This window comes from Macadamia integrifolia, chromosome 11, assembly GCF_013358625.1.
Source record: "Macadamia integrifolia cultivar HAES 741 chromosome 11, SCU_Mint_v3, whole genome shotgun sequence".
Taxonomy (NCBI): Eukaryota; Viridiplantae; Streptophyta; class Magnoliopsida; order Proteales; family Proteaceae; genus Macadamia; species Macadamia integrifolia.
In genome coordinates, this window is record NC_056567.1 from 27,622,022 (window position 1) to 27,683,210 (window position 61,189).

The window sequence follows — 61,189 nt, forward strand, 5'->3', positions numbered from 1 at the left end:
TTTGTCTAGATTAATTCGATCAAGAACTTCTCCATCCTTTAAAACCTCAAGATAATAAACGCCTGGTCGGGGCTCTATCGCCCAATCAGGAGGCTGCCATGTTGACTGTCCCCCTCCAACCTGAGTCGTTTGCTGAGCTGGGACAACTGATGTTGCTTCATGTACCAAAGGTTTTTGAGGGACATGGTGTTGCTGCTGCTGCTGCAATTGACTCTGCGGATGGAACGGTTGAGACTGAAAGGATGGAGCCTTAGAAGTGGGTTCTGCAGATGCTTTAGAAGCTGCATTAAGGGTCAAAGAGAATGGCTCTACCGTTTGAGCTTTCTTGAATCTATCAAGACCAGCTCTCCCATACATTGTATTTCTTTCAGAAATGTCCTTACACAAAATTCACTGACGCTAAACCTGATACAACATTAAGATGCAGCTCTTCATACCAAAAATATAGTCGACCACCTGGCACTGCACTCATCTCCAACCTACCACAGCACAAGGAATCTCCACCTACCAAAACAAAGCACCAAATCTATAGTATAGAAAAATCCTCACCAGAACAGTAAGATTAAGGTTCAAAGTTCAAATAAACCAACTGAAAGCAAAAAAAACTAATTGGGGGAGTACAGGGGTGGAGGGAAAAAGCAACAGAAGAAGGAATTAGTAATTCAAACACAACCCATCACTAAAACCCAAGAGTAGAAAATTCACCCTAATGTCACCCATATTTTTTGATGACCGAAATCTCTATTCACTAGGCAAGATATAAATCAAAAAAGGAAAAACACTAATGTCTAATTTTAAAACGAATCCTCCGTTCTTATTAATTCTACAGAACCAGAACGATGGAAGCAGACAGATGGAGAAGAAATTAGCTTTTGCAAAAACACATAGTCATGCCAAATAACACAAGATGAAACACAGCCCGCAACGAATCAAAGTGAGTTTTTTTCCCCTTTTTGGGAGAGTTCAAATTATCAGTGACAGTAAGAAAGGAAAAAATGGATCATAGGAAAATAGATATGAAGAAGATAAACGACTTCCAGTTAGAGACTTTACCTGACACATCACAGAAGAGATACCCAATTACTGATTCAAATCTTCTATTTTCGATATCGAAATCCAGAGAGAGAGAGAGAGAGAGAGAGAGAGAGAGAGTCGAAAATCGTTGAAAGCCAGCGGACGGAAGAGGCAAAACGGGAAAAAGCAAAGAGCGATGAGAGAGAGAGAGAGGCTCTGCCTATTGCAAGGGAATCAGTGGTTCTTATAACAGCGCATTTACTAAAATCTCCCCGTCGTTTTATAAATACCATACCAGGCGAATGAATGGTTTGAGTAGGGTTGTCAAAACCTAACCCAAACCGATAAAATCGATTGAAATTGACCGATAAAGTCCGAATCGAATCAAATCGATCCTTACTGGATTAGTTTTGGACTGAGGTATGTTGGGACCGGTTGAGAACCGATCCAAATCGAATCGACCAATAACCAAACTAAAACAAAACCTAACGAAACCAATAAAAAAAATGATTATGAGATTATAAATTGGTGAATTGACCATCCATTTTTCCAAATATTAGTGATAAAATTTTTTTATTGTAAGGGGAATTATTACAAATCATTGAATATTAGGTTATGAATAGAGAAATTAATTTGTAAATTGTAATAATACTCTCATTGATTTCCTTGTTCACTATACAAAACTAGTTGGATAGTTAAATGAATAATTGGGAATAATAGGGTTCATTTTGTGATTTCAATATTAGTTATCTTCTTAATAATTTGTTATTTATTAGTTGCAATATTAGTTCCCTTACAACAATAAATCATGATTTAATTATAATTTTAAAGTGTTTTTTTCATCAAATCTTGTCATTATAAGTTGTGAATATAAGATATCATTATGGTTCAACTGGTATTAACCCGATATTAAAAAACTAAAATAAATCGAAACCAAATCGAACCAAAACCAATAAAAAACCGAAGTTCCTTAATGGATTGGTTTTGGTCTTCCTCATCCTAGACCGAAACTGATTCAAACTGACCGAAACAAAACTGAACCGAACCGACCAATTGACACCCCTAGGTTTGAGGAATCGAATCCATATAGGCTTCAACCTATACCAATTCTTGGTCGGTGCCATATCGATGGATCGAAAAAGATAAAGGATAAAACAGTAAAATTAAATAAATTTATTAAATATAGGGGTATTTCTGTCCGGCCAAACCCGGATTCTATCTTCTCAAACGTTGGATAGAGATTGGGTACATCGCTAGCTTTTGTGGAGCTAGCAGCTCCACCAATTGATACTTTTTTAGAGCATTTTACCCTTTTAACTTACTGGGTTGGTATTGGATTGGTTAGGATCAAGATCGATTTTTTGAGCGACATCGATCTCAATCAGACGATCCTGATCCTTCTAATCTTATTTTTTAAAACCATGTTGGGATGCTAAGATGGGAGATATGGAGGTGTGGGGGGACTTTTCCAAAAGGAGAGGAGAGACAAAGTCACAAACATTGTGCTCGGTAGGGGTGAATATTTGGCCCTGACAGCTCGAACCTGCACTGGCCTGGGCTTGAGTTGAGGCTTAGGCCCAACCCGACCTGAATTTTAACCCTGATTTTTAGATAAGGGATACTCTCTGTTGTAACCAAGCTTATTTGCTCAGAGTATACAATTTACTAACTAACTGAGATAAGGGTTTTATCTATAATTTTCCCTTTTCTCTCTCACTTGTCCTAAATTTCCTTTTTTTCTGCCTTCGACCCTACTAAGGTCAATTAGGACCGGATTAGGTTGACATGAACCTGGAAAGTTGGGAACTAGACATGAGCTTGACAGGGTTGGGTGTTGGGCTTGGTTGAATTTTGAGGACCAAATGTTGACTACTTGGCTTAGGGTTTTAAGAAACCAGTCAGTGTTCAACCATAATTCTGGCACAGCTCTAACGTGCCCAGCCTTCACCCCGAAAGAAAAGAGAAATAAGGTTTTATGTACAAAAACTAAGAGTTCAGAAATTTTGGGCCAATTATGATGGATTTCTCACAGATCTGATCCAGATCGAAATCAGCCGGGACTGATCTGGATCCCAATTCCCTGTCCCCAATCCTATCCCGCCCAGTGTCTTGAACCCTCAAAAATGGAATTCCTATCTTTTGTCAGAGATACAGGAAAGGATAGGCCAGAGTTGGAGCATTAACACAGGATTACAAAGGCTAACCAAATTCTTTAGGGATCACTATCAGATCTCAGATTGGACTCCAGTGATCCTAATACCTCTAAATGTTCATGGCTTTTCAAGTCATTAGCCATGTATGAGTAGAAAATTATTGGGGTTCACACGAAAGTAATCAATCTCACATTGAATGTGGGTAATGCAATGTGAAGAGTTATAAAGAGTTGAGCACCCTCCCCTTAATAGCTAGGTTTTAAGGATGAGTTCTACTACCCAAGTCCCAACAGAAATAGGTATGAGCAGATCAAATAATCCTTGGTGAGAGAGAAAAAGGGAAACTTGGAATACCTATCAACAATCGGAACCCTACCATAAGAACATGATTGCCCCAAGTATCAAGTTTGATGACCACTTCAATAGAATTCCCATCTGTTTCAAATTGAAAAAAAAAAAAAGAATTGGAGTGTGAAAGGGGATTGGATTCTTATCCTAAAAAGTGTTTACCTCCAGAAAACCAAAAATGGATAGTAGAAATGCAACATTAAAGCACTGATAATTTAAAACTAGAGAAAAATATGACATTAAATTCAATAGAAAATAAAATGAACCTTGTGTACAGATATCTACAGTGAAACTACTACTGATACATGTACATTGAGGACAAAGCCTATAATAGAAAACTTCTCTCTCCAATTTCTTGATTAAGATCCTAAGCATGCCACTGGGATTACACTGACTTCATTGTACAGCAACAGAAAAACAAGCCATCGTAATTTCTTATCCAGTCTTCTTAGAACCCATTCAGGGTTCCACTTTTTATATTGACATGGAAAGAAATGAAGAAAGCCCCAGAAGAATCAACCGAGAAGAGCCACCATAATCTGCAGACCATTGAACTTCGAAAGGTCATGCACATCGACTACTCTTCCAAAACAACATAATCAAACTCCCATCAAATGTTCAGTTCCCCAGAGTCAAATTTTCGAATGAATGTGATTCATCACCAAAAAATAGGCTCAGAGACAACTCAACTCCGGTAAAGTTACAAGAAAGTTACAAGAATTATATCTACAGGCATGCACCAGAACCAGCTACTTTCCTGCTATGATATTCGTTAGCCATCATACTGAACATCAACTTCAAGCGATCTTGCAGATTTGATTGAATATTTGTCGTGAGCCTTTTCTGATGTCTGGTGCTTTTCACCCATGCAATGCCAAAGAATACTTTGACCTGACATCCCTTGGATTTCAATGGAAGATCCTCAACTTGATACTTTAAATGAAGCTGCAAATGGAGGAAACATTTAGTTGTCAACCAAGGTTTTTAAGGTGATGCCTGCTGTTATCCAACAACCACTTCCGAGTAGATTTATCCAGTGAATGTGTAACTACATGCCTGCATGTGTGTGTGTGTGTGTGTGCATGCTGAAAGAGAATTAAAGGAGGTGTTCATACATTGAAATAGTCAGCAAGGGGTACTCCTTGAAGGGTCATGGCCTCATCAACAATCCAACCGTTTCTGTCAGGAAGGGCGGATCTTTGCTGGGTACTGGTCACTTCACCACAGTAACTAGAAACATTCTTGTGTAGTTTGTAACAAATTTGCCTTTGGGATACATCAGCCTTCTCCAATTCCCATGGTGTGCAAGAGTAGTTCTGACATCCAACCTTTTCCATCACTTGACAGTCTAAGTCACCACCACTGAACAATTCCATGAAGAAGTTGCTCTGGAAGTTCACCGAAACATTAGAAAGACAATATGAAAGTCAGCTACTGAAAGACACCATTCAAAATGCATGAACTGAAATGGACAAAATCCATGGCAAGACAGGTGATCAATACCACCTTGGCCATACACCTAGAACACAAAAGCCTGCCATTGATGGTTTCTACCTAGATATCATAATCAGTTAATCTACTGAACACTTAATTAGATCAGCTTCTTGACAGCAGAGATCTTCACTAAAGAAACCATCAAATGGGGGATCTTGATGCCAAAAGCAGAAACATAGAAAATAGATGCGTGCAGATAATCCAACTCCATACCCCCCCCCAGCCACACACACTGAAAAATAAAGTGAGAGAGAGAGCTCACAGGAAAAGGATGAACAGAGGAATAAACCTCTAACATGTTGGCATCCTCTAGACCCAAGAAAGATCCACACTCTTCAGTTTGGAGGGTCTTTGTTTCAGATTCTTCTTCAACAATTTGCACCTTCTGCTCAGGACTCAGGGATCTTGCCTTCCATAGTGCCATGATTGTCCTGTTTGAATGCATCGAATGTCATATTTCATTGCAATGATTCAATAAAAAAGCACATTGAAAGGAAATATGTAATTTCATGGTTTCACCCAAGAAAAAAAAAAAAAAAAAAAGGAAAGTTAAAGTGCAGAATCTGTCCAATTTAGCAAGCCTAAACCTCAGCTATACAAAACACCAATCTGATCCAAGGACACTACAGAAATCAATATGGCAGACATGCATATCCAACATGATTCTTAATGGTTTTTAAAGTTTTGACATTTTACATGAATTCTCTCTCATTAGATAATACTCTTGCAGAAAATAATTGATGTAACCAATATCTACACAAATTATAAGAAATTCTCTGTCAGTTCTATTACATGGCTAATGGAATGAAAGTGTTCCCACTAAATTGCCAAATTTTCAATTAATAGGAAAAAAGCACGTCGGTGTGTCCACCTTTTGTTTAGGCATACATGTGCATGCAACAATGTACATTTGTAAGATCTAATCTTCTTCCCAGAACTCAGTTACCTAGTTTTATTCATTTTGAGATGCTCAATATGAATAAACTATCTGCATCTTGCACATGCCACAGAGAGAGAGACAGAGAGATGTTTTTCACTGGGTTTTAATTTCTACCCGGGGATCAACCAATTTTGGTTATAACACCTCTTTTTATTTTTCCCTCTTTAAATTTTCTATAGTACATGGTCACGGTTTATAACCAATTTCCCAAAGTTCAGACTCTTCATTGCTCTTCAAACTTCTCAATTTTAGTAGACTGGACATAAAACATACCTGTGGCCTACAGAAAATGACACAAAAGACTGGAAATGAAACTTCAGCCTGCCTTCCTCGTCTTGTGTCTTTGCACCATGTTTTGCATCCATACCTCTGCCTTGGCGGAGAGTAATTATAATGGCGGGACTGCCCATTGATGTCAATGTGGGAGGAACTACTTGAATGTCTTCTATGTCTTCCCAGAGAAAGAAGAATTTGGTTTTATGTCCAAACATATTTGAATGGTACCCAATTATTCTTGGTGACAGAAAGAGGCGGCCCTGCACAAAAGCAACTAGGACTCGGTGAAAATTAAATAAAAGGAATGATAAACTCTCAGTAAGATTGTAAGAAAACTTAAGTGCAAATGTACAATGTAAAGACAAACAATGGACCATAGGATTCAAATCCCATCTTACTAAATACAGCACAAGCCAGAAGTGAAGGGTGTCATAAAAATTTCATGATCTCTAACGATCAGAAAATGGCAAACATCCCATAATATAACTTGAACATTAAACATAACAGCACCTGCAGTGGCATTTTGCGCTTCAAATGACAAGTAAAATCATTGATGAGAAATTCCTCTGGTGGAAGTCCGAACAATTTTTGGAATGCTGAATTCGTTTGAGGAGATCGCAAATTTATCTGCAATTGTTTCTAATTGTTAATAACGAGCACATAAGCAAGAAATTGTAAGAAAAGATATCCCAGGCAAGAACAACCATGCACCTTTTTCCCGACCTCCTTCTCCATCTTTGTTAAATATTCTTGAACGGCATTGCCGCCTTTTGTATTGTTCAACAAAATTCTTAGGTGCAATTTAGATTGGCAAGCTTGAGCCAATTTTCCTTCAAGAGGAATCCAGACATCCGCCAAATCTGATAAATTAGATTTTACAAAATTGATTTCCACATGTCCAAGAGATACAGCTTCATCAAAGGGTCCATCAAAATCAAAAACTTCTACATCCAGCACAGATGGAGGCTCATCCATTGCATCAAATTCATATATCTCTGCAGGTCCAACAGCGTATTGACCATAAATGAATACAGGGAACACTAGAATAGCATATCAGGTCCAGCCTACAGAAAATATTGGTCTAATTGAACCAGGACTACACAATGGCCGCTAATAATTATGTGCAAAGTAACAGCTCCATAAAGCACATTGATGATAAAAGAAAAGCCACAGAAGAAGATAGCTTACCATTCCACAGGGGATCAAGTTTCTGGAACTTGATTGAGCTGGTTCTTGTTTTTCCATTGCATGTGAAGACCACATATGGGTCTGAGAACCCGCTTGAGTCCACAGCTGCTAAGTTCTGTCCTTCAATCAAGACAACAGTTAGCAACCAACCATCCCCTTGCGCCTTGACACCATGATCACTGCCTGAAATTATCAACATTAAAGAAAATTTTCTTAACTAGGGCATCGGTGATTCAGGCTACAAAACAAAGATGAGAACAGTAAATTTTAGCAGTTAATCGCAGCAAAGAGATCGCTAAACAGACTGGTTCCCAGTAAGGAGAAAACAACAAACATACAAAAAAGATGCAAGAGAAGCCTGCAGAAAAGTAATAGAATAAAATAATACAAGGAAAACAAGGGGAAAACATGTTAAATGAGTGACAACTGCGCAGTAAGCTTAATTTGCTGAAAGACAACAGGTCCAGCTTCTAGTTTCATCTAAAAACTAACAAAAGATACACCAAAGGCCAGAAGCTTATGGCATAATTTGAAACTATACATTGTAACTGCAGTGTACAATGATCAGAGATTTCCTAAAAAAATTATTAAAATGCTATTTAAGTTACTACAAAGCTTTCCATAGGACAAAACGGCCTGTAAGGATTCCAACTTCAAAAGAAATTTAGAATTAGCACTAGTAAGGTTAAGGAATCTTCTCAATTGAATTTTACCTTTTTGTCCTCTGGCCTGGATGAAACGTGCTATCAATTCAAAAACCCGCTTGCCCTGAAGAACCAGAATCCCACAGACTATCACTTCACCAATTGAGTCTGGCAAGTCTAGTCCATTAAACTCAAGCCCTTGGACTGTATTAGGCACAGATAGCAATATGTGAGCTAGTACATACAAGCCCATAAAAATTGTTGATATTACAGTGAAATTGGCAAAATATTGAATTGCAAGCTTCCAATCCGACTGTGGTTGCACTTGCAAATCAGCCAAAACCTCATCCTTTTTGGAAACCAGGTCTGTCATCTCAACTGGCTTAATATTCTGAGATAATAAATCTGCAAATTGATCGTAGCAGTCCTTAAGACCTTGTCGTGCTCCACCTTCTATCATGCCTTTCATCATAGTGCTCTGCAAAAAATTCATGCGCCAGGAAATTACCAACCTTGATGTTTGTTCTCCTGAAGAAAGCTCAGGTCCAGGTGTTATACAAAAAAGCATATCTATCTTGAAGGTGCTCCCATACATAACGTCTGGCGTGCTCACACTTGCTGAAACTGCAAAAACTTTCCCATTGGCTTTCAAATACATTTGCTCCTCAATGGCTTTCACAGCCTTGACTAATCTAGTTGCAGCCTTTACATACGTAACCACTCTGTTCAAGTTATCACTACCACTTCCAAATTTCCAAGGCCCCTCTTGCAGTTCCGTCGTTCCCTGGAGCTCTGCCAGAGATTTTGTAAAATTTGAATCGGGTGAGAAGAGGAGAGAATTGAGGTCCGGTGGAGCAATGACATAAGATTGATCCAGAAGTGTCCCGCCCGATAAATTGCCCGGAACTTCCCCGCCAGGGTCTCTTTCCATCATGATCCCCATTACTTCTCCAAAATTACTACAAGATGAAGATGATTGATCTTCGAATCTGTCCTCAAGAACAACAGCAGGTTTTGGCACTTCAGGCAAGACTGTTGAATTTGTACCCTTACCAGTCATGAATACCATGTCTCCATTTTTAAGAAAACGTTGAACAAACCGACTAGCAAATGTATATGAAGATGTCTTATCTTCCTTAGCAGAATCAGCTTCTTCAGTTCCCATAGAGTGGCCGCTGGAAGAATGGTTAAGTGATTCGGTAGCTAAATCCGAAGGCTCCTCCGTTTGTGGCGCAAAATCACCTGTACTGGGCAATGCTTGGTAGTTGCTTTGAGATAATGATATGGTCAGAAGAATTTCCCCTGCAAGTAAGCGAAGAACAACATTTTGGGAATATTATACCAGCAAAATGTAGGTCAATTGAAACAGTCTATGACAAGAAGAAGAAATAACGATGCAATTTGATTTGTAATAGCGAACCAGGGAAAGTGGCATTCATCTAGAAAGAAAAAAAAGAGGCTGATTACCGGAAACAAGAAGATAAATTTAATTTAAAAACAGAAGAAGACGACACAGAAACCCAATTAACAGAATGGGGCAAATCCAAAGGCGTAGAAGAACGGATCGCTTACCACAGTCCCTGTTCTTAGATTTCTTATTCTTGGGTTGGATAGAGTACCAGGCAGGGCCAAGAGACTTATTCTCCGCATCGAAGACCTTAGCAACGGGCACTTTCAGCTGCCCCACAAAATCGTCTTTTAAGTACTTATCTTCATCCAAAACAGAGACGATAAGCTCCTCCTTGAGGTCTTCAACCCGAAAACTGAACTCTTCTCCCCAATAAGGATTGAGGTTCTTCTTCACCACCTTAGTCTTGAACCTGTTCTTTCCAAGCTGCAATCGAACGTAAGGATCACTAAGACCATTGAGATCCATTGCAGGTATATTCCGCGCTTCGATCACGCGCACTACAAGCTTCATGACGTGAACTTGAAATCACAGACCGGTTCCCCGGGGAAAGTGGAGGATGGGATCGAAGAACTTTGATGAAAAACAATTGACGAATCAAAGAATTAAAAAAAAAAAAAAAAAAAAAAAAAAATACGTAAGGCAACCCGTTATCTATATACAATATCAATCATCCAAAAAAAAAAAACAATAATAGTTCTTAGTTGTTACAGTTACAACCTAAAAATTAATTTCCCGCAAAATTCGGAGAGAAGAAAACAACAAAAGAAAATGTGAACAGAAATGCCAAAAGGGAACTGAAAAAAGAAGAATGTAGAAGGAATGAGATCAAATCAAAGCTTAAAGAGTCGTTAAAGAGAAAAGAAAGAAGAAAAACAAAGCAAAGCAGCAACAGAAATATGGCAAGGAGAGAATACAAACAAAAAAAAATTTAATAAAAGAAACCCTAATTCTTCCTCGTCAATTTCAAGTAAATGATCCACTATAAGATAGAGAGAGAGAGAGAGAGAGAGACGATTGGTATGTCTTTAATTCTAAGCTACAGAGTTAGAACATAAACTAGTCGTCGTCGTCTCTCTCTCTCTATCCCTCGCTCATAGTCGCCGAAGACTTTTTGGTAAGTAAATAAAGTACAGTCCTGAATGGATATTAGGGAAATTAAAATGTTAAAAAGGTCTCACACTTTCAACTTTTTTTTTAAATTATATAAAAAAAATAAAGGTCGAGGAACTTTCCCAACGCCGCTGCATTCACTTTCATAGTTCGTTACCTTATTGACCAAAGGGAATTTGAGAGAGAGAGAGAGAGAGAGAGAGAGAACGCGCTTGCGTCTTCTTTCTTCGGTTTGTTTCCTTTTTTGTTTTCTTAATATGGGAAAAGCTGGAAAGGGTTTCCCCTGCCATCAAGAAAGTTTTCCGCGTACTACTCCGGCAAAGGTAAAAATTTTTTAAGAAAGTTTTCTGTAAAGTCAAAAGAACTATTACAAAAAAATTGGAATCGGATTGGTTGAATGTGTTGATTTCGATTGAAATCATGATTTCAAGTATTGGTATTGTATTGGCTATATCCGATTGGTATTGGCTGAGACGATTCTTGATCTTTGACCAATCTGGATTGGTGAATCATATCATTTCAGGGGTAAAATAATAAAAGACTATTAAAAAAGAGAGGTAAAATCGACTGATAAGCATCAATTCGATCCGATCTAGATACCAATATCGATACCAATATCATCCCCTAAATCCATGATTGGAAATTTGGAATTGATAGTGATCCATCTTGATTTTGGAGTTTTTGGATGGACTAATTCTAAAATTTTTGGGATTAAATCGTTGGGTTTTTAGATTTGAGGACGGATTTGACACTCCTTAACATGGTTCTAAAAACTAGATCGGATTGGATCAGTCAGGGATTCAGGATCCCTCGGATTGGATAGGTATTGACGTAAACCAACCCCTAACATCCATCCGTTGGTAAGATATAATTGATTAAATGGTCTAAACCATACATTTAAGGGGAGGAGAGAGGGTAAATCCATCCGATTCCAACAAATATTGATTCAAAGCATAGTTCTAAATCTCGCATCTTTTTTGTGGTTTTGGCTCAACCCAAAACAAGACAACGAAATTTTGAACATTTTGGCTCAAATCTTAGAAATTTCGATTTCGACAGAGAGTTAGAACAATGCTTCCAAGATTAAAATACTTGTCCATGAGAGAGAATATCTTCAACTAAGGTGATTTGATGTTTTGTTTGACTACCAAAATAGTGAATAATTATGTCATCCTTACAGAAGAAAAAATAAAATAGTTAATATCATTACTAAGTCCAAGGATTAAGAACTTTCATTGGGATCCAAATTGGTCCTGATCGAATTTGCTCCACATTGGATTGAAATTGGCTATAATCAGTGAATAATTTATCATAATCAGTCTAATAAGCCTAATAAAGTCAAATTGAAATTGTTTATTAAAATCGAACCAATTCATTTGCACTAAAATCATAAAATCATTTAATAAATAGTTCAATTATGGTTTTTATTAGGTTTTGATTTACATATTAAATAAATAACACATTCTTGAATATTTGACATCCTTATGGCCTCATCTCACATTGATGAAATTATTTATGTTTTTTTTTTTTTAATTAATCATTCAAGATTCAAAAAGATAGAATATGTTTATGTCAAACAATTGTTTATGCATTTTATATGAAAGTAGTTTTATATTAAATAAGGAGAAAAGAACACCACCCAGGCCTAGACAAAGGGGTTGCAAAATGGACACCCTATCCCCCATGTTGTATGCCTCGATGCACGTCTCATTAGCCACCACGCTAGTGTAGGAGCCACAACACTAGTTAGTTTTCTTCTTCCCATTAAACAATGGGAAATTTACAACGCCACCCCCTGTAGAATGCAATATTAGAAGTACATCCCTCTCTTTCACCAATTTGGACTCGGACCCCGGCTATCGGTATTTGTTAAGTGATACTGTGAAATGACAATTAAGCCCTTATGAGTAGTACCCATCCCCAAATCGATAGCTACTATATGGAGCACCGAAGATCGTCCAGAGCATCAACGATCACAACGGTAGTGACAAACGACGATGTGGAGGGACTCACAGTGACTAGCAGGAACTCACGGTGACCAGGGACTCATGCAAGGACTCACGGCGATTGTTCTGGATTTTTTTTTTAAAGGAACTGGAGATATGCTCTGAGAAATTAGCAATAGCCGATGAGAGTCAAGGGCCTCTCTCTCTCTCTCTCTCAAATGGCTGAGAAGCCCCAAACAATGGATCTGGCTACAAATTTGGAGCAAAAGGGTAGTGGACCTGTCAGAGGCACAGAACACAACTGGTGCCGAGCCGTACCAGGGGGCACCAGCATAACCGTCCTGGCCATGCTCTTCATGAAAGATGCTGGAGCTTCACTTCTCTAGAATGCCCTTCCCATTCGAAGTGGGTTTGCTCGGTTACTCATAGAACGCACTTACTGGTGTCTCAATGATCGTGGCATTGCGCCTCCACAGATCAGTCTGCTATCATAATCGACGATGATTATGCTAAAGGAACTGTTGGGATTGATCCAAGGGAAAGAAGAAAGCAGCAGCGGGGACGGCAGCGCTGGCGTTGGGTGGGATCAAGAGAAGGAAATAGAGGAGTTCAATTCAGGTATAGAACAACTTATCCCCGACGGCCATTGCGTTCCTGATCAATTGGAAGAAATGAAGGAAGAAGGAAAAGATTTCAAAAAGGAATTAGAAGAAGAAGATGAAGAAGAGAAGTTCTTCGCTTTGATCAAAAGCTTTAGAGATGCTCGTGATGGCTTTGTTAAGAAACGTGAAGTGAACAATGATCCAAACATGAAAGATAAGAGAGAGGAATCTGGTAAGTTCAAGGTCCTCTGGGTTCCTTCTTTCCAGTGGGAAGATTTTGCAGAGAAGATGAGGAAGAAGTAGAAGAGGAGGAAGAAGAAGGATCCTCTGTTCCCATGGCCAAACAACTCCTCAAAACCCACAATCACAGCTTCGCTTCTCGACCCAAAACTGCCGCCAGCAAGTACTTATTCAACTACTCTGCCATGACCTGGTCTTCGTATGGCCCTTACTGGCGCTTCCTCCCTAAGCTATACCTGACTGAACTCTTCACCCCTAATCGTCTCGATTTGTATGAGAAAATTCGAATGGATGAGACGATCGCCGATGCTCGCCGGTGGTTGAGTTGTGAGTTAGGTTTTCTTCTTCAATCGATTTGGGGAATAAAACATTTAAGGGCAATTTTGGTACTCCATTATTTTTAAGGGCAAAATGGCATTTAGAAGAGAAAAAAAAAAAAAACTGTTGATGTCAGCATTCTTGATATATTCTATAACATTGATTGACGGCAAAGGCTCCGAATCCAATTTGGTGAAAGAGATATAGTGTCCCTTCAATATTGGCATTCTCCAAGGATGACGTTGTAAATTAACCTTAAATAATTTTTTTTATTTTTTATTTTTATTTTTTAATGTGTGTAGATTTTTCATTTTTGGTTGTAGCATTTTCTATGAAACCATCGAGGAACAATAAAACAATTATAAACTGCTCTATTTTGGTTTCTACCTCATAGTAAATTGAATCAAAACGAGATAGGACCATCTAACACCTTTAAATAAGTCTTGACCCTAGTTTCCAATTAGGGGCTGGACCGAAATCAATCAAGATTGGTGAAAAATATGCCAGACTCAGTTCCAAGTAAGCCCTAACCCTAGTCTCCGACTAGGGGTCCCAATTGGGATAGACTGCATCCCCATTTTCAAAGCTCTAACATATCCTTTTCAATCCAATCAAAGGGTCAAATTTCATGGATTAATTAAGAGATTTGTTCTTTGTCATGAGTGAAAAAAACTCAAAATTATATAATTTGAGGGAAAAAGAACTCTATAGGGGAAATTTGGCTCTTGCTCCCAAACACAATAGAACGCAAAAATGACCCTACCCCCCCCCCCCCCATGAAAGGTGAAAATACCACCTCAATTGATGATTCCATTTATACTCCCATTGATCCCCATGCACATGCAAGTACCACGTTTCCTTGTAGAAAACACTTTCCCATATTTTGATTAATCCATATTTTAAATATTTTTCATAGACACATGAGAATTAAATATTTTTTTATTCAACAATTAAAGGGTTGACCATTTAAGATACACAAGCATGTTTGAAAACCGGCCTTTTTTATGAATTAAATTACATTTTTTTATTATAGTCAACAAATTCCTACCCTCTCATAGGTCATAGCTACCAAATTCGAATATTCATTTTGATCTAAAATGAAGAGCGACAAAAATCAAGACCAAAAAATTCAGTTTTTTCCCCTTTTAAATTTATTTTATTGAATTTCGCAAAGATTTTCAAAATTTTCAAATAAATTTATTTGTGATGATCCTTCCTTCTAGAGTTTTTCTTCTCTTTCTGGACTGGATTAGTCCCCAAAAAAAAATTAAAAAAGAAAAATTTCTAAATATCTCCATATATAATTTGAGCTAAATTATTGCTCAACCAAATTCTTTATGGAAAAAAAATCATGAATTATCTACGGTCGAGCCCACGATTTTAGGTATCGATATTATATTAATTGTATCAATCGATACATATTGATATCACCAATATCATACAACAACAACAAAGCTTTTTCCCAACTAAATGGGGTTAACAACATAGATCTACAATTGGTCAAGATAAAAGGTGAAAGAAATGGAAGGGGAAAAAAACACCTCCAGAACATCCCATTGTGATGATATGGAAATAATAGAGGGTAAAATGGTCCAAAAAACTAAATATCAGTAATTTCGAGGGGCAAAACTATCCGATCAAGCATCGATATTACCATCGATATTAATGTCATCTGAGGTCGTTACGAATGCCAATATTGCTACTGATGTCAGTACCAATACTAATAAAGTTTTTTTTACCATGAGAAGAATAGCATATGGGGCTTATTCTCAGCATTTTCAGTTGCGGTAGAGCCCTAGTGAGAGTATGGCACACGGCACACTAACGCTTGCGTGCCAAGCTCTTTTGCCTTTTGAGCTGCAGGCCAAGACAAGATTGTTCGACTTGAACATTGTTCTTCTAGGAAACCCATCTCACCGACTGTAGCTCTCATAAAATGTATTTCCTGCATGAATAATGGTCCCTCTTGGATCTTCAAATCACTTTTTTAAGTAATTGGTATCAATATTACCAATGGGGTTGGTAGCCTAGTGGTGAAAATACCCTCAACTCATCATCCTTTGAGTTGACTGATTGTGGGTTTATTGTGGGTTTAAATCTTGACATACCCACTATTGCCCATTGGTCCCACGGAAGCGTCGCTTGCCGTACGGGGTATCAGTATTTATATCAATCGCTATTAATATAATACGGATCAGATAGTATCCAGAGTTTCGAAAATCAAAATCAGATCAGTTGCCCATGACAAAACATGTAAAATTATGAGAATTTCCACCATCCTGATTAACAGTCAAAGACATGGCCAAAAAGCCATTCATCTTGATTATTTTGGGCATTAATGATCATATTAAATCAGGAAATTGATCCTTAGGAGAGAAGTAATTACTAGACGTATACTAAGCCCCCTCGCATGTATTATTATATTAATTTTTTTTCAAATTGAGAAATAATAATTAAAAAATAAATGTGAGAGGGTGTCTATTCAGAGAATCCTTACCATCTACTGTTGCAGGATATATTGGGCGAAAGAACTCTCTCCTACTGGCACAGGAAAAACCAGTGTGTGAGACCAATGAGAGGGCACGCACTCTTCAGCACCTGGTGCACGGAGGCAGCGTCATCTTTTCGTGCACCCTGTCTCCAGCAGGACAGGGTTTTTTTTCCCATACATATGTGTGTGTGTGTGTGTGTGTGTGTGTGAGAGAGAGAGAGAGAGAGAGAGAGAGAGAGAGAGAGAGAGATCTAGAGCTTACCCTCTACACATTAATGAAATTCAAAATGTTGAAAGGGCAGAAACCTTGCTGGAAAGGGACCTGCAATAGGACACAAACACCACAAGGAGAAAAACAAACATAAACTATGGGGGGGAAACGAATCAAAACTCTACTTCAAGGCCCTCCCATGCCCCTCTTGTTGCTACTTTCCCTATTTCTGCCTCTTGTAAATCTTTCCCAAAAAGGACTTCAACACAGCTTGCACTGATTTACTTGGATGAGCTTCAATTGATGATACCAGCTTTTGGTAGCTATTGCTCTCATACTCAGCAAATGCACCCTACAGAATTAAAACGATGCAAGCCGTCAGTAGCATATGTATGGGGGGACAGAAACTCCAAATCTACATATGCAACATCACTGAATGTGCATGGAAGACACAAATTTTGGTCACAAAAAAACCAGACTTCAATAAATAATGCAGGAATTTAAAGTTCAAGAATGCAGCACTCTACCCTTCCATCTTATTATGGTGTCTCAGAGTCCTAATACCATCTTTCAGTTGTTCTTAATACCATCTTTCAGTTGTTCTTACCAATTCCATTGTACTCCCTTTTATGTCAAATGCCCCAAAAGATCACAAATGAGATTTATCAACTTGATCTGAAGATCAGATGATGCAAATCACCATGCTTCATGTAAAGAGCAAAATTTGAAGATATCCTTCTATGCTCAAACCAATCCCATTTGTTTCTGCCTGATATATGATGCTTCTACAAATTTGGTCATCAATAGGACAACTTATATATTGCAACACCACCCCCCCCCCCCAAAAAAAAACCCCATATATTAAATCTCAGTCCAAAAAGACACCAGGTGGCAGAACAAAGCTTTGAAAATGTGCAAAACTTTGGCAGCAGAAAATACAATAGGATAGTCCTCCACGTGATTCAAACTAAACCACCGTTTTTTCTAACCTATCAGAACGGTTGTCTAAAGAACCAACTTTACACGTAATAACATAATGAAATATATCAATTTACCAGATACGATACAAAACAAAATACATCAAGCATTCATTTGGAAAGTAGGAAAGAAAGATGAGAGTGACCATAGTTGAAGTCATAAAGTGACTATCTCTATTCACAAAGGTGGCTGTGAAAGTAAAATATCCAATCAGAGAGCTCCATCTTTCAAGACTTCGGTTCTAGAATAGGAAGGGCCAGCCCAGGACTTTGACCACTTCGCATTTTGCATAAGTGTAACTTGGATTGAAGGTGTTTCAATTTAAATAATTCATGGGTATTTGCTTAGCAGATTAGGATAAAGTTTAGCTTTAGGTGGCATTTGAGATTCCAATACTTATAGGCAAACCTTCATGTTTCTTCGGAGTTGAAACATCCACCTATTTGATAGAAATTTCAATTCCAATGATTCTCAGAGTTGGAGTCGATCAATGCCAAGTTGCTAACCAATCCCACTACAAACTATCCAATTCTCAGCTGTTTGGATCCCAAAGATCTAAAAACGAGCATCAAGTGTCAAATATAAATTCCAAAGCATATATATTGTACACAAATTTATTGCAAGCAGTAATGCAATATGTAGCAGGAAATGACTTATTCAAATATCTAAAGTATTTTTCCTAAAATAAATTAAGGCATTAAAGATATAAAATATAGGAAAGATGTTCCTAAATGCCATTGTGGGAACCCTTTTTCAAACTCAACCTCCATTTTTTGCCATGTGGACTATTGTGGAGAAGATTATTTGGCATTCTGCCCATTGTACAAAAGGGCTATTCCCTGTATAGATCACATGAGAAATTTGGTGGCCCAACTCCACTGCATGACCCACCATGTCGGATACTTTTCTCCTTGTTTTTCCAGCCATCTTTCTTATTTAGACAATTACAGAAGGCATTGAGTTTGCAACCAATTTTAAGAGCATTACAACAATATGCATAGAAGTCAGATTGGTCCAGGATTCAGCATTTGAGTAGGTGATGATTGAACATGTCCACTGAATTGGAGCCGTAACTAGCTGCCAAATGGCAGTTATAGGTGTCTAGGACCCCACCCTCAAATGATATAGTTGTCAATCACTTCTATTAACTATTTAAAGAACCCAGATTTCTATATCATCAGACAAGTTCCCTAATTCATCAAACTTTTATATAAAACAATCTTTGTTTTAACTTTTAAGACCGTGCAACTGGAAATGTAAAAGACATGACTAATCTCAAACCTGAAGATCAAGATCTTTATAAAGTGCCTTTACTTTTGCAACACAAACTGGATCTGCCTTTCCATAGTTCTCCTATAAAAAAACCTCATGACAGATAAGTACATCTTATACAACTTCTAACAGGGGGAAAAATAAAAAATGCATAGAACTGCACCACTTACATATAATAGTTTCTTTTGTTCCTCATTGGAGAGTTCAAGTGCTTTCACAGCCAACCAAGAGCACTTAAAATCTTCAATGTCTGTCCCAATCTGATAACGCACATTACCAAAGGGTAAAGACTCCCAAAAAGGTCAGAGATCGATAGACCAGAGATCAAAAGGAACCAATAAGAAAAAAGGCATAACTCTGAATCTTACCTTACCAATCACTTCAGGATCACCAAAGCAGTCCAAATAATCATCCTACAAAGAAGATGGCAGCAGTTCATTAAAACCAAAGACAAAGAAACTCCTAAGAAAATTAAGGATGAAAAAAAAATCAAGAATTTATACACACAGAAATCACCTGGACTTGAAAATAGGTTCCCATTTCGATGAGTATGTTCTTTACATCCAAATGGTTGTCCAGATTCTCACCCAACATAAGCAATGCACATGCAACCTATTGACATACAGTGAAAACAAGCAGCACATGTCAACATGTTATGCAATAAATAAATAATCATTGATGGAGAACCCTTAGGGAAGGGAGGGGAAATCAGAGTAGAGATGGGGAAAGGAGGATCACACTCAAACATTCATTCAATAATCAAATTGCTCTCTAAATCTTCAGTCGATTACAACCAATATATAGAAAAATAGGAACATGAAATTAGAAACTTAACTGGAATGGAAACTAGCCTAAACTAGGAAACAACTATAAAAGGAAACCAAAGCAAGGAAATAAATCCTACTCCTACGTTCAAGTCTGGAAACTAAAATCATGAAATAAAATACTAAGTAAACTACTAATTTTATTTCCAACCCTTGTTGGACCAAAACCCTGGGCTGGACCGGTTCTTCTTGGCTCTTGGCTTCCAAAGCCGGTCATGCTGGTCCAACCAAGAAAGGGCAGCCGTATCTGCATCAATCATTTCATTGGGAGTGAAAATATCTTCATCAGTGCAACTAATTAACACAAAATGCAAATTGTGCAGAGAACTGTTCAGCATATTCATGGAGCATATAGGCATACAAATTACACAAAGGCAACAAGTTACGTACTACATGCAAATGCAGGTGTAACCTTTCCCCCGGTAGCCAAAGTTTCCACTAGGGGGTGACGAAGATAGTGAAAAATCTCAGGAACCAGTTGTAGTGAATATTGATGAACTTCAAAAGTCACAGCTTTTAATAATCAATCTTTGATGTGGAAGTTGGAAAAACCCCAAAACCGGAAGACCCAGTACAATATGCTAAACTCTAGGAATAACCAAGAAGAAAGAACTGGGATTCATCATCCTCAAACATGTACTAAACTCTAGGAATAAAAAAAAAAAAAAAAAAAAAAAAACTCCTTGTGTACCTCCCGAAAACCAAAAATTTTGGTTCAACAAAAGACTGAAAACTAAAAGAGAGAGCAAAGATGAACCAAGACAGTGATCATCAGACACATTCAGAAACTGAAGCTTCCATTTGTGTACTAGACCACACCGTTGATTTTTTTTTTTTTTTGGAGCAAGTTTACACAACAGGTGAATTCAAATAGTCAGAACCACGTAATATAGTTAAACTAAATACAAATTACATATAACCTTTTACTCACCGGAAGGTAAAATGAATAATAGGCAGTTTTGTACTGAACAATGCAATGATGACTGCATTAAATCCCAAACACTTTATAAATCAGCAAAGGGAAAATAGAAGAGTAACATGATTAAAATTTAAAAGTAAAGTAACAATAGACTGTCTTCATCACAAATGCAAATACTAGCTATAGACAGGCCAGCATAGTGAAACCTTAAAAAGAGCAGAAAGATATTTTCAGAAGCCTCAAAGTCTGCTATACACCAAGTTTCTATTTTACCTTGCCATTCCCTTCATATGGGTAGCACAAAGGCCAGAACAGCACAACACTGTGGCATGTCTGTCGTAATGATGAATTGCTTACTGTCCATCATGAGTACAAATTTTGGTTTCATGTATCTCATGCCATAATATTCAACACACATCTGATCAATGGAACAGTCATAGATGTGTTGAAGGAATGTGTATATAGTGTGTGTGCAGTGATGCACTGTTTCCAGCATGGACACCAAAGTCAAATGAATTACCAAGAGCTGAAAATTTCTCTCTGTAATTCTCATGACTGCAGTAAACAATGGCATGTCTTACTTTTTTGCTCTGTATTCATACAATGCATGAGGTCAACCAACGAAAGGTAAAGATCGTGAGAGGTCAGCCATGTGTATGGTGCTGAATGTGAGATAAAGATGCTTCACATTTATCAAAAATCTCAAGATCTATCGTGTTACTGAGACACTTGCAGTGTTCCTCACTTACAGGGGCAATGTATACCGCGATAGATCTTTTTCCCCCTCAATTGTTGTAATCAAATCAATCATTTGTCCTGAAGATGTCTGAAACTCCACCTGATAATGCATGATAGGAATCAGCCACAACTTTCAGCATTTGGCCAAAATTTAATTGAGAATTCCATATTTGAGACAACCACCTCATTAAATAAATCCAGAAGATCCACATAGTATGGCCTTTGTCTGAAGTGTCTTTTAAGAATTCTGGGAATGTGGTTACGAAGTAGGATCCCATCATTAACAGCAATAAGACCAACCTAAGACAAGCATCATATGATTTTTGATAACCTTCAGAGCCAAGTTAAATGAAAATCACAGAAATGCCAAACCACCATAAGAAAATAACAGAATTAACCCCAGAATATGTCCTGCATGGATACATGCACAGATCACAAACATGCACACCTTAGGCATTCTGAACCAGCAAGGCTGACCACGACGGGTGTGGGAGTTGTCCATAATATCATCAAGAACAAGAAAATATGCCTGAAGCTGCATTTTTTTTCTCAAGAAAAGTTAGATTACATCACCTACAACAGCTGAAAGGAAAACAACTACTGAAACAGTTGCACTAGTAAAAATTACTTCAAAACTCAACCAAAAGCAGGAGAAGAATTCTCTATATACCCATTCAATACACCATCCCAATGTACATGCATGGAAAATTTCATCTTCTGTCAATTCCTTCCCATCTTTCAGCAACCTGTAGCTGTCTATCACAGAGAGTCCTCGATTCAACTTCCCTGGCAATAAAAGGATTCAATCAATCGGCTGTAGAAAAAAAAAATTTGGAGCATGCTACTCCAATAATGCTTATTTGCAGTTAGTTCCCTTTACCAGAGGATAGAAGCTCCGACACAAAAAGATCATGAAATACTGACCAAAGTTTTCTTTTAATAAATAAATGAATCAAGAATAAAAATCAATAGCCCACCTCCAGGTACGTTATAGTCCAGCATCTGCAAAAAAACAAGGCATACAGACATGATTAGAAGCTTGAACACCCCAAAAAATAATAATAATAAACCAAGTCAGCATGAATGCAAGGGTATTATCACATCAATTTTTAATGCTTCAGTTCTTCTTATGCTATTCTTATTCTTTTTCCTGGATCCTTGTTGCCATGGCTTTATTGCTTTAACAAAATCCAATCTAGTCAACCAGATTTCTCATGTCGACAATTCTATCAACATCATGTTTAGTGTTATATTTGCTTTTCCCATGACAGAGCCATAAAAAAATATTCTTTCGCAAGCTCAACTATTGAAAAAAAAATATATCATTAGAAATATATATTGTACAGGTTAGAACATGTTGTAGAAATCTGTAGAACTTCGCAAAACAAATGTTATGAAAACTAGTGGTGACTTTTTAGCGATGAAATATTTGGAATTATCAGGTTCCATAGGTTGTCAGTAATCTTGCATATGGTCTTCAAGCAATTTCTTGAAGCAACAAAGACAATAAAAAATTATTTCCTAATACAGTCAATGCTAGATGCATTTTCTATATGAAAAAGACACCTAAACTTCTAATAAGCCAAGAGTTAAGCTAAACTGATAGTAACCCAAGGGATGGCCAAATTAAATGTAAAGGTGAGAAGAAATTGAATCTTTGTTAGTGCTTTGAACATTTTTTTTTTTTTTTTGGTGGTGGTGGGGGATGTTAGTGCTTTTAGCAGTTGGATTATCCATGGTAGTTTCCTCTCTGTAAATTAATATTATGTACCCACAATGTGAGTCTTACATACCATACGAAAATTATAATTTTTATGATAGTATTGGACCTCCTACACAACCTAGCCTCTGTGAAGAAGCTATACTCCTTTAGTTCATATTGCATGTATGGCACCAACAACTGCAATATCAGTGAAACATTTTGGACCACCATATAGATTAAAGCCCCAATGGAAACGGGCAACGTAAATTCTGCTATTTTTCGGTTGGTATAAAAGGCAGAAATTATCCAAACCTATGAGAAATGTCACAAGATTTCAGTCCCTAGGGCATGCATAGTCTTTTTTATTCAATGAGAAGATACAAGGTGAATCAGCTCAGATACTTTTGTTTGGATAGCTGTACAAAAAATACAGGAATGAACTGAAGCATCTAACCTAATTGTGCCATGCATGTCTATATGCGCAATTGGTTTTCTTAAGGTGATCTTCTAAGCTCAAAACAATTTATACAATGAACTTACGCCTAAAAGTTTCTCAAGCTGGTTCAATTGTTTTTGAACTTCTTCATACCATCCAAAAGGTAATATGGGATCATCCAATTGAAAGAATCATGTCCTGAAAAATCACTTTTATGGATCCATGATTGTTAATCTTGAATCTCAATCTTCCTAGCGAGACCCATCACAAAGCTATTTGATCTTATGGAAGAACTGCTAAACTGTTGCCAACTGTCCTGGTTTACCAAACTAATCACATTTTCGTGAAAAAACCACATCTCATGAGTTACAGATACCATTACGGCATGTCATCAAATAGATGCGGAGCATCATTCTTATAAACCACACCCAATGGCAAAATCATGACATTATGTGCCACAAAATTTTGACCAAGTATTTCGGCAATCTATAATTTTGCAGAGCTCAAATCAGCAACCCTCACAAAAGAAATCCAGCAAGCCATTTTGCAGAACCATTAAAACCTGATTTCAGGAATCAATATCATAATGTCACTTGGAGGATATGTACCCAGAAAGGTACTCAAACTACAGCAGAATGGTGATCCACCCTATTGACTCACCAACAAAAAGTAGTCATTTTAGCCTAAACAATCCACTCATACCCACTTTTCAAGGAAACTGAAAGGCTTGCTGGGCAATATCATACAATGACTGAAACTACTAGCAATCAAAACAAAACTTCTGAATTCAAATCCATGAAAAGCATTAACACAAGATAAGATGTCCACATTAATTAAAATTATAATATAATTAAGTGGGAGGCAATTTAGGCCCATAAAATGAGTGAGAGATTTACTTTAATCCATGGCAATGAACTATTTTCGTAAAAAGTGAGAAAAAAAGGAAATAGTAAAGTTACCCGCTCGACCCATTGTCGAGAATCATCAGTGAACTCGAAAGCAGTATCTTGAAGGAGCTCGGATTTGAGGACCGAGTAGACATTGAGAAAGGTAGATTTAAGATCAGTTGCTGCTCCGTACAAACCTGCCATTACAAGAATTATCACGAATGCTATTTCTTTTGCGGTTTATATATTTAGATTCTGAATGAGTTGTGTTGTACTGTTGTTAGTTGTTACAAGCGGGCCATTTTTTGTTTGTTTGAACCCTAAAAGCTGAAATGAAAACGGGAAAACGGAGGATTGTACAGAATAACTTCACGTGATTCAGAAATTCAAATGGAGTTTAGACAGAAAAACGTGTTACACAACCAGATATTTATCTAGTGGGACAAGGTTGGCACCCACAATTTTCCTTGGAGCTAACTGCTTAACCAATCGAAGGTTTGGGATGGAAGGCTGGCCAGTACGTACAGGGGAGAGAGTGTGAGACAGGCTGGGCAGTGGGCACTCCACCAGCTTGTCCAACCATTTCTCTTCTCATATTAGATAAGAGCCAAAGGACCCTGCCAGTCTGGCATGGGGTACCCTAGATCCACGGTCAATGTGAGAGCGTGGGGAAAGCATCTTCAGTGCACAGGACAAGGGTAGCGTGATCTTTCTACACTGGCACTAGTCTAGGCCTTTGCCCTTGTTTTGACGGATTAGGCTTATCTGTCGTATATGTTTCCCCTTCATGTTTAATACATTTTCCATTCATCCAAAAAAAAAATATAATGTTTTAAATGCTTAGGATTTTAAAGGTAGTGAGAGGGTTGGGCTCATTAGTTATCCTAGAGCTAGTGGTTCAACCAATGGGAAGATTCCCCTTAAAAGTAATATTGTTTCTATACAAAGCTTGAAAGCCACTTCTTGAGGGGTCAATTTCCAGCCTAGACCGACTGGACATACTGAACTAAACCTTTATCTATGGTAAGAGGGTCGAGCACGCTGCCTGCTACAAGAAAGCCACACATGGGAGGTGGGGGGGACAGTCATGGGCAAGGGTTCTTTCATTGGGAAGGAAGAGAGAAGTAGACACTTGGCTGGGCAGCCAAGGATCGTGTCCACCTTTTTCCCTTTTTTAACATATATTGGGAGAGGATTCTCATAAACAAGTGGTATAGGAGACCACGCCAATAAGATGCAACAAAACTGTATCATACAAAGAGAGATAGACATAGAAGTGATGGCATACTTTACCCAATGGATTAGAGAATATGTTCTCATGTATCAACTAAAATAGAATCAATAGCAGCCTGAATAACCTTCAACCAAAGTATGGAATCCTACTTTACCTGAACATGACTTGACAAACCTAAATAATGCAAAAGAAGTTCAATTAATTGGTAATTATTCCATGGCACAAATTGAACCTATTCGGTGGTTCATCCATGGGGAGCTAGTAGGCCAAGAGCTAGTTTACATATTCCTCTGACCATAAAGGTGAAATTGGAATAAGAGATTCCTCTTTAACAACCATAGCAATATATACAAAAGATAGATATTCTTAAATCCAATATCTTTGCCAAGAAAAATGTGTGATGTGGCAATTTCTTTCTTCAAATTTTAATACTGGGTAAGGTTCAGTCACACCAATTTAAGGCCCCACATTGTTACTGATAGTTAAGGTAATTGAGCTTCGTAGATTACAGCATGAAAACATTTCTATTCAATCACACTATTTACTGATCCATAATTGGATTCATGAACAATAAGGTCACATCACTAGTGGAGAAGGAATTCTTCCTTATTTTCTGGTTAAAGGAAAACTTAATCCTTCATACATACTTGTATTGATCTAAAACTCTGTGGGTGAGATGGGCATATGGACCTATCCATGTCCATTAAAGTCTTCCATGGCAGGCAATCATGGTATGGGAATGGATTCAGAGCTATAGGTTTGGGTCTAGCAACCACTTCTTAGTAGTTAAGGTAGATTCAGAGCTATTGAAGTTCATACTTCTTGAGGTCAGGTTTACATATTCACCAATAGGCATGGTTCAAGTAAGTGGAATTGGCTTCCATGGATTCTCGTCGGCCGGAGAATTGGCAAAAATTAGCCTGATGAAAGATAGTAATCAGCCAGAATCAGATCCAGGTTTGGCCTAATCCCATCTGAATTGATCGGCAATTTGATTCCGAATCTCAAACAATACCAATTAGGGAAAGATGGTTTCAGTTTGCCTTTATTAATGTGAATCACCAAGTTAGCAATATATCATGATTCTTAAAATGTTCATGCCTGCAGAGAGGCTAACAAGCAAGCCAGCAGATATGTTAAGCTTCTTTTCATAATCAAAATGTGCTCACTTCTTTACTTCCTTGAAAGTTCTTTTAATCATTCTTTCTAATGGCTTAATGTCTGCAAGGGGATATGTATATGTAAGGGTCTAATCCGTCTAATCTTCCTCCTTCCCTCTTTGAGACATTTAAACAAACATGTTTTCAAGCTGCATCCCGATCTGTACTTTTATCATATTGTGTTGATATATACTGCATCTTGTTCTCCTTTAAGGGATATCTTGATTTTCCCTTTGGGATCCAAACAAACCCAAACTGTACACACTCAAAATAATTAGGTAGGTACATGATTATTAAACAATCAAATGAAAGCTTTCCTTCCTTTCTTCAGCTCTCCTCTTATTATCTATCACCTCTTCAGATCTTGTTTACAGAGAGGACAACCAGATATAATCCTGAGCCACTGATCCACACACTTTTGGTGAAAAATATGGTTACATGGCAACTGTCTAATCTCTTCTTCATCTTTGTATTTGGCCAGGCAAATACAGCATTCCTGAATTCCAATAGCAAGAAAACCAAAAGAGAAATCCATTAGTTCATTATAGATCATGGATGTTGGGGTTCCACACAAACCAATGATTCTACATTGGATGTAATGTGAAGGCTTATGAGAGCTTGGTCACTCTCTTTAATGGCTAGTTCTTATAAAGGCTTATAAGAACTACCCAAGTCTGAAGAATGAGAGTATCTCTTGTTCTACTCTAGAATTGCTAACAAGGAGTAGGAATAATTACTCACTGGAATTTCATTTCCAGGGTCTGAAATGCACTCAGCACCATCACCGGGCTTTGAACAGCTATCAACTTGTTTAAATTTCCAGCTGGGTAGCTGGGAGATCTGATCATCAGATGCCCCTCGATCAGCTGAACCCATGCCCATGTTGTAACCAAGGAGCTTGCTGATCAATGGCACAAAGCAACAAAGCAACAGAAACAGTAGGAAGGGAAAAGAGTAGCTGACAGCATTCCAAGCAAGCAGCATTATGCAGAGCACATGAAGCTTCGGAGCTTGATTGAAGGATCCAGAGCGAGAATCAAAGACCCAAACATTACCCATCACGAACCAAATTGCAAAGAACAGTTCAAGGAAAGTCCTGGATTTGTTCATCAAATGTGATCTGTTTACAAAGAAGGAACCAATCAAGGCTACTTGTAATCTTTGCTTCCAAATATCTAATGGGATGATGATTTTTACAAGGAAGAACAAGAGAATTAGAGAAAGGAGGATCAATGTAGAGTAAGTACCTGGATTCTTCATTGCTTCTCTGCTGTTCAAAATCAGAGTTTCCTTGGATCACAAAACGATGCTGATAGCGCCAGTACAGTAGGGGCAGAGTAAGAAGGCACCCAATGTCATACCCAACAATCCATATGCTTAGAGACCACAATGGCTTCTCATCCCTGGAAGTCGCGAGAGTGAGAGATATGACAGTTATCTGAACAGCCAAGGCTATGAACTCCAAGGTGATCCAAGACCTAGAATTGAAAGGATTTGATCCAATATCAGACCTTGACCCATTCTGGTACTGGAAGACCCTTCTCAAAAAATTAAACCAACTTGCTCTTGAGATCCTCATTGCAGTCCTCATCAAGAACGATGAGGGAGGGATTCTTGCTGATCTATTTCGACCTCCAATGGCTACATGCCCACCTCCAGTGGAAGAAATTGATGGAAATGAAAATGGAATTCCGGAGCCAAACAAGGAATCTGGTGGGAAATAGTAACGTGTATTCATATTTCACACTTCACAGAGAACCAAAACCAAACAGGTTTTGGGCTCTTTAGAGGAGGATGGTTGGCTGTTCAAGTGTCAAATTTCATGAAAACCCTTTAAGCAGTTTCTTTGGTGATGAAATTTACTAGAGATAGTAACTAGACCATAAGCCTATCCTCAGAACCATAGCTCAAAACTATGAAAGCCATGATTGATGATCACAGTATAGCTGGAGACCATGAACTAGAACTGTAAATATGGGATTGAGAAGCAGAAGAGGAGTGGAAAGGAAGAAGAATGATTGAAGGGAGGCAGGTGGAGTTGGGTTTCAGATGGTGACCAAGAATCTAACAGATTTTGCTTCCATTGTAAGTGAATCATGGAAACTGACAGTTGGCCTAACTTTCTCTGTTACTTGAGAACCGCTTCAACAGTTCCACTCCAACTGCATTTTCACCAAATCTAAAAGCAATAAAAAACATAAAAATCAAAACTGCAAATGTGTGAAAACAACCAGAGTTTTCTGATGCTAAACGTTTTCTTAGGAAGAGGAACCTAATTCCAGAGACTTGGCACATAGCGCCGCCAGTTTGAGCCACGTGGAAGTTGATGTGAATTGTCATTTTCCAATATATTTCACTTTTTCCATCATTTTGACTTCTTTTTTTTTTAATCATGCCTAGAAATTTCTACCCAAAAAAATCACTTCTAGAAATAGAACTTGGAACCTATTTATGACCAAAATTTGAGTGCAAAGAGTAAAGTAGTAAACTCTAGTACCACTTTTCTTATATATTGTTGAGTTGATTGACTTACACATTGGTTTATAGGACTTTAATATATTACATAAAGTTTACTTTTTCTTCACAATTTTTAGTTCTTTATGCTTTGTGTCCGATTAGGTTTGAAAATTTTGATGATTCATTTTGATTTTGACAAATGTTGAATGTCTTAACTAGAATTAAATGCTTCAGTCAGTTTTTTGACATTCATCGAAACACTATAATGTTCAATATAAAAGACTGTTTTCATGAAGTTCATTTTGATCAATGTTGTAAGTTTCAAGAGGAATTTTGTTTTTTTCATTCTTAATAGTTAGTACATATTTTCATTACTTTTATTGCATATTGTGTATTCTAGTGCTAAATAATGTATAGAATATGTTATATAAAGGAAATAATCTAGTAGTCTACGGTAGCAACATAGTGTTCAAAATCAAATTATCATTTTGTGTGTTTGTGTGTGTTTTCTTCCATTCTATTTGTTTGATTATGTATAATCATACTTAAAAATTCTTGCAAAAGCTTAAAGACAAAATCCAAATGTTTGGCAACCAAAATCACCATTTTGGTTTTTTACCGAAATAGACCATATTTCGGTTGACATTAGGGCATTTCTGTTGTATATTTAGATTTCAACCAAGGTCAAAACTATAGTCAAAATTACAATCTAGAGTCTTGTCGTCTGGTTGTAAGTAAAAAGAAGGGAAGGGATGTGAGATTGGTTGAAAAGGGGAAAATGAAAGAAAAAAAAAAAATTGGCAACGATGATTGTGTAACCTACTTAAATTCTTGCTATATTTGATTATAATAATTTTCTAAATAATTTTTATTTTTCTTTAAATTGAACATAAAATAAAAATTTAATAACAAAGTTTAGAGTGATTTTGAGTTAGTTATGCAATCATGTCAAACAATGATTACAAAAGTTTTAATTAAATTTTGATTTAATTTGGCTTCCCTTCTTTCTTATCTCTTGCAGCCATAGAAAGCCTTAATAAACATATTTATTTGTCTATTGTGCCTCCTTTTGCCTTTGTGGGCTTTTTATAATATTGGAAGGAGCCCAATCATGGAGAAATAGGATCCAAGGTGCTCAAATGTCTAAGGCATAAATGAAGTTGCCCATATGGTAACATAAAGCTATCAAATTCAATCAACATTTCAAATCTTAATAAAGGGCTCTTAAAGAATCTCAATACATATGTAATGGGCTAATGGCATCAAAACCTAGCACAAGCCAACAATCCCAATTGAATTGGGACTAACTGATCAAGATTAAGACTAACCAACCCTTTAATAAGCTGGTGGTCTTGGTTTGATCCTTTGAGGATTGAAGACCGATTGCCTAACCAATTGGTCCTTGTCCAACTTGGCTAGACTGATGGGACTAGCCAAATAAGACCCTATGTACAAGTCCATCTATAGATATTACCAAAAAAAAAAAAAAAGAAAGTCTATCTATAGACACCTTAATTTGTCAACCCCCCGATGATGATTAAGGATCAAATAGGCCAAAATATAAACTAAAGGTAGAAGACCAAGACTAAATATATACTTAAAATTGGGTTATCTAGTTGAGTTTGACACATGTCAATCTAGACCATGTCTTCTCTCTCTAATGGTTGAAATTATTGTATCATTCATTAAGAAAAATATTATTATTATTTTTTCTTTAGGAAAAAACATTATTGATTATTTCAAACAAAATTTCAAAGTATTACTCTCCCCTTTGCAAAAAAATATTAACTGCAACAAGAAATTAAGAGGAGCAAATAACACCTATTGATTTGGAATTTATCCCTTGAAGCCTATATTTTGTATTTCATTTCATGACCAAATTACTTAATAAACATTTTTTGGCTGCACTAAGAAAATGAGTCCAATGCTTAAATGCCAGTTTTAAAGTTTGTATTCTTTGTTTGTTTGACAAAAAATGCCTTAAAGTAAAATAAACTTTTTTTTTTTACTTTTAATATATTATTTTATAGATTTTGGAATTACAAAACAAGTACAATAAAACCTAAGAAAAATGTTTCAACACACATTGTAGGAACCTTTCCTATCCGTCCTGTCATGTAGATAGATGTGGCTATTTTGACTAATGGAAACAAAGATCATGGTCTAAATTAGCCACATGTCAAATTTTGAAGTCTTGTTCTATCAAATATTCCATATATGTCCACACATACCTATGGCAAATGTCGTGCATTCTCTCATGACCCTGAATTTTTAAAGTTTATGTTTTGTCATATGGAAAAACTGATATGTGCGTAGGAGGGACAAGGTCTGGCAAAAAACTTGGACTTCATATGACCTGTCATGTGTAGTTACTGACTTTAAAGTAGATATATAAGAAAGGTTCCTACCACAGGCATAGAAGAACCGGGCTTCATAATACTTTATGTGCATTCTTTCTATTTTCTTGTGAGATAAAACTTTATTATTAAATAGGGAAAAAAAATTTCCACGAGGTGTCATGGATCTCATGGTGAACATATATTTTTATTATATATTTGGAAGAAAGAACTCTACCCGTCCACGTTCCCCATGCCCGATACATGGGGAAGTGGAGGCATGGGCAAGGGCACCTTTTCACACAGACTGCCCCCACTTCCCCTTGTGCTTGAGCGTGGGGAACACAGGCGGGCTGAATTTTATTTCCCTAAGTATTTTTACATTTATTTTTTCTTTTACCCATCTTACCCAAGACAATTGCAATATAAGATAAGGGAGTGAAAAGAGGGCATCAAAGTTCAAATATGAATCTTAGAACTATTTTACATCCTTCAGAACAACTATCAAAAAGAGAAGTAACCAGACTTTCTTGCTTGTAGCCATGGAGATTGGAGACCTTGTTCCAAAACTGATTCCAGCTGCCATGCTCTTAATAACTATTTGTCAAGGAATGGGACGATTGAACTTCTTGAAAACATCACAGTATTTACAATATGACCATCTCAAACTGGTCAAGTTCAAAAAGATGCTTATATATTTAAACAATGAATACAAGGAAATGTACAATTCGCTTATAGCAGTATAGAAAAAACAAAAGTTACAGAAATTTAACAAAAGAAAAAAATTCTGACTGAATAGGATATGTAATTATAAAAAAATGAATAAATACATGTCTATACATGTCTAGGTGTACAGAAAAAGGCAATGAGATCAGTTCCTGTATAGAACCCCACATCAAGAAGTTGCTCTTTGTGAGGAGGCTACAAGCATTGGAACTGAGATCAACAGCACAGATCTATTAAGGAATGGCTACTCTGCATTTTCTTTGGATTCAGCCAGGAAAAATTCTACATATAAATCCTTTAGAGCAATCAGAACTGTTGTTATTAGTGGACCCAATATGGCACCCTGTGGAACAGTATAGGAGACCACCAACATCAATAACACCATTTGAATCAAATAAAACAAGTTAGTTACAAATAAATTTCAATATCTGATTCCACAGAACATCAATGGAATAGGTAATCTGAATGAGGAAGAAAATTACTTTCTCCTCTGTTAAACAAAGCAGTGCTTATGGTTGGTGCATAATCAAGAAAGTTTCTTAAACTACCTTTGCAAGGAACACAACTGTAATTAAACCAAAAAAGCAAGTTGCAGGCCCTCTTGGGAAGACTAACTTCTATGATTGGTTTCACTTGTGGTTTCATGTGCGAATGGTGCTTTGGTAACTGGTCAACTGTATGAGGAAGAAGAATCGATTGAAAAGGTTTTTCCTACCACTGATGCATAATTAAGAGAGTTCCCTACACTATATTACCACCAGCAAAAGAACACACTTGCAATGAAATATAAAGCCTGTGGCTTTGAAAAGTAAACCTAATCTCACCCACGACCTTTTTTTGTTTTTTTGTTTGTTTGTTTGTTTTTTTTTTTTTTGGGGGGGGGGGTTGAGGGGTGTGTGGGGAGGTGTGCAAACACCCACCAACTAATCTAGCAGTCATTTTATTCATCCTGACCACGCTTCAATGTATCAGTATCTTATCAGCTGTATTGATATCGCTGGTACCCAATACCAATACGATACTGGTGTATTGGCCCCTACTGATGAGGAAAATGGTAAAAAAAAGTGTCATTTTTGAAAAAAAAAATGACATCAAAACCGACCAACACAGTCCATATCACTTGATCCATATTGGTTTCGATTGGGACCGATAACAATCCTGATACCATGATTAAATCGATGATCCTAATTCCTAACCACTGGACTACAATGCTACTCTTTCATGATTATTAGGATGGTGGTTAAATACCTGATAAACCATATAAGATTTGAGACAGAAGATAACAATGTATGATAAAAGCCGCTTTGTGGTTCGCACATTAATTTAGAAAGCTCCCTATGCTAAATTACTACCACTGGCAAAGAACACAGGTGCAATTAATTGAACAGACAATACAATGCAAGCCCCCATTTGAAAAGAGTACTTCTATGTGTTCCATGACAGCAAATGGTGGTTTAGACCCGGTGCACAATAAACAGCAATTTCAAGGCTACTTTATCATAATATTGTAAAATAGATCAGCTGTAAGCAAACAAAATGGTTTAGTTCCTTTATCTGATTCTTCAAATGGGTAGCCTTCCATGTAAAGCATAATTATATTAGAAGCAGGAAAGCAGGCGAGTGTTTTCATTGTCCAGAAAACATGGGCCTTTAAGGCTTTTCTGCCAACATATACAAGAACCTGCTAATGAAGTACTCTAAAGTTTTAACTTCAATTATCTGCTATGACCAATTTTCTCTGTTTCCATGGAGAAGAGGGAATCTGATGCGGATCCGGGTTCCAAAAGTCGGAATCGGATCGCTTAGGGCCCACAAGAATGACTAAAAATCTCAAATTTAATGGTTGGGGGGCAATCTTGTAAATTTAGGAACAAGCAGGGCCTTAGAAATAATTATTTGGCAGCTGGGTAGTTCTAGAACTAAAAACTTTAATATAAGGGCTTATTCTGAATTTTTAAACAAAGGGAGTATAACCTGAAATAAAGTCCAGCCAGTAATTTTAAAAACTGATCTTCTTCCTCTCCACAATAAACTGAACCAGTGCTAAGAGAGGAGGGCTGGCGGTTAGAACAAGAAGGATTTAGACAGAAAATCTCGACCTCAGGTTTCCGGGAATGGATCGCAGCAGCAAGAGGAGTGTAGACCCAAGTTCGACAAGCCTCAAAAGCTCCTAATCAGACCTGTAGTGAAACCTGCAACTGAATCTGGCGGAAGCTAGGGTTCAGTCTGTTTGTTGTTCTGATTTCTCACCATAGAAGATACGTAAGATCAGAAACTCCAAGGGGTAAGTCGCCTAGGTATAGGCTACCTTTGACCCAAATCCTAGAGTCAATCGATTGGAGACAAAGCTGCAGTGACGCCTCCTTTCAGATATGGTAATGTCGCCCAGAACAGGGTAAGGGAAGAAAAACCAGAAATTTAAAAAGAAAGAGAAGAAATAAAGGGGAAGTAAAAGAATGGAAGGGAAGAGATGGGAAAATTTCAGAGAAAGAAGAAGGGAGAATCGGCAGCCATGGTTTCAAAACCAAAAAACTCTCAATCAAATTTCTATTCTTCAAAATCTAAAACTGAGTTCTTCTCTATTACATGACTAATATAAAGGAAAAATCAAACAATTAATGGAAACAACTTGAAAATGGAAACTATTCTAAAATTAGAAGCTAGCTAATTTAAAAAGAAATTATTTCTAAAACAATAGAAAATCAAATCAAAAAGATTTTTTTTTTCCTAAATCCATCGTGCATCTGCATCAGCTCTCCCGGTCTTAAAAGAACTCGACTCCGTCTAGTTAGGTCGTGCTCCCAAGATACCCTTGTAAGTTGCTCGTTGATGAGGTGGCACGTATCTCGAAGCAAAAGATGGAAACATAACACCAAGAGGAGGGAGGGTAGGCTGACGTGTCACTAGCGCAGGAGTCAGTCGACGACATGGCATGTCTGATAATGCGTGTGACCTCATTAAGTACATACGACCTCTTTGCTTCACCTTGATGGTGTTCCGTGCACCATCATAAAGAATGCCTGCATGTTGCTGCCAAGGTCACCCTAGAAGAATGTCGCAGTGCGCCAATGGGGTAACCAAGCAGGTGACATGGTACTGTAACGGCCCAAACTGTAAGTGTACTCGAAGAACTGCAGTGGCCTCTTCTCAAGCTGTGGATCCAAAACCTCACACGTGAATCTTCTTGAAAAGCTACTTCTGTGGAAGATTGTGTGCTCGAACAAATTCAGCAGATATAAAATTTGCTTCTACCCCAGTATCAACAACTACATGAACATCAATAAAGTCGGAGCCATGCAGGAGAGTACCCTTCTGTCTGAAGAGACGAGCCTTATCAACTAGTCTATTCAAAAAAGATGAAAGGCTAGCTGAATGAGCTTCTACATCCTCATCTTCATCATCAATAATATCATCGATTCATCGTCCTTGAGGGGATAAGGATATAAATGAGATTCATCTTCACTCTTCTCTGTCGGCTGCTTCTCTGCTACGTTCGCAGAACGAGTCCTGTTGGGACACTTGTTGGAATAGTGACCCTTCTCGCCACAACTATGGCATATGATATTCTTCACCCCAAGACTATCCTTGTTGAACTCTGACATTTTTTCTTCAACTCTGCAAGCTTCAGGCTTCTTTTCCTCCATACGTGATGGAGGTCTATAAACTGAAGAAGTCTTGAGCATACCCTTCCAATAAATGGACTTCTCTTCAGTTGTCTTGGCATGAGCCGCTGCCACATCAACAGACCTGAAATCAGTGTTAGCCAACTCAAGTCGAATCTCAGTACTTAACCCACTGATATATCGCATCACTCGTTGCTGGTCTGTTTCATGAAGTCGACACCTTGAAGACAGTTTGTGGAATTTGAGGGTGTAGGAATCCACATCTTTGTTCCTTTGTTGCAAGTTAAGTAATTTATGGAACATTACCTTTTCATAATTAAGAGGAACAAATTTTTCAGTCAGGATTTGCTTCATGACCTCCCAATTGGTAATGGGTCCAAGTCTTCTGACAAACCTTGCATGTAATACATCATCCCACCATGAACATGCATACCCAATAAACTTGGTGATGATGAATTCACACTTCTTCACATCTGGAAGAGACTTATACGCAAAAATTCTCTCCACTTTGGTAAGCCAGTCAAGAAATTCCTCAGGTCCCTTTTCACCACTGAACTCAGGAACCTCAACTTTGATGCCATAATCTCTGTCAGAAAATTGCTGGATAACATCCTGGGGAACAACTGGATCAAGTTGCTGCCTCTAAGGTGTATATTCGATCCGTAAAGTGTTGAGTTGAGGAGGTAATGTAGAGGATCCTTCTTCAGCTCGCTTGTCGGACCTCTTCATAAAGGCAATCATCTCTTCCATAAACTTGTCAAACTTGGATTCAGTCCCCTCAAGCCTAGCATCAGTATTCTGTTGGTTCTCGGCTAACTTACGATACAATTTGTGCAACTCAGCATTGGTGATGTGACCTGTCATGGTCAGAAAATTACAGGAAAACCTAGCTTTGATACCACTTGATGCGGATCCGGGTTCCAAAAGTCGGAATCGGATCGCTTAGGGCCCACAAGAATGACTAAAAATCTCAAATTTAATGGTTGGGGGGCAATCTTGTAAATTTAGGAACAAGCAGGGCCTTAGAAATAATTATTTGGCAGCTGGGTAGTTTTAGAACTAAAAACTTTAATATAAGGGCTTATTCTGAATTTTTAAACAAAGGGAGTATAACCTAAAATAAAGTCCAGCCAGTAATTTTAAAAACTGATCTTCTTCCTCTCCATAATAAACTGAACCAGTGCTAAGAATGGAGGGTTGGCGGTTAGAACAAGAAGGATTTAGACAGAAAATCTCGACCTCAGGTTTCCGGGAATGGATCGCAGCAGCAAGAGGAGTGTAGACCCAAGTTCGACAAGCCTCAAAAGCTCCTAATCAGACCTGTAGTGAAACCTACAACTGAATTTGGCGGAAGCTAGGGTTCAGTCTGTTTGTTGTTCTGATTTCTCACCATAGAAGATACGTAAGATCAAAAACTCCAAGGGGTAAGTCGCCTAGGTATAGGCTACCTTTGACCCAAATCCTAGAGTCAATCGATTGGAGACAAAGCTGCAGTGACGCCTCCTGCCAGATATGGTAATGTCGCCTAGAACAGGGTAAGGGAAGAAAAACCAGAAATTTAAAAAGAAAGAGAAGAAATAAAGGGGAAGTAAAAGAATGGAAGGGAAGAGATGGGAAAATTTCAGAGAAAGAAGAAGGGGGAATCGGCAGCCATGGTTTCAAAACCAAAAAAGTCTCCATCAAATTTCTATTCTTCAAAATCTAAAACTGAGTTCTTCTCTATTACATGACTAATATAAAGGAAAAATCAAACAATTAATGGAAACAACTTGAAAATGGAAATTATTCTAAAATTAGAAGCTAGCTAATTTAAAAAGAAATTATTTCTAAAGCAATAGAAAATCAAATCAAAATGATTTTTTTTTTCCTAAATCCACCGTGCATCTGCATCAGAATCTCCACATCCACTTCCATCCATACCATCAGATTGCATTGAGGAGTAACATTGACTTCGCCAATTGGGGTGGTGTGGGGTGGTGAGAGTGTTGCAATGACCTAAGAGCATAATCACATGATCACATCACCAATGGGGAAGAGATTTCTCTTCTCCACAAGCAAAGGAAAATTAGTCCTATCTCCTATTATTGGTGCTTGTACTCCAATTTTTCAGTCTTTTAACCAAAAGTAGACGGCACATGCATTTCCATGTCCAAGCAATCCTCGAAAGGAATTAACCTACTAACTGTTGATTAGAAATTTGAACAAAGTTCGATCAGTTGTGAAAATCAGGATATTGGAACAGCACATTAAGCAAGTTAAACCATAGTGAACTGAGAAATTGAAGAATTAGGAAGAAGATTATTACCTCCAGTGCAGATGGACATAAGGCCATTCCACCAATAATGCTAAGGCCAGTTAGATATGCACTGTAACCAGGGATATCTTCTTGAATTTCGGTTGCTCCATAATCCATGAGAGCAAGGTGAATCAGGGACACTGTGACGGCCAATATGTATCCACCTTCCATCACCAACTGCGCAGCTGCAGGAATCGTTGAAACCCAAGGAGGCAAGATTGGCAGCAGAGGACTAATGAACGCAAGAACAGTTGACATGTACAAGAAATGTATGGAGTGGAATCTAAATAAGAGCCATGTGAGGCAACCCTGAAAGAGAGCAATTTCTGCAGTAGCTAAAAGAACACCTGAAACAGCATTGTTGAGGACTTCCACGCATCTAATTCTAGTAGACTTTGAAATTGGCAGCATACACATTACTTGTTCTGTTACCCCGCCGGACTCCGATGTGATGAGATAATACAATACCCAAAAGAAAACCATGGAGTGAGAGACAAAGTTGAGAAGACCTGCTGCACCAGATAAAATGGAATTACCAATGGAGAACATGATGCTTGCACTTCCACCTAAAAGAGATGTACTACTGGCAAAGACACGTTTGAACACATCGATCCCTTGAAAAGCAAAAGCTTTAGCCTTCTCAACCAAATCCTCCCTAGTAATGAGAAATTCCCTGAAAAGTTCATCGAGCTCTGTATAAATCAGTCCCCATTCTCTATTTGTAATCCGCTTTTTCAGATTCACAAGTTTCTCGGTAATAGGGGAAGGATTAATCAAAGCCGTGGAAGGCTCTGAGGAACCAAAATTTTGGGTTATAACGAAATGCTTAAACCCACCAACAAACTCTGTCAAGTTATACTGCAAGGCCATACTATCTATCTGTTCAGACACAGCTTCATACATCTTGGCGGTGTATCTATCCATCATTCCAGGGACATCATTCTCATCCATCCATTTCTTAATGCCAATCCTCTCTGCATAATTGCTCTCCTCTACATGCGATTTCAGAGATATTACAGCATCCTTACCCTCAACTCCAATCTTATAAGAGAAAAAGATAGAACCTGAAAGAAAGCCAACGATCATGCCGACAATCAACCCAACAGCCACGATAGTTTGCAACCTCTTGAGAATCCCACGAGTTAGGAAAGCGCTAATTCGGGTCCGGCGAAAGCTACTGGTCCTCAGAGAAGAGACGGCGAACATGGTTGAATCGACAGTACCAGAAGTGAACATGAAACCTGACACGAGGAGGCCAAGAGACCCAAAACCACCAATCTGCTCATAAGCGATCAGGAAGACTCCAAAAGAGACGAGCCATCGGACAAGCTTGGAGAACCGATTCCTGGTCTTCGCTGGAACCTCCGTTTCTTCTCCACGTCGGCGGAGAACAACCCGGAAACAAGCGTTGCGAATGTCGACAAGGGTACCAGCGAAACCCCTAAAAATGGCCACGGGGACGGCGAGAACAGTCTCCGTGAAGCCTAATTTCAAGGGTTCAGACCAAAAGGCGACGAGGATATCCTGAATACCTCTGAGAGGAATGGAACAGAGGACGGCCCATTGAATTGGGCGAAGATATTCTTCGAGCAACTTGCAGACGCCGTAGAGCAAGAAGGCAGAGAAAGCGATGCCAGCGTGAGCCATGGCGATGTAGAGAGCGAGTCGGACCTGAGGGTCACCGGAGAAGTATTTCTGATCGGAATCATTGGTTGTGGTGGTGGTGGTGGTGGTAGTTGATGAAATGTTGGGGGACTGAGAAGGAGGGGTAGGGTTGGGTTTACGTACAGAAGCAGATCGGAACATGTCTTGCCAGGGAAGATTGGAGGCATCGGTTGGGTTAGAGTTTGGGTCGGAATAAGGGACCAGCTCCATCGATACAATCGGATCAGGTGATCAAGTAAATGTGACCCTCACTCCAAATTCTGAAGAGGACCAAGGAGAGAGAAGGAGAACGAAAAGTGTCGTGATTCAACATTCTCAGCAAACGTAGAAACAGGGGAGAAGACAAGGTCCACAATGGCGACGAAGGAGAAGATGTGGTGGATAACTGCAATTCTCTCTTCCATTGGGGAATGGGGGAGGGAGTGGACCCTTTGCTTTACATTGATTTTTTTTTTTTTTTTTTATCAGGTGGAGAAGCGCCTTCACCACGCGATATTATTGAAACCACCTAAATAAGTCTTTCCTGCTTTTAAGTAATAATTATCTTCAATTAATCAAGGGGTTGTTTTCTCTATCTATATATATATATATATACATGGCGGCGTTCAGTGATTGGATGGATATTGGATAAGCCTAGAGAGAGAGAGAGAGAGATGTAAATGGTAATGGATCTGACATCTAATATCTTTAAAAAATATAAGTGTCATTATCATGTGTAATAAGAAGAACTCGCTTTTTTTTTCTTTTTTTTTTTTTTTTGTAGGAGGGTGTCAAACAGTGTGGTTTTGGTTGTTCGATTCGATTTATATTTTGATAAGGGGAAATCAAAATCGCATTGGGTAGGAATAAGTGGAAATCGGAATCGTTTTCATTTGGTTTCGATTTTATCGATTTTTGTTATTTCAGTTCACAACCGATTTATATGCAATTAATATTGTCGTTTAGAAAATTGTCTGCATCCAAGAACTAGTGTGAATCCTACATATATTAAATTTCCTAAAGAGTCAAGACAATGGGGGTGTAAGTTTGGTCTTGACTGCCCTTGGCCCACCCTAATCCTAAACAAGTATCGACCCAAAAATTTTGGCCATGAGGGCCGTCCGACCCTGAAATTTCTGACCCTGAGTCAGGGTCAGGGCGGGTAAAGGTTGATGTTTTGGCCCCCCCAACCCTGATTTTTTTACCCTGACTATTGGCCCTAGTTTTGACCTGACATAGTCCTAGTTTTTGTCCCTAATGTTGACTATGGTTGTGATCCTGATATTAACATAATTTTAAATATTGTTTGACATTGAGTCATTGACACCTCAAAACCCCTAATATATCTTTTCACCGATCTCTCTTTTTTTTTTACCAAAAAAAAACTTAAGGTATACCCAACCCTTGATAACAAATTAGGGTCAGGGTCAGGGTCAGGGTTAGGGTCAATCAAGGTCATCCCAGCCCTTGATGGCAAACCAGGGTCAAGGTCATGGTCAATCAGGATCACCACGATCCGACCTTGAAAAATCAGAGCCAAGCAGAGCGAGTAAGGGTTGGGCTGAACCCTGAAGGGTTGGGCTTGGGTTGAAGTTTTGAGGCCCTAAGTCAAGGTCAGGGTGGATTTGGGCTTAGTTAAAGGGACTCAAGATTGGGCTAGGGTTTTAAGAAGCCCAGCCCAACCCGGCCCTGTTGCACCCCTACAAGACAATATACTTTTATTTTGCTAAGAACAATATATTTTCTATGTAAAAAACTACACACATGATAACTAATTAACTATGATCCTAGAAATTAGGAAATCAAGAACTATGATTATGTGAAAGTGAAGCTCCCTTCTTTGTTAGTACTTTGCTTTTTTTTCTCTCCTTTTTCGTAGAGACTCATGGAAATTCAAAACACCTTAAGTCTTTAATATTAGGTGCTGATTAACCATTGATTTTCTGGTTCTGAACTGAATCGAATCAGAATTATGACCTATAAAACTAAAACCGGATCAATTTACTACAATTTGGTTTGGTTATAACCAGTCGGTCCCTTATTCAAAAGTGAGATGGTCGCATGGCCACTGCACCAACATAGGGACCACTCAGGAAAGACACACAAGCATTTGACCATGGAGTAAGTAGTCTTTTCTCTACCTTATGTGGGAAGTATGCATGTGATCTTTTTCTCTCTTTTTTTTTTCTCAAAGAAAAGAGGGCTTATGATATCAATGTGTAGACCGCTTCTCAAATTCAACCTACTCCTCTCTCCTCAATTAACGTCCACGTTACCCTCCCCTCTTTTTGGTGTAAAATTACACTTTGGGGTAGTGAATTGGGATCGTCCGTAAAGCGGTGGTGCACTACAACTTGTGTAGCTCGACACCAACACTTGACATGTGGTGTTTTCGAAATGAACGGCCTAGATTTTTGAGAGTGTAGAGAGTGCAATGTACATGCGAAACAAAGAGTTCTAAATACTTTACGACGACTGCTCGTCTTTGGCTCTTCCTCTTCCCCATCCGCCGCTCTGATGGCGGCCCAGCCGGTGCTTTTATACCACGCATTCCTTGGAACGTGGCCACTCTGAAGGTTCCCCTATCATCTCTAAAATCCCCATTATCTCTTTGGCCAACTTTCTATTTTAATTTGTTCTTCCCTACCCTGATTTGGTTATCTAGATCTCATACCTTGATAGGGAAAATCATAATAATAACAGTCATCTCATAGCACGCAAATCTAATTGTAGGGACAATCATATTCTTGAAGAAAATGGTGAATGATACTTCTCTCTTCTTCTTCTCCTACTTCTTTTTCGTCTTCTTTTGCTTCTTCGTTATCATCTTCTTCTTCTTCTTCATGATATTCTTTTTCTTTATATTCTTCTCTTCCTTCTTTCTTGTGATTTTGTTTGTGTTGTACCAATTTTCTAGCACAAGAAAATTTCCTTCCACAATAATTTCTCCCACTGCTTCGTGAGCAAGTTGTGACTACAAGGACTATAAATAATTGTCTCCCCTTCACAATAAATGGAGTAGCTTACCCCTCAAATAATGACTATGGGTCCAATGGGTAACACGCATTATTGTAGCCCACAAAACCCAACATGAATAACTTAGAGGGTCCACTTTCAACACTTCTTTCTTGGTTTGAATAATTGAAGAGATATTTCTCTGCATTAATTAAAGGCACAGAGACCAAATTTGTCTCTTATCAATCAATATAGCAGTTTTTTTGTACTTGTAGTTACTATATTCAAGATAATAACAACACATTAACTACTAAAACTTCCTCGAACCTCAATGAGATTATATAACATCAAATTTTGAAAATGAAAGACATCGAAAAAAAAAAACTCAAGGCTTTAAAAGTGGAAAATGAACTCATAATTTTGAAATTGTGAGCTCAGCTTGCTTAGAAACCTGAATCTATGGACGTTCATCATCTTCATAAAACCACGATAAGGAATTTAGGATTATAAAAATGAACAAAAGTTGCTACTTCAAACATTAAAAACAAGTTCCACAATTGCTTTCAAAAGATATAAAACTGCCGAAACTATGTTTGGTATTAAAAATGACTCTAAGGTGATGACCTTCCTCTTATATCCTCAAAGGAACTCAATTTTCTGAATAACAATGATGGAAAACAAAACAAGATTTATTCATTCAGCTGTAACTCCAACGATTAATTCAACATCATGTTAGAGATATAACAACGACCAACTGTTGCCACTTATAGTGTTCACAAATACATTAAAAAAAATGATGATAATAATAGTATAATTTTATTTTCTTAGGTCATGTGGTTGATCTTAAAGTCACGAGAAAACATTGACTTTCTAAGTCTAACAATCCCTTCCTTCAATGTTTACCATGTAACTCGAACATATGACCTAGGCTCTGATACCAATTGTTATGCTAATGATTTTCGCTCTGATACTGAGTATTCTTCCTCAAATAAACTAAACTCATAACCCTCAATTACATAATTACATTTATCACAACACGACATCTATGCGTCCATTATCCTTAGAATAACCACTTGTAACTAACACAATTAATAATACAATATTATACAATAATTAATTAATAATTAACATACTCATCCCATACACGCATGCGATATGCATCTTCCTTGGACTATGACTTGTAATTAACAAGAAGGAAGAAAACCTAAAACAACAAAAATAAAAAAAGGGTAGGAAGCATTGACCTTGTCTATCTCTAAGCTCTGATACCACTTGATATATTTTGATTTTGATGGTGGAAATTTCAGATAGCGATTGTTTTTCGACAAAAGCCCTTTCCAAAATCCTTTTTTCTATGTTTTGTGATTTTTCTCGATTCTAGCACCATAGAGGATTGCTCTGATACCAATTGTTGGGAAAATTAATCTTAAGAAAATTAATTACTATGCCATGAGCAAAGCATTCAATCCTTATGTCTCCTAACTCCATATCTACATAAACACATTGATATAGTCAATTAAAGAATTATATTGAATTAATGATTAAATTCAATATAATCAAACTAAACACAGCAAGCTACATAAACAAATCTTATTCATAACTACTAAATCTTCCTCAATATAGTAGTCACTTTTGACTTGTGATTACTATATTTAAGACAATAACAAAAGCATTTTTACTAAACCTTCCTCGAACATTAGTAATGTTATATAACATCAAATTTCAAAAATAAAAAACACTGGAAAAAAAACTCAAAAGTTTTAAAAGTGGAAAATGAACTCACAGTTCTAAAATTGTGAACTCAGCATGCTAGAAACCTGAATTTGTGGACATTCATCATCTTCGTAAAACATCGATAAGGAATTTAGGATTGAAAAAAGAGACGGAAGTTGCTAAATTCAAACATTAAAATGAGCTCGCATCTGATTTCAAAAGATATAAAAAGGGCAAAAACCATTTTGGCATTAAAAAGGACTCCGAGGTGATGAGTTTTACCTATTATATCCTTAAAGGAACTCAATTTTCTGGCTAACAATGATGGAAGGCAGAATAGAATTTGCACCATCATCTGTAACTTCAACGATCAATTCAACATCATGTTATAGATGTATAACAACGACAAACTATTACCATCTATAGTGATCACAAATAAATGAGTATCACCTAGTATAGATAATCAGCCAAATCTCAAGAAAAATTAAATATGCTTCTATTACATTTAGTAATCACATTTGTAAGTACAATGGTTGTAATCCCAGAATAAGAACGCTTGAATCACTTCATGTATTTCTGAAGAAATTTCCGATGGAAGTCATTTCTAATGGTATCATTGATGAAACGCTTCGGAGTCTTGGTTTCACCACGACTTTGGTTCTTAAAAACCACATCATCATCCCACCTGCACCCAATGGGTAAATTAGAAAAGTGTCAAGGACAGATATTAAGACCTCACACAACTGAGAAAATAATCTTAGACGATATTTGTATAGAGGCAACTCTACCTCCTTTTGACATTGAAGGAAGTTGGATTGTTGAGTAGAGGATTTCCACGGAGGAGTTCTGCTTCTTTGACCTTCAGATCCTCTTCCTGCTTTTGCCGTTCCTGCAGAAAATATAAAGCAGTTTAGGTCATTCTATAAATCAAAAAAAAATACACTAAAGCCGAATAGTGTGGATATCAGGGAACGGTATACTGCTTACACTATTTATTAGACCAAAAAAACAGAAGGATCTATGGTTCTGAAACAAGTTAAGAGTATTCAAATGGCCAACTTCGGAAGAGTCCTACTCTATTTTGTTGAAACCCCCAGACAAATACATAAGAGAACCCAAAATAATATGCTTAATAGAGATGTGCATCAACTTGTGTTCCTAAAGGAAAAAAAAAATTAACCTTTCGAAGATTCTCCTCAGCTCTTTCTTTCTTTATTCGTTCAAGCTCGGCCAGAAGAGCTTCTGTGTCATCTTCGTCATCGTCATCATTATCATCACTGGAAACATAATTTCAGTGATAAATAATAAATCAATTCATTACGTCATGCATTAAATCACCCCCACCCCCTCTGAGGCAAAACCAAAAAAGAAAAAGAGGAGTAATGCCCAGGCAGTGGGTGTAAAACACTTGGATAATCTATGCAAAAATAAATTTGATGCGGTACTTGGTTTTAAAAACTTGCCTCCTGTGCATCCCGAAAAATATATAAACAAGCAACGAATATTAAATGAACTGATCAAGTTTACTTTTGCATATATTAATCTCAAAATGTACAAATGAGCAAAGACCCACATGTGCAGTTCAAAAAGCTCAGGATTGTTCCTGACTAGGGAATTCTGGTCAAGTTTACTTTTGCATATATTATCGGAAAATGTATGAATGAGCAAAGACCCACATGTGCAGGTCAAAAAGCTCAGGATTGTTCCTGAATAGGGTATTCTGGTAAACAAGTACCCCACATGTTCTTATGAAGACACAACTTCTCTTTTCTAACAAGTCATGCATACTAAATGAACTGTCCTCCTTAAGATTCCACAACTAAGTAATAAGTTTTAATTTCCTGACATTTAAATGCAAGTAAAAAAGAACCACCTTCCATCATCACTTTTAACATCAACATCTGAATCATCAGCATCCACACTGCGTGGAACAATGCGATCTTCAGCATCTCTCTTTGTTCCTACAATTGAACATGAAAATTAGTTGACAGTAATATTTTAACAAACCTCATTTGCAAGAGCAACAAGCATTCACCTTCCAAGAGAAGGTGACCTCCCTTCCTCCGGTCTCTGTCCTCTGCGGCCAAACACAGTTTAGGATTGAATTCAATAAAAATTATGAGCAAGCTACATATCATATAGTCATAAAAGACAATCAAGAAATAGCCAAGAATAAATTCGATTGTAGTATAGAAAGAACAAGAATGATATAAAGAATCTAGTGCAAATTATTGTCTTTATCAATAAAGGCTTTACCTTTTGAGGAAAAATGCCTCCGCTCACTGTCTTCTAGCTCCTCCCGAAGGTTCCGTTTCTGCAACTCATCTTGAGTATTCTGCCCTTCTCTCCTGTAAAGAAATGGTACGGCCCCAATCATTAACATGGACCACAAACCAGAAATTGTATACATATTTGTCTGATATTGCTTTTTACAAGGCCATTTTGGGTACTAGGGCAATGCATGTGGCCTTGTCACGGTTCCATATGATCTCCTTGTTAGCCTTAGCATATGGGCAACTTGTGAGAGAACTGTTTCTGGTAGTGAAATGGCAGTGGAAGCATAGAAGATTCAGAGATTACAAAACAAACTCAAGGATGAGGTACTTGGGGGCATTTCTTAATATTTCATGTTCACAACTTCCTTTTTTTTCTCTTTTTTTTCTTTTTTTTTTTTTTTTGGGGGGGGGGGTTGGTTTCCTGTACTATACCATAAATTTTCAGAATATTTGGGGCTCTGGTTGATTTGTCAGTGAATTTCTAAGCAAAAAGGATACTAAAACTTAAAATGCACAAAGTTTGATCATCTTGGATGTTACTAAGGTATGCCAATCTTGGTGAGGCTTGTAATAATTTATCAGTATTCAAGTCCACCGTATTGGTATAATTAAGTGTTGGTCAGTTTAAGAATTTCTATTTATTACATCTGATAAGGCTTTTATTGGAACTCAGTTGCTGCTGAACACCCAAGTTACAGAACCCACTAAGGATCAGGGTTTTCTTGGTTGTCCTAAATCAACTGGGTCTCAGTTAAAACTTGCATCAAATGATCCAATTTTTCATCTTAATGAAAAGTACCTCCTATGCTATTCAAATGCAAAACAGAAATGTATTGTCAACAATAATTGTGACCATTTTGTCAAGATGACACCTTGGATCAACTTCTTGTAAGAGTTTCAAAGATCATCAAAGAGATAATTTCCATAAAAAACTTTCATAGGAGACAGAAGATGAAGTCCAATGATAATTTCCATAAAAAACTTTCATAGGAGACAGAAGATGAAGTCCAACTTGGAGAACCAAATCAAGTAGCAAAAATTAGAAACTAACAAGAAGCTACTGGAAAACCCACGAGAGGAACAAAAGGTTCAAATATATAAGTCTCACATCAAAGACTCCCACTTCCAAGGCAGTTCAACGATATCAAGCAATGAAGGTTTGTGTTGACAGTGGACTGCAATGATACTTCACAACTCAAGTCGAGTATTTTTCTCAACCAGGTGTTGAATATTGATACATGAGCATTCCAAGCTTCAAACTATCCAGTTTCTTCCTAAGGTAGAAAAACGAAAATCCATATTCAACTACAGAGAAGCCATGCATGTTGGGAGTCATATAAGAGATTCTTTTAATATGAGCTACTATATGAACTAATGTCATCACTCATCCCACAGGCTATTTATTGTAGCTCAAAACACATTTAACATGATTTTATTACCATCTGAAAGCTTACTCAAGCACCTTTACAATGGGACACCTGAAGATCCCAAGCTATATCGGGTTATCATCAATTTACTGCTAAGGTGAAAATTTTTGGTGGGATTTCTAATTTATGAATTATTATTGATGATGGATTTTTTTAGAATTTATATCAATGTTGATATTTTTATTTATTGATGAAAAAAATCAAGCACCAACAGGAATTATAAAAAAAAAATATTGAATATGGAGTTTTACGACTCTTAAAATCATTTTTCTACCTCAAAATAGAAGTAGGAATAAACATAGCTTGTCCAGTGCAGTTGGTGAGCTGTGGTGTGCTAAAATCCCATGCTACCAGGAGGTCTTGAGTTCGAGTCTCCTGGCTGTTACCTACTTCCCTCCCTACCTATCAAAAAAAAACCATAGCCTATGTAACCACCCCCCAGGGCAACCCCGCTCCTATGCAGTTAGATTGCTATAGAATCACTGGTTTGTGTTATTATCAATGGAAGAACAAAAATATGGACCCAACATGCAACACATGCAAAGTGGAGGTTCTGTCCCATTTACAGTGCCACAGAAAAAATGCAAAAAGTACAGACCCCTGCTGTTTAGCTATAGATTTATACAGACTTTTCAGCATTTGTCCATAAATACGTCAAATAGCAAACTGAATCGTAAGTCAAGTTGATTCATATGGAAGTAAGATGTCATTTTATATACAGGTAACTACTCTTTTTTATGCAGAATTGAAGATATACTCTTGAAGGAAGACGGCTATCTATGCCACGATTTGGAGGGCTAAATTAGCCCACGATTTTGTATTGGGTTGCTGTCTTATTTTATGTTTTATTCTTTGTTCAGTTCAGTTGGCCGAACCAGTGGGTCAATTTAAGCCATTTGTCTTTATTCTCTTAGGCAAGTCAGTAAGTAGAGTCCACATCAGAATATATTCTGATTGTGTCTTGTATCCTAAGCAAAGAATCGATTGGGGACTTTCCTAAATTAAGGAGCTTCCTAATTGATTGCCAAGCTCTTTCTATTTTTCAATTATAAAAGCAACTCTTGGGCGCACATTCAAGCCCAATGATTTTATTACTTTTCTGCTCTCTTCTTCCATGAAAAACTTCTTGTGTTTGATTAAGAGAATGAGGTTAGTGTTTTAGCTAGCTTACACCCTGCAGTGAGCAACTTGGGTGGATTGCCTTTGTTAGTGTTCTTATATTGCTATGTTCAACAAGCTCCTCAAGATTTCTTACCATTCTTCCTCCCACTGAAGGTAACAAAAATGTCACAAAATTCCATTGTTTCCAAATTCTATTCGAGTTCTTGTGATAACTAGTTTCCCAATCCATTCTCCTACAGACCAATCCAACCACCCAATTCATCCCATCTTCGGATCCAGTACTCCTCCCCCTCCCCCGTTCACCCCATTCAGAAGGGAACTTGATCCAAGTTTGAGGTCACTCTGACCTCTGGATCTTCTGATATTAAAAATCTCCAATTCTCTGCCCGATTCTATTTTAATCCAGTTTTGGGATTGGTAGTTAGGTTTTGTTTGGATAATTATTTATTGCTTTATGGTACTCCTTACTCTATTCTTTCAGGCCTATTTCAATATGCATTCAGTTCCCAATTCCTGATTACTTAATCTGCTTTGTTTAACCCTATTTCTGTCCCTATATTGCTGTTTCTTCTGTTTCTGCTTCTTTCCTGGTTCCTGGTTACTGGTTACTGGTTTGAGTTCATACTCATATTCAAACATCAGTAACTGACATGCCCTCTTATTCCCACACTCAACCATATTCTCCTGACCATTGATAACAGTTTCAGGTTACCTTGGATCGTGATTTTCTTAGGACAGATCTTGCAATTTTGGAGCTATTTTCACTATTTAAATATAGTTCTACATTACTTTTTAAGCTGCCTGAGTTATTGTCTGACAATTATAACTATGATAAAGAAAAGATCGTGGAGCTAATACTGCTGGTTCATTTAGGTCTGGCAGGACTGTCAAATCATCATTTACTTGGATATAGAAGTGCTGTAATTGGTTCCACCCTCTGCCCCGCTTGAGTTGTGTTGAGATAGTTTCCTTGTCCCGGAACCTCCTGAAATCCCAATTATAACTCCTAACTATGCCGTAAATGGTGCCGGCCTATACCCACGTTGGGTGGATTCTGGATTGTTCAATGACCCTTGAAAACCACCCTAGGGCTGAGTTGTCTACGAAATATATGAACAAACCTTCTTGATCATCTATTTTCTTCCACAAATGATTCTATTATGTCCATTACCCCAATCCTAATAGAATTTCATCTAACACCCTAAACAGTGAGGATTTTTAAACTCCACAATCCTTGAGCCTTCGGTTGCATAACCCACCAACTAAAATCAATTCAAATGTGATCTGCATCATTTATGTATGATCAAACACCAAAAAATATAATCCCTGTAGGGGGTTCACTTCAAACAAACATAAATATAAATTAACCATAGAACCCGGAGCAATGAAAGTATCCCAGAAGAAAAATGTGGTAAAGTAAATAGACAGCAAAGGCATTTCTAGAAATATTAAATTTAGAATTCTCATGACAGTTAATGAATTAACAGGAAGACACAAAAATGTGTGACTGTCTACCTGGGCTTCAGAGTCGTGTGAGATGCAATATCTCTTGAAGAATATTTCTGGGAGGGGCCAAAAATTCGAGTACCTCCTTGCTCGTGACCACCTTTTGCAGGTGCCCATGTGGGTCGTGCTGCTGTCGTCATGTCTTTTTGCTAGCCCCTGAAAGCACAAAGAGCTCAAAACAGATATTAGTAAGAAGAAATAACCAGTACCAAGCACATAAGCAACATAAAGCTCACCTCCAAAAAATGACCAGTGAAAAACACCGGCAAGGTTAACCATAAGACAGCAAATTATTGATGAGGGGAGGGGGGCAGCTTTAAGGATTTCAATTATAAGCGTAAACAACTAATTCTTGAAAGAAAAGAAAGGGGAAATGTGAGTTAGAGCTATGATCAGCTTATATGAAAACACAATCGAGACTGATATGGCTCTTCCTTTGTTCACCTGTAAATTTTGTTGTTTCATATTGAAAAAATAGGCTTCAAAGCAAATAAGCAATGTAATCCATCCTGCCCATAGTTCAGGTTGTACCATAGTCAAAAAGTACATGTACGGCAAAAAAGGGGTATGGATATGTAAGGGTGCTAAACAGACCTATTCAATAATACTAAGGATAAATTACAGATTTAGGATGTTTCACGGCTAAGGTACTTCATGTTTCCAAGGTACAGGCCTTGGATGTGCTTCCAAGGCTGGTCGAGTGTCCCTCTTGGTGTGTTGAATAAGCCCTCAAAATTCAAACCAGATTGGGTGGCTGAATATGGAGATCTGCAGGTTTTTGCTTGAAGACATGAATTAGGAAATTTTTCATCAATTGTCAACTGGAGGAAGAAGCTTTCAATGGTCCTCAAATTTGGATTTAAGGACCATGTTAGTGTACCTAACAAAACCCTAAAACAGGGGCTGCAACAGAACAAAGATAAGGAATGTATGGTGGTTCGATGGCCAGCCCAGAAAACCCAATTCACAGTCTGTCAAGTGCCTCTGAAACAATACGAGAAGTAGGTGGATGGTGCTTCAGTCTTCTCACAGGACTTGAATAGGCCTCCAATACTCAAAATAGACTAATAAACAAAGGAAAGACAGAAGTGATGAAAGGATGAGAAGGGGGAAGAAGAATGATGTGAATCAGGCCTCTCACTCTCTCAAGTATTTGGGCCCCACCCCCCACCCCAAAAAAAAAAAAAAGCAATGGAAGAACTTCTTCAAATTTCATTCATTAAATCTACTTGTCCAAAATTGAACCCCCCTGAGATGCCCCTGTCCTGACCGTATGCCCCCCTCCCATTCTCCGACGGCCTCCGCTGTCGGTCTCCACTCTGCCCCTGCTGATTCCCTCTGCCCCCCTTCTCCATCCCAAGTCACCGACCCTACTCACCTCCCGCTTCCCCCCTACCCCCCTCTGCCTCCTTCTCCTCTACCTGTTGAACATCGCCCCTGGACCACCGTTGTCTCCTCTACCAACCCTCCCTCTGCTGGCCATTCCTAATTTTTCTACCCTCCGACCACCCACAACTCCATGCCTGTTGGCCTTTGTCCTCCTGGTCTCCTTGCTTCTGAAATCTCCAAATGGAGTACCTGTGTTGTCGGTTCCTTTCTTGGTAGTAGACCCCCCTTCTCTGTTGTGAAAACCTCCCTGCTGAACCAATGGAAGCCCTCTGGTTCTCTCTCTTTCTTCATGTTGGAGAATAGCACCTTTGTCTTCAACTTTGCTGCCACCATCGACCGTCGTGCCGCCATTGACGGAGGTCCATGGTGTGTTGGGAAAAAACCCATCTTCCTCCATCAATGGGATGAACGTCTTTCCTTCTCCAAATCTGAGCCTAAGTCCATTCCCCTGTGGGTCATTTTCCCAATCTCCCCCTCCACTTCTGGTGTGTCAAAGGCCTCAGCCTCATCACTTCCATCATAGGCAAACCATTGTATTCGAACAAAAGAACAAAGGTTATGGATCGACTGTCCTACGCTCGTGTCTGTATCGAATTCCAAGCAGATAAAATTCTCCCCTCAACGATTATTGTTATGGATGGGGAAGGATTCTCCTTCGAACAGGAAGTTAAATACGACTAGTTACCTCCAACTTGCACTCTCTGTAAATGCTTCGGACATACTACGGCTTTATCTGTTAAATCCAAGACCGTTGTTGATGAATCTCTCCAATCTTCAGCCGTTGTTCCAGTTGCACCCCAGTTCACTGAACATAGAGAAGAAAAAACAAAAAGAACAATAATGCCGATCAAAGTCAAAATCTGCTAATGGCGAATTGCCCTGCCGCTGCTACTGCTGGAACGTCGTCTAGAGCTCGGATTGTTGGTCCGTTGAACGATCCATTATCCACTGGACATAACCTGTTCTCGATCCTCTCGCCTGAAGCTTTTGATGGAACCGATGCAACCCCTTCCATTCTCGCCTCTGCAACCCTTTCTCCCCCCTCTGATGTTTCTACAGTTCCCCTTTCTAGTTTTCCTTCTCTGCTTTCCTATGATGTTCTCCCTCTGAACGTATCATTTCTTCTGGCTCTCCTCTTCCCCCGCTGCTCCCTCTCCCGCCTGGCGCTCTTCCATTGGATGCTCCCGAGGCTCCTGCCTCTCTCCTTTCATCCTAACTCCTCTTCTCCTAGTCGTATTTCTAGTCCACGGTCGAACCCTTCAATACCTGAACCATCTGAACCAACTAAACCCCTTGAATCACCTTTCCATCCTCTGAATAACTTTATTCCGGTCCAGCTTCTCCATACCTCCTCAAAATTCCCCTCGAATCACCCTTTGTATCCAAGTAACCTCTTCAACCCGACCCAGCCCTCCTCTTGCTCCTTCACCAATACCCGACCCATCCCAATTTCCCCAACCTGCCCCTGCCAGCCTAATCCGCGGTCTCCTCCCTGTTTACCTACTTGCCCTGTTACCTACACCTCTACCATGGCTGCCTCCTGCCCGTTGCCGCCGTCATCTCTCGTTGGTGCTGCTCCCCTGAGCTCCTCGCTGACAACTGTGGTCTCTGACGACCCCCTTAAATCCATCACCGACCTGCGCCTCTCATCGCCTCTAATCCCTGCTGCTCCCATGTGCTTTCCGTCGCCATCGCTACCACTGTTCTCCACCGCTCCCCTGAGCTCAACACCACCGACCCTGCTGCTGACTCCGACTCCACCGTGAACCCTTAAGCCGCTGCTGTCGCTTCTCCAACTGATTGGGATCCACTAACCAATCTTACTACGGTTGGCGATTCCCCTGCCTCCACTTCTGTGATGCTCGTTCCTACTGATCCTATCAAGTCTTCTGCTTCTGCTACGTCTCCTGATGCTAATGTATACGCTTAAGCAAGCCTCCTCTGTTAGCCATTCTTGGCTTACAGAGACTCAAGCCCAAGCCTCGGAAGGCCCTGCTGATCTCACGACGACTGACTCTGATGTTATAAACTCAACATCAGAAAATCAAGCTCAGGCCTTGGAAGGCACTGGATTAGCTCTGCATGCTGAGCCCCTAGGTCTCTCCTCAGCATTGCCTCATGGCTCCCCCGACAGAACATGATTGTTCTCACATTGATGCTCAGCTCTACCCCCTCTCAGGCCATTGATGACTCATCCTGCCCCTTTCGGGCCATTGAAGGCTTCGGTTCTATCAGACCAATTGTTGCCCCTTTGTTGCCGCCACCCCCACCCAACCTCCCCTCACCCCTGCTCCTCCCACTAACCTCTCCCCTGCTCCTTCCATTAATCTCAACCCCCACCATTCCTCTCCTCCTTATCACCCCCCTCTGGCAATCTCCTGGGGCTCTAAAAGGAAAAATTCCACCTCTATTTCCAAAACCTCTTCGCGACTCAAATCCACCAAGCGAACCTCTTCTGATACTCCCTCCAACTCTTCTGAGCATTTGCTACCTATTCCCTCTAGTTTTACATGACCCCATGGACTATCTGGAATGTTCGTGGTCTTAACTCCTTGGCCAAACAAGCGGAGATCCTTTCCCATATCCGTTCCTCTAAGTCCAACCTCTGCTGCCTTCTTGAAACCAATATGCTTCAAGATAATGCCTCTCGTATTGCCTCTTCCATTGCTCCATCTTGGTCCTTTGCTGCCAATTATCTCCATAGTCCTAATGGTGGAATCTGGATTCTCTAGAACCCCTCTTACCTCTTTGTCTCTCCAATCTCCTCTTCTGACCAAGTTATTCACCTTTCCATTTCCCACTCTTCTGTTTCCTTCATCTGTTTATTCTCAATCATCTATGCCCATAACCTTGCCTCCTTCAGGATTCCCCTTTGGTCTAACATCCTCTCCTTCCCCCCCTCCACAGGCTCCAGTCCTTGGGGGATTGGAGGTGATTTTAATGTTATTTGCTTCAGTCATAAGAAGCTCGGTGGTAATCCTATTGACCCCCAGGCTGTTGATTCCTTCAACAATTGCATTGATGACCTTGGTCTCAATGATCTTAAATGGTCTGGTACTTGTCTCTCCAATCTCCTCTTCTGACCAAGTTATTCACCTTTCCATTTCCCACTCTTCTGTTTCCTTCATCTGTTTCTTCTCAATCATCTATGTCCATAACCTTGCCTCCTTCAGGATTCCCCTTTGGTCTAACCTCCTCTCCTTCCCCCCCTCCACAGGCTCCAGTCCTTGGGGGATTGGAGGTGATTTTAATGTTATTTGCTTCAGTCATAAGAAGCTCAGTGGTAATCCTATTGACCCCCAGGTTGTTGATTCCTTCAACAATTGCATTGATGACCTTGGTCTCAATGATCTTAAATGGTCTGGTACTAAGCTACCATAACCAAAGAACTGGAAATCTTCGGATGGCCTGTAAGCTTGATCGTGCTCTTGTCAATGAAGCTTGGCTTCAGACTTTTCCATCTTCTCATGCTTGCTTTAACCTGCCTGGTATTTCGGATCATAGTCCTGTTGACATCCATGATCTCCCCCTCCGTTCTTTCGGCCCTAAGCCTTTCAAATTTTTTGATATGTGGTCCTCGCACCCAGACTTTCTCCCCTTAGTCCAATATGCCTGGTCCATTTCCATTCCCCCTTCCTCTTCTCCCCTTATTGCTTTTGCCAAAAAGCTCAAATCCGTCAAAGTTGCTCTTAAGCTTTGGAACTCCTCCACCTTTGGCAATATCTCCTCCCATGTCTCCTCTTACCGAGACAAGCTTCTTTCCATCCAATCTAAAATACAGGTTAACTTGTTCAATTTTTCCTTGGCCTTAGAAGAGATAGCTACTGCATCCGAGCTTGCTTCCCTTCTTGCACAAGAAGAAAGCTTCCTCCGTCAAAAAGCCCGCATCATGTGGCTTGATCTTGGTGATTCTAATTCTGCTTTCTTCCACCGTTCCCTCAAAGCTCATCACAATGTCAACACCATTCCTAAGCTCATCTCCCATCCTGGTGTTGAGCTCCTCAATCCTGAGGAAATCAAAGCCAAAGCAGTCTCTCACTTTCTTGAAATCTTCCCCAATCTCTCCTTCCTCCTCCTGCTATTCCTCCTCATCTCCTCAATAAGTTGGTTCTTGAGGATCTTCTTCCCTCTCTTGTATCCATTCCCTCTGATGATGAAATCCTCTCTGCCATCCTCTCTCACAAGACCAACAGAGCTCCTGGCCCTGATGGTTTTAGTTCGAGTTTCTTTTCTTCTGGCTGGGACATCATTCTCAAGGATCTCATCCTAGCTGTTAAGAGCTTCTTTTACAATCCTTCTCAAGTTAATGGTATCAACCACACCTTCCTTTGTCTCATTCCCAAAAAGGAAGGTGTTGAATCTATGAATGATTTTCTCTCTCTGCAACCTTCTCTACAAGTTCATTGCCAAAATTTTGGCCAATAGGATTGGAAAAGTCATTGATTCTCTTGTGAGTTCCAATCAATCTGCTTTCATTGCAGGGAGGAGCACTGTTGACAATATCATTCTTTGTCATGAGATTGTCAAGGGATTTGATTGGAAAAATCACTCCTCCTCTGCTCTCCTCAAAATTGATATTCACAAGGCTTTGATTCCATTAGTTGGGATTTCATTTCAAAAGTTTTGCTCCAATTGTGTTTTCATCCCTCCTTTGTCCACTGGATCTTCTGCTGCATTTCCTCCCCCCTTTTCTCTGTATTAATCAATGGCAGCCCTACTGGTTACTTCCCCTCGGGTCGTGGTATCCGCCAAGACTGCCCTCTCTCTCCCTTTCTCTTCCCTCTTTCTCTTGAGGTTATGTCTCATTCCATCCAGTCAGCCTCTAACCTACATCTCATCTCCCCTATTCCCAAGTGTAAATCTCTTAGTCTCACCCACTTGGCATTTGTTGATGCCATCATGATCTTCTCTAAAGCTGACCCTCTATCTATCTCTTCCATTATGTCCTCTCTCTGCTTCTTTGAATCCCTCTCTGGCCTCTGCATTAATATTCTCAAATCTAGCCTTTTCCTCTCTAGTGTCTCTTCTGAGACCCAATCCCTTCTTCTCGGCATTACCGGGTTTTCCTTGGGCTCCTTTCCAGTCAAATATCTGGGCCTCCCTCTTATCTCCTCCAGGCTTTCTGCCCACCATTGCTCCCCTATCCTTGATCTTCTTCGGAAGAGGCTCCAACTCTAGAAAGGTAAACTCCTCTCCAACGTTGGTTAGCTTATTCTAGTTAGATCAGTCCTCCAATCTCTTTACCTCTACTGGTCTGGGATCTTTGTCGTTCCTTCTTCTACTATCAAATCCATTGAAGGTCTCTTCTGCTCCTTCCTCTGGAAGGGTTCTGAGTCCTCCAAGTTCCTTCACCCTTTGTCTTAGGACATGGTCTGTTTGCCCAAGTCTGAAGGAGGCCTGGGTATTAGAAGAATCAAGGAGGTCAATTCTGTGGACATTCTGAAGCTCATTTGGAAGCTTTCCTCCAAGCATCGAAGTATCTAGGTAGTTTGGGTCTACTCCGCTCTGCTTTCCCCAAAATCCTTTTGGTCTTGCCCCATTCCTTCTAATGCCTCTTGGATTTGGAGCAAAATTCTTAGCCTTAGGCCCCTTGCCCTCACTGCCTTTTCCATCATTATTGGAAATGGACAGTCGACCTCTCTTTGGATGGACCCTTAGCAACCTTCTGGTATCCTCTCCTCTCTTGTCACTCCTAGGATCATCTACTCTTCTGGTCTTTCCAAATCCTCTCTTATCTCCTCCATCCTCTCCCCCCTAGGATGGACCCCCTCCCTCCCCCCTTGCAGATATGTGGGCCTCCCTCCCTCCCATTCCCCCTGGTCACTGTGGTAGGGAAGACAAATGTGTTTGGTTCCCCTCTTCCAATGGAATGTTCACTTCTGCCTCTGCTTGGTCCTTTGTGAGATCCTCTGGCCCTATTGTCCCTTAGCGAAATCTCATATGGTTCAAAGGCCACATCCCCTGCCACAGCTTTACCACTTGGAGATGTCTCTCCAACTGCCTCCCTACGCAATCCTTCCTTCTCCACCCTCACATCCCCGTCAACCCCTCCTGCTGCCTCTGCCCTCTCGGTCAAGGGGATATCTCCCACCTCTTCTTCTCCTGCCCCCTATCCTCCTTGGTTTGGAAAACTGTTCTTGCTCGTTGCTAGCCTTCTAGTAGGTTAATTCTCCCTTTTGATAGGGAATGGATTTGGGTCGACATGACATTTGCGGTTTCCTCCATATGTGATACTATTAGTAAGTTAGCCTTCTCCACTACTATTAGCCACCTTTGGATGGAGCGCAACATCTGTAGATGGTCATCCAACTCCCACTCCCCAGACAAGATTTGGACTGCCATCTTCTTTGATGTCCCCTCTAAAATCCAATCCCTCCATTCTATCCGCTCCCGGCCGATCCCTCATTCCAGCAAAAATTCTCACATTATTTCCTCCTGGAACCTTAGGCCTGTCCCCTCTCCCCCCCACTTGATCCCATCCCTCTCCCTTGTTGTTGCATTGGGTGTTGGTCTTCTCTTCTTGGCACTTTGATGTTTGGTTGTTGTTTTTTGGTTGCTCTTTGCTTGTGTTCCCCCTGGGGTTGGCTTCTCCTTGTTGGCTTAAGCCTCCCCTCCCCCTTTTTTCCCCTTGTATTTTCTTTTTTCTTTGGGTATAAATTTATTTATTCAGCCAAAAAATAATCTACTTGTCCAAATTACATAGCCTGGCCTTTGAATAGACTCAACAATTCCTTCAAAAATAGAATGGTTACAAAATAGGAAACCAAATGAAAAAGGAAACTCTTAACTAAAACTTCCCTAAAACTGAAGTTAACACACATAAAAGAAACTAAACTTTAGTCAAAACTCTACTAGAAACCTTCCAATTTCTCCCAGTTGTGCCCTTGCTGGCCAAGGTACATAATAGACAAAGCTAGAATCGGCAGGGGAGATTTCAGATCTCTAGAAGCTGCCTTTAATCCCATTTGACAGGCTAGATTAGTGACAAGAAGAGCCTTGGTCAACAGGCTGGAAACGGTTGAAGTTGGCCCATATATTGGGGCCAATCTTGAACCACATGAACCCCCTTGTTGTATGCTCGATCTACATCACCTCACCCCCCCCCCATTCTCAAGCAAACCTATAATCTAGAAAAATCTTGATTAATCTAACTAATGTTATCCTGGTGTAGGCACCCCAAACATAATATGTGAAACGTGTGGTACCTTAGCCGTGATTTACCAAAATGTTAGGTACCCCATCTGTAATTTACCCTACTTCTAAAGTCACAGCGAAAAACACATGTAAATAAAAAATATGGTACAGAATTAATACAATCCCTCTTTAAAAATACAGAAACAAAGACATGGCAATATATTCACTGTGCAACAGACATGTACATTATTCAACAAACAGAATAATAGCATGTAGATACAAATTTACAAAAGGAAATCACCTCACTGAAATAAACACAATACAAGAGAAAAATACTTAATCCCATCATACATACCACAAGTTAACATCCATGAGATACATCAAATTCCATATAAACAAAATGTATATAACAAGATGAAACAGAATTCAGAATTTAGAACATCGCACATGAGAAACAGAAAACAAATTACAAGGACTGGTTATTTCATGAGCTGAAGTATACCCTTGAATCCTTGGCTGCAAATCAACTCCCTGAATTAGATAATTTGCTCTGGTTTCATCATAAAATTTGGATCCTTCACCAGAAAATCCTTCTTTCGTAGAAATTTACTCATGCTTGTTCTGTTCTTTCTAAATTACCTGGTTTTTATTTAGGTGATGGCTCATGGCTGTGGCTGGGGCTGGGGCTGGGGTTGTCACACAGGCTCAATAGGCAACGGAACAGGCAAAAAAACCAGGCATACTTGCATTTAAATGATCCCCTAAAACCAGATTTGGTACCAAGACCAAATGGGCTGGTTGGTTGATTATTCAATACTTCAACCCAATCGTTAACCAAAAGGAAAACGACCCAATTGTTGATTCAGACAGCGAGAGAGAAATAGAGCAAGTGAAGACAGTTTCAATCGGTCAGTTTTCCGGACTCTAGAAACGCTATGCATATTTTACTTTTCAATTCCCAAATTCAATTTTAGGTACAACCCTAGATCTTCTCAAATAATGATATGATGTGCAAAGATGAAATTCGTAAAAGTTTAAATTACGATTACTACAGAGTTGTGGAGTAACTTGGTCCTCTCTACTAGTCACACTCACAAGGCAAAACAAAAATAAAACAATCAAATGGCATGCACCGGCGAATTATGGGTTCAGCAATTATAGAAAGAGAAAGAAAGAAAAGAAGAGAGAGACTTACTCCACTTGATGGAACGGTGACGCTGACCGAAGATATATACGACGAGTCGGTGAATCTGAAGAAGAATAAAGATTTCAGAAATCATAGCAAGAAAAGAGGGCTAGAAAGATGGAGGGAGAGAGACACTTACCTGAGGACGACCGGCGATGCAGTAACTGCTAACAATTTCTCTGGCGAAAGCACGAGACAGAGATAGCCGCGGTACTCAATGGCCCTTCTCTAGGGTTCCCTGTTTGGTCAGAAAAAACGAAGAGAAAAGTAGGAGGAGCAGAGTCGCAGACGCCCGTTGGGGCTTTGATAATTGAACATCAAGGGGAGAGTTCCTCATTTTATAGGATACTGTTACCAAAAAAAATAATATTTTATGAGGATAAACGCTGTAGGCTGTACAGCGTACGCTTGGGGTTTTTTTTTATTTTATTAAGAGATCTGACATATAATAGGAGACAAGGGGGATAGACACAACACACAAGGAGGTGCTACCGTATAATACGCAACCAGATAAAGAACTCAATCCCATATTCTCACTTTTTTTAATATTGTTGGAAAAAAAAAACCTAAAGGACCTGACCACATTGGCCTTTATGAAAGGTGGAATTCCGTATTTATTGATGCTTCACACATGTTTCCATTGCATAGGATCATGTTGCCTTTCAGGACCTTATCCCCCCACCCTTTTGTTTTTTTTAAAAGAAAGACTTTATTAAGTAGAGAGTGTGAGTAGTTACATCATTTTATGATCTGAAGTTGTAAAATTGAGATCGCTTTGTTATAACCATGTGTTATCCTACGGAATACTAGTACCACTTTGTTATTGGGCCTATAACAAAAAAAGAAAAAAAAAAAAAAAAAAA

General features: G+C 38.9%; 6 protein-coding genes across 7 annotated transcripts in view; all 6 read right to left on the bottom strand.

The window, feature by feature from the left end:
• Nucleotides 1-1,234, bottom strand: part of LOC122094064 (protein phosphatase 1 regulatory inhibitor subunit PPP1R8 homolog) — a 3,283-nt gene extending 2,049 nt beyond the window's left edge. The window contains exons 1-2 of the mRNA XM_042664700.1: nt 1,054-1,234; nt 1-504 (exon numbers count right to left, since the gene is read on the bottom strand). The exon at nt 1-504 is cut by the window's left edge and continues 104 nt beyond it. Coding sequence (XP_042520634.1) covers nt 1-357 — 357 coding nt within the window. The 5' untranslated portion in view covers nt 358-504; nt 1,054-1,234. The remainder of the gene's footprint in view (nt 505-1,053) is intronic.
• Nucleotides 1,235-3,729: 2,495 nt separating this feature from the next.
• On the bottom strand, nt 3,730-10,038 carry LOC122094334 (C2 and GRAM domain-containing protein At1g03370). The gene is made up of 9 exons (XM_042665100.1): nt 9,630-10,038; nt 8,127-9,359; nt 7,414-7,596; nt 6,937-7,220; nt 6,736-6,852; nt 6,223-6,485; nt 5,272-5,440; nt 4,631-4,903; nt 3,730-4,460 (listed from the first exon to the last, which is right to left on the bottom strand). Exons 1-9 carry the CDS (start codon nt 9,976-9,978, stop codon nt 4,242-4,244), a joined length of 3,090 nt encoding a protein of 1,029 aa, XP_042521034.1. The 5' UTR covers nt 9,979-10,038; the 3' UTR covers nt 3,730-4,241.
• Nucleotides 10,039-16,076: 6,038 nt separating this feature from the next.
• LOC122094335 (farnesyl pyrophosphate synthase 1) lies at nt 16,077-24,515 on the bottom strand. Of its 2 annotated transcripts, XR_006144738.1 has the most exons (13): nt 24,215-24,515; nt 22,095-22,119; nt 21,788-21,903; nt 21,566-21,652; nt 21,301-21,417; nt 21,129-21,217; nt 20,392-20,443; nt 19,153-19,248; nt 19,005-19,049; nt 18,807-18,896; nt 18,646-18,717; nt 16,438-16,738; nt 16,077-16,282 (listed from the first exon to the last, which is right to left on the bottom strand). XR_006144738.1 is itself a non-coding variant. In XM_042665102.1 (12 exons), exons 1-12 carry the CDS (start codon nt 24,344-24,346, stop codon nt 16,610-16,612), a joined length of 1,050 nt encoding a protein of 349 aa, XP_042521036.1. In that variant the 5' UTR covers nt 24,347-24,515; the 3' UTR covers nt 16,428-16,609. The 2 variants fall into 2 exon arrangements, 1 of the variants encoding a protein (XP_042521036.1); XM_042665102.1 differs by lacking the exon at nt 16,077-16,282 and having other exon boundaries at nt 16,428-16,738.
• Nucleotides 24,516-26,632: 2,117 nt separating this feature from the next.
• LOC122093404 (E3 ubiquitin-protein ligase At4g11680-like) lies at nt 26,633-28,839 on the bottom strand. Its single transcript, XM_042663741.1, has 3 exons — nt 27,784-28,839; nt 27,278-27,656; nt 26,633-27,032 (listed from the first exon to the last, which is right to left on the bottom strand). Exons 1-3 carry the CDS (start codon nt 28,272-28,274, stop codon nt 26,886-26,888), a joined length of 1,017 nt encoding a protein of 338 aa, XP_042519675.1. The 5' UTR covers nt 28,275-28,839; the 3' UTR covers nt 26,633-26,885.
• Nucleotides 28,840-31,975: 3,136 nt separating this feature from the next.
• On the bottom strand, nt 31,976-40,086 carry LOC122094132. Its single transcript, XM_042664824.1, has 2 exons — nt 37,984-40,086; nt 31,976-32,398 (listed from the first exon to the last, which is right to left on the bottom strand). Exons 1-2 carry the CDS (start codon nt 39,847-39,849, stop codon nt 32,300-32,302), a joined length of 1,965 nt encoding a protein of 654 aa, XP_042520758.1. The 5' UTR covers nt 39,850-40,086; the 3' UTR covers nt 31,976-32,299.
• A 4,556-nt stretch (nt 40,087-44,642) lies between these two features.
• On the bottom strand, nt 44,643-60,653 carry LOC122094039 (protein CWC15 homolog). Its single transcript, XM_042664639.1, has 9 exons — nt 60,466-60,653; nt 60,336-60,390; nt 50,627-50,773; nt 46,543-46,634; nt 46,322-46,363; nt 46,160-46,247; nt 45,467-45,563; nt 45,075-45,175; nt 44,643-44,971 (listed from the first exon to the last, which is right to left on the bottom strand). Exons 3-9 carry the CDS (start codon nt 50,755-50,757, stop codon nt 44,848-44,850), a joined length of 675 nt encoding a protein of 224 aa, XP_042520573.1. The 5' UTR covers nt 50,758-50,773; nt 60,336-60,390; nt 60,466-60,653; the 3' UTR covers nt 44,643-44,847.
• Nucleotides 60,654-61,189: the final 536 nt, after the last annotated feature.

Coding starts and splice junctions, on each gene's coding strand:
- LOC122094334 (XM_042665100.1), bottom strand. CDS start 9,978: ATGAAGCTTGTAGTGCGCGTGATCGAAGCGCGGAATATACCTGCAATG. Junction 7,597..8,126: donor CCAGGCCAGAGGACAAAAAG/GTAAAATTCAAT, acceptor TGATAATTTCAG/GCAGTGATCATGGTGTCAAG. Junction 4,461..4,630: donor CCCTTGCTGACTATTTCAAT/GTATGAACACCT, acceptor CTCCATTTGCAG/CTTCATTTAAAGTATCAAGT.
- LOC122094039 (XM_042664639.1), bottom strand. CDS start 50,757: ATGACGACAGCAGCACGACCCACATGGGCACCTGCAAAAGGTGGTCAC. Junction 46,635..50,626: donor CACACGACTCTGAAGCCCAG/GTAGACAGTCAC, acceptor ATTTCTTTACAG/GAGAGAAGGGCAGAATACTC. Junction 44,972..45,074: donor TCCTTCAATGTCAAAAGGAG/GTAGAGTTGCCT, acceptor CATTGGGTGCAG/GTGGGATGATGATGTGGTTT.
- LOC122094335 (XM_042665102.1), bottom strand. CDS start 24,346: ATGGCAGGTTTGTACGGAGCAGCAACTGATCTTAAATCTACCTTTCTC. Junction 22,120..24,214: donor CTCGACAATGGGTCGAGCGG/GTAACTTTACTA, acceptor GTTTTTTTGCAG/ATGCTGGACTATAACGTACC. Junction 18,718..18,806: donor AACAAAAGAAACTATTATAT/GTAAGTGGTGCA, acceptor GTTTTTTTATAG/GAGAACTATGGAAAGGCAGA.
- LOC122094132 (XM_042664824.1), bottom strand. CDS start 39,849: ATGGAGCTGGTCCCTTATTCCGACCCAAACTCTAACCCAACCGATGCC. Junction 32,399..37,983: donor TATGTCCATCTGCACTGGAG/GTAATAATCTTC, acceptor ACTGTTCCACAG/GGTGCCATATTGGGTCCACT.
- LOC122093404 (XM_042663741.1), bottom strand. CDS start 28,274: ATGAATACACGTTACTATTTCCCACCAGATTCCTTGTTTGGCTCCGGA. Junction 27,657..27,783: donor AGAAGCAATGAAGAATCCAG/GTACTTACTCTA, acceptor CTTTGTAAACAG/ATCACATTTGATGAACAAAT. Junction 27,033..27,277: donor ACCCTGGAAATGAAATTCCA/GTGAGTAATTAT, acceptor ATTGGAATTCAG/GAATGCTGTATTTGCCTGGC.